The 72089-nt window shown below is 41.5% G+C and overlaps 1 protein-coding gene across 1 annotated transcript; it reads right to left on the reverse strand.

The window, feature by feature from the left end:
- Positions 1–10973: 10973 nt before the first annotated feature.
- On the reverse strand, positions 10974–51323 carry LOC126188463 (venom allergen 3 homolog). Its single transcript, XM_049930067.1, has 3 exons — positions 51263–51323; positions 14290–14401; positions 10974–11177 (listed from the first exon to the last, which is right to left on the reverse strand). Exons 1-3 carry the CDS (start codon positions 51277–51279, stop codon positions 10974–10976), a joined length of 333 nt encoding a protein of 110 aa, XP_049786024.1. The 5' UTR covers positions 51280–51323.
- Between the last annotated feature and the right edge of the window lie 20766 nt (positions 51324–72089).

Consider the following 72089-nt stretch of genomic DNA (forward strand, 5'->3'; position numbering starts at 1 on the left):
GATATTCTAACGTAATATTGTATTACATCTAGTTTTCCCTTAAAGACGAGTAGTCCCATATATTATCTACTTTTATTGTAAATTAACTCTGTTTTTGAGTATGCTAACAAATATAATTAACTCCAAAACATTTTAGGAAACTAGTAATTTTTAACAAAGGTTTTTGTGTTGCCTTAATAGAAATCTCGTTTTGTGTATTTGGTTCAATTCGTACAGAGAATTAGCAGCTTTTTCAAAAAAATGGTTCAAATGGCTCTGAGCACTATGGGACTTAACATCTGAGGTCATCAGTCCCCTAGAACTTAGAACTACTTAAACCTAACTAACCTAAGGACATCACACACATCCATGCCCGAGGCAGGATTCGAACCTGCGACCATAGCAGCCGCGCGGTTCCGGACTGAAGCGCCTAGAACCGCTTGGCCACCGCGACCGGCTCAGCTTTTTCACTCAATACATTAAAAGAGCGGGCTTAATTTAAAGTTTTTTTTTTTTTTTACTGCCATGTAATACATTGCTGTTCTCGAACAGGGGTTGAGTTGGCATCTCATGGAATCGGGCGTACTGCCGGTGGTCTGCGTCTTCCCAACACAATATTGCGACGTCGTAAGTGGGCGTCTTCGTCAGGTGTTTCCTGCGACTGGTCAACAAGCTGACGGAGTACCGTATTTATGCCTGGGCGATGTTTGGTGTTCCCCACGCCGTCCGCGCCCGCTGCGGCCGTTTCTGGCAGTGCTATTTATCTCTTGCCGTTCCGTCTTCCGTCCGCACGCTTTTCCGCTGTTTTCCCCAGTGACGGCCGTGCCGAGGCGTTCCGTACTAGGTGCGCGGCCGCTTGGCGTGTTCCCAGCACTTTCGACATCTTGCAGACGTTTTTTATGCTGTTGGCGACCGCTCCGGCTTTCTATCACGCCTCTATAATTCCTTGGCTTATGGGTTCGGTGCGCCCCTACAAGGTGCGCTTCCTACCGAATCAGGCTGCTTTTGGAATTTCATTTTCTGTCTGTGCATGCCGCAGCAACCTCTTGTGGTGGTGGTCGCCGTCTGGAGTTCTGTACTGTGTCTGCTTCTAGGATGTGTGGTGCCTGAGGTTTCAGGTGGCTGATGTTCCCTCTCTTGTCCGTGACCGCCACAATTGCCTCCCAAGGCGGTAGTAGCCAACCTGGCGCTCCATAAGAGATTCGATCCCTTTAATTACGTGCCTGGTTGTCTGAGGTTCGTTGCCAGAGAAGGGAACTTTTTCCTGTTAATTCTTTACCAATTCTAAAGTGGGACTTCACACCATACTGGGCTGATATCCTGCTTCCCGGTTGATCAGGTTCTTTGTCATCTTGCTTTCAATGGATTCAGTAATCACACTATCCCAAAATCTGGGGTCTGAGCCAGGATCCTTGTTTTATCACAATGCCTGACGTGTTCAAATTCCAGGCAATGTTCCGATACTGCTGATTTAGTGGTCTGTCGTAGCCTGATATGTCTTTGGTGTTTTTTACATCTTATTTCAACTCTTATGGTGGTCTGACCGATGTAAGACATACCACATTCACATGGTATATGGTAGATACCAGGTTTCCTTAACCCCAGATCGGCTTTTACCATTTCAAGGACTGCCCTGATCTTGTTTGGTTGGATAAGACTGGGTGGGTCTTTGACCATCTGAACTCGAGATACCACAACAATGGAACTAGAGAATGATAGTCAACTTCCATTCCTAGATGTCCTGGTGAAAAGGAAGACAAGTAGCACATTAGGCCACAGTGTGTATAGGAAACCAACACACACTGACAAATATCTACAGGGTGAAAGTAGCTATCATCTGGCGCAGAAAAACGGGGGTACTGAGAACACTTGTACACTGAGCCAAGACACTGTCCAAGTCAGACAGCTTGGCAGCAGGATCCTGAAAAAACACAAAATCAACTAATGTAGGAAGTACTCTAAGAAAGGAGGAGGGTGAGTATACAAGGATAATGAGTGAGATGCTGCATGTTCTCCACAGGACCCAATGCACTCTGGCCAAGAGTCAGTGCCTGGGAGGCACTGATTTACAGGTAATCAAAGGAGACCTACCAGGGTATGTTTTGATTTTTCAAAGAAAATTCTGTTGATGCTGAAAATGTTTTAACCATTCAAATTACCAGACAAGACTGAATTTTTCCAGCTTTTCTGTAACAAGCAGGAAAGGGATTAACTAGATTCCTGTGTAGACAGTTTAGGGTGAGCCTAATAGCAAGGATTACTTGTAATGCCTGGAGAACAGTGAGAGTTTTTATGATTCTGAAGCCAGGGAGAATTGGTCATATCGTGGCTAAGGATATGAGACCAATCAGTCTGTCCTTCTTTCTTCTAACAACATTAGAAAAACTGGTTCATGTACATATTCGGGAAAAGGTGTTAGTTGAAGTTCCTCTACATGTAAGGCAACACATACAATCAGCTACACAAATTATGTGATGCAGCACTTTACCGACTTTCTTGGAAGTTGGAAAAATCTCTGCACTTTCTGGAAATTGCTCTCTTCATCTTGCTGGATTTCAAGGAGAATTTTGGCAATACAACCTTAGAATGCAAGGTTAGATCTGCAGAAGAACGTGGTACTGATACCACCATATGCAGGTAGGTGAAGACCATGATGAGCAGAAGAAAGCTAGAAGCCACCATGATGAATCAGAAAATAGTGATCAACACCATCATAGGGAGTCTGCAAGATGGGATTTAGTCCCCACTACTGTTCAATCTAAATCACTCCAGGCAAATGCCGGGATGGTTCCTTTGAAAGGGCATGGCCGACTTCCTTCCCCGTCCTTCCGTAATCCAATGAGACTGATGACCTAGCTGTTTGGTCTCTTCCCCCAAGCAATCCAAATACTGTTCAATCTAGTAGTGCTTTTTCAAACTACGTTGGTAGTGTTAGAACAATAGCACAATGTGCAGTGAACAATGTGCAAAGCTGATGCAAGAAACAAGATTTAAGGGTCAGTCCCAAGAAAACTGTTGTAGTACCGTTTACAAGGTTCAGATGGCTCTGAGCACTATGGGATTTAACATCTGAGGTCATCAGTCCCCTAGACGTAGAACTACTTATACCTAACTAACCTGGTACATCACACACATCCATGCCCCAGGTAGGATTCGAACCTGCTACCGTAGCAGCAGCGCGGTTCCAGACTGAAGTGCCTAGAACTGCTCGGCCACAGAAGCCAGCCATTTACAAGGAAGCATATCCAGTACACAGATTGGAATCTCAGGCTTCTTGACAAAACTCTACCAATAGAAGGAGTAGTGAAATATGTAGACATAGCCATGGATTGAAACTATCGTACACCCCTCACATAACGATTATATGTTCCAAGGTAAAAGGTGCTCTTATGAGCCCTAGAAGGGTCTGTGGTAAAACCTGGCGCAAAAACCCATGAGTGGTGGATGCACACCTCTGTAATAAGAGCTATTAAAATTCGTGGGGCTACAATATGGTGGAATAAAGTAGAGCAGAAGGTGGCTACTAAGGAGCTCTGCAAGGTCCAGAGACTGACCAGCTTAGCCATAATAAGAGCAATTGGCAGCATGCCCACTGCTGGGGTGGAGACCATGCTTGGCACACCCTCATTATACCTTTGGGTTACAATGGAGAAAGTTGCAGTGGCATACAGAATAGAAACTGGAAACAGCTGGATACCTTTAGGATATCCAGAATCCCACGCCAGTATAGTGTGTGTGATAAATATAGGTGGTTGTGGAAATGTCAGCTGATCACACAATACTTTCCAGCTTCTTCAATAAACCTCCAGCGTAACAGTTGGAAGTGGAGAGCAGGGGAAGAAAAAAACCACAACATCACTGAGGAGACGTAGGATGGTTTACTGATGGGTCAAGAACAGACGTAGGTAGCGAGGCTGTGGTGTTTGGGGAACAAACTCGACTATAAAGAGCACTTTCTGTGGGGAAGCTGACAACAGTATTCCAGGGGAGGATACCTCCTATCAGAGAGTGCATAGAGGAGAGTTTGCGTAGGTGCGACAAGGATCTAGCATCTGTATTTATTCAGACAGCCAAGCAGCACTGAAATCTTTATCAGCCCATGCAACAAGATAAAAGAATGTAGGAGAATGCCATGATGTCCTTGTGAAACTATGGGATAGCAACAAGGTAAACCTGCCATGGGACTGTGGTCACTTGATAACTTGCAAGAATGAACAAGGTAACAGGCTGGCCAGGACAGGTGTGAAGGCTCCATTTATTGGACCAGAACCTGTCCTAACGATCACTAACACAATGCTGAAATCAAAACTACATAGCTGGTTTAGTAGGCAGTATGTAGAATAGTGAGCTAAGATCCAAAAACAAAAACATGGCAAACTTATGATGCCAAGACCATCTTTCCAGAGAAGTTCTGTAACCCTGAAGAGGATACAGATTAAACTCATGTTATGATTAATGACTGGCCATGGGAACTTTAAGAAACACCTACACAATGGGTATAAAGAAAGAAGCGCCTAAGCATAGACTAAGTAGTGAGAGGGATGAAGCCACAGCACACCTAATCTTCCAGTGCAAAGCATTGAGGGTAAAAAACACAGAATATTTGGGTTATTAAGTTTTGAAGAAATCTTGTCTAATAAGGAACTAGAAAAGAGTCTCTACTACTCTTTAATGTTACTAGTTGGCTTTATTACAATCACTGTGAGTGAAACTGCACAATAAATTAAGTTTCGATGCAAGCAATAGTGGGCTAAGCCCTCTGTTGTTTTTGTCTCTTGTGCCAATCTGCTCCTGGCACGTAACACATTTCTTTGTAGATCATGATTTTGGTATTTATTAAACAAATATAGGGTTTGTGTATTAACTTAACACCATAACTAGACATATATTCCAAACCAGACACATATTGGATACAAAGTTGTTGAGCATACTGCACAAATCATGTGTGTGTATCATCATACTTGAGACCAACAATAATAAATAAAATTAAATATACAACCTTCCAGTGCCTGAGCTTATATTTATACTTACACACACGTCTGCATGTATCATGGCCAGAAGTACACTGATCAGCCCACCGCTGAGCAACACTTGCCAATTCAGTGTCCCATACCTGAAAGTAAGGTTTTCAATTACGGTACACCATTAACTATTGTTGCCACACTCTGCATGTATATAGTCTATAATATGTTTCTTAGGAACATTGTGAAGCTATAGCCATGATATACAGGGTGAGTCGCTAACTATTTCCACCTAGAATAACTCCGAAAGTATGAAAGTAGCTGAAACGTTTGTGGGACAAATGTTGCATGGGACAAGGAGGGGGGGGGGGCATAATATGACGTTGGTTTTTTTGTTTCTAGGTGGGGTCGCATCAGAAATATGACGGTTAACTTTTTTTTTTTTTTTTAATGGCACGCTATAGTTTCATACTTACTTTCTCATAGCGGCGATCGAGACGAATCCAATGATGTGTAACAGTAAGGTCTTTGAAGGTCATTGAGGGTCAGAAAGATGGCATGAACGTTCATTTACAGAAGGTGTTCGAAGTGATGATCATAGGTATCAATACAGTGCTGCAATCTTCATATCATGGATTGAGTGGTATTCCTTATCACTTCAGCACTTATCGAAGCACATGTCTGACAGTTCTCTCTCGTATATCGTGCAAATAGTAAATCTTTGCAGAATATGGCGTATACATCTAACATGTTACTCACATGGGAACACCATTTGACAGTTTCGCAAAACAACACAAATAGGAACAGTAAGACTAGAATCGTCGAATCATGCGGATGTGATTGATGTATTCCTTCGAAGAACAAGTCGATATGCTTCCCATTTATGGAGAATGCTACTGAAATTCAGTGAGAGCTAGAGGCTTATACGCTGAAACGTATCCTGAGAATGCTCACCCTACATGTCGTACATTTAAATACACTTCTGGACATTAAAATTGCTACACCAAGAAGAAATGCAGATGACAAACGGGTATTCATTGGACAAATATATTATACTAGAACTGACGTGTGATTACATTTTCACGCAGTTTGGGTGCATAGATCCTGAGAAATCAATACCCAGAACAACCACCTCTGGCCGTAATAATGGCCTTGATACGCCTGGGTATTGAGTCAAACAGAGCTTGCATTGCGTGTACAGGTACAGCTGCCCATGCAGCTTCAACATGATACCACAGTTCATCAAGAGTAGTGACTGGTGTATTGTGACGAGCAAGCTGCTCGGCAACGATTGACCAGACGTTTTCAATTGGTGAGAGATCTGGAGAATATGCTGGCCAGGGCAGCAGTCGAACATTTTCTGTATCCAGAAAGGCCCGTACAAGACCTGCAACATGTGGTCGAGCATTATCCTGCTGAAATGTAGGGTTTCGCAGGGATCAAATGAAGAGTAGAGCCACGGGTCGTAACACATCTGAAATGCAACGTCCACTGTTCAAAGTGCCGTCAAAGCGAACAAGAGGTGACCGAGACGTGTAATCAATGGCACCCCATACCATCACGCCGGGTGATACGCCAGTATGGCAATGACGAATACACGCTTCCAATGTGCGTTCACCGCGATGTCACCAAACACGGATGCGACCATCATGATGCTGTAAGCAGAACCTGGATTCATCCGAAAAAATGACGTTTTGCCATTCGTGCACCCAGGTTCATCGTAGAGTACACCATCGCAGGTGCTCCTGTCTGTGATGCAGCGTCAAGGGTAACTGCAGCCATGGTCTCCAAGCTGATAGTCAAGGCTGCTGCAAACGTCGTCGAACTGTTCGTGCAGATGGTTGTTTGTCTTGCAAACGTCCCCATCTGTTGACTCAGGGATCGAGACGCGGCTGCACGATCCGTTACAGCCATGCGGATAAGATGCCTGTCATCTCGACTGCTAGTGATACGAGGCCGTTGGGATCCAGCACGGCCTTCGATATTACCCTCCTGAAACCACCGATTCCATATTCTGCTAACAGTCATTGGATCTCGACAAACGCGAGCAGCATTGTCGCGATACGATAAACCGCAATCGCGATAGGCTATAATCCGACCTTTATCAAAGTCGGAAACGTGATGGTACGCATTTCTCCTCCTTACGCGAGGCATCACAACAACGTTTCACCAGGCAACGCCGGTCAACTGCTGTTTGTGTATGAGAAATCGGTTGGAAACTTTCCTCATGTCAGCACATTGGAGGTGTAGCCACCGGCGCCAACCTTGTGTGAATGCTCTGAAAAGCTAATCATTTGCACATCGCAGCATGTTCTTCCTGTCGGTTAAATTTCGCGTCTGTAGCACATCTTCGTGGTGTAGCAATTTTAATGACCAGTAGTGTACGTGTATGATAAATTGAGAACAACTGGATCTTTTATGCATCGGAGACAAATCTGGCAAAGGAAACTTACTAACGAGGAAACGGAAATTGGTACTCTTGCCACTGTGGTTTGAGATCCTTGTGTTAGTTCATGTCAGATCACAAGGGAATCTGGCATGAGCCAGAGTAGTGTTGTTTGTGTTACGCATCGCCATAAATATCATCCTTACCATATCAACCTCCACCAAGAATTACCTGGTACGTATTCTATGTGTCGCATTGAATTTTGCTGATGGGCTCATTTACAGATTCAGAAGGATGACACATTTATGAATTTTATTTTGTTTATTGGAGAGGCTACATTCACAAACCATGGAAATGTTAATTTGTATAACATGCATTATTGGGCAACTGAAAATCTATGTTGGCTGTGGCAAGCTGCACGCCAAAAACCGTGGTCAGTGAATGTACCGTGTGGGATTCTGGAGGACAGAATTATAGGCCCCTATTTCATCAAAGGATATCTTAATGGTAGGAAGTACACCACATTCTTGCAAGAAACATTAGGTCTGTTATTGGAAGAAATACCTTTAAGAACAGGGAACAGAATGAGTTATCAACATGATGGGTGTCCAGCACATTTTTCGCTGACGGCTAGAAACGAGTTGCAGACATAATTCCCAAATCATTGGATTAGACGCTGAGATGTGTCACGAGCGGATCATTCACCAGACTTGACGCCTCTGGATTTTTTCTTGTGGGGATTCGTAAAAGACATTGTTTATAAAGACGTTCCAACTACAGCTAAAGATATGCGAGAGATAATTGTCAGAGCATGTGCTTCGATAAGTGCCGATGTGATAAGGAATACCACTCAATCCATGATAAGATGATTGCAAAACTGCAGTGATACCAATGGTCATCACTTCAAACAACTTCTGTAAATGGTCATTCGTGCCACCATTGTGACCTTCGTTGACCTTCATAGACCTTACTGTTACACGTCATTGGATTCATCTCGATAGCTGCTATCAGAAAATAATTACCGAACTATAGCATCCCATCATATTATGGCCCCCGTTGTCCCATGCAACTTTTGTCCCACAAACTTTTCAGCTCCTATCATACTTTCGGAATTATTCTTGGTGGCAATAGTTAGTAACTCACTCTGTATAACATAGCACATAATCACTTAATATGTCCACACCCTAAGCAATAAAACAGATAAATTCTCCGATTCTGGAATATTCAAAATAACATGTAAAAGCTGCTCAAGCTACTACAAAGGCAAACTGGTAGGAATTTTCAAATTAGATACAGTGAACTTATCAACTGTTATACATATAACCAATTTACAAAATCAGCAATAGCAACATACATAAAAAACACTGGACACCCTTTTGAAAGCATAGAAGAGGATCGTAAGATACTCCACCACTTCCAAAAACCTCATACAATGAATTTAATGGAGGAGCTCAAAACTTTTGTATACCACAAAAAGCAAGGAGAAAAAGTTCTCAATGACAAACTAGATAATGAATCAGTAACAACTCTGACTGTGTACAAACTATTCATGAAGCCATACTGTCGTAGTATCTTTGTAACATGTTTTGTTGACAAACAGTGTAAGTGATGATTTGTGTGCATGTGATATTCCATATAGTGGAGGAGGCACAATACCTGTAAGTAGTCAAGCAAAAGTACCATTTCCAAAATTAACGTTTAAAAACACTCACTGATTCGTTTTGTCCAATTTTCTATTTGCAGCCTAATTTCAAAAAGACACAAGAGAGGTAGAAAATCATACATGGAAACATCACGATACATATTCATGTAAACAAATGCTCAAGTGCCCTTTAAAATGAGAATAAATTCTTAAAATGCACTGTGCTGAGTGTCAAAAAATATTTAAATCATAAAGGTGAACTAATGTAACCAATGTGCAAATGAAAACATACGTACTCAGCGGTTTTGAAAGAGTGTAGATAACTGCTAGTAAAGGCAGACAAATAATATACCACGTGATACCATGAATGGAGGAACAAATATGAGGTGTCAAAGTGTAAATTATCTAGTGTTTTTATTTCAGAAAAATTCGAGAGTGAATTTTTTTTTTTTTTTTCGCAGAAGGGAGGAAACCGTAGCAGAGAAAACTATGAGGAAACTTGTAGCTCAGAACTGCAATGAGACCACAGTCAGACAGCAGGTGATGTCAGCTCCTGTGTTGTGAGACCACGAGTGCCAAAGTCAAGTCAAAATCCACGGATATCAGCCACAACTGGTCATCACCCATGGTTGATCTGCACCTCTCAGCAGTAGCAAGACTTCCGTGACACCATTCTAGGTGTCAATGCCCCGGGGACAGCCTCCGAAAAGCCAGTCTGGCCTGACTGACTTCCACTTCATCGATGCACACTGACGATTACACCAGCCCCTGATCATTGACCTGTTCCAGTGGTTCACAGCAGCCCACAAATACAACCCTTCCATGAATTCAGCACTGAGAATGAGCATTTAAATCCTGGTATAGCTCAGTACGTCGTTTTTGGCACTGCAGGCCCATGCAAGACGCCTGCTGTTTGTCAGCCAGGATTCTTCGCTGTAAACTCTGCCACCACTGGGACTCAAACGATGGATGTCTGCCTAGTCCAGGTAGCAGACACTACTTCAACCACCAGACCTTGCTGTTGAGCAATCCAGAATTTGACTCTGGGCAATGCCACTGCCTTGCCAATGTGATTGTGCAACCTTCTTCATTAGAGAAGTTCTGTTGCACACCCATGGCCACAACACTGTGCTGGTGCGAACTTCCTCTTTAGAGAAGTTCTGTTGGCCACCCATGACCACAGCAGGGCTGCATTCTGCCGTCTCAATTCGCCTCACACACTAGAGATGCCAGTGCAGTGCTCTGCCTCCAGAACAATGCATGCACACCACTTGCCATATATAAATGCCTGCAGTTATGAGGTCGGAATATTATGAAGATACTCTGGGCAGCACAAGACAGTAGTACTGAACTAGTAAAGAACTAGCAAGGAGTTGTATCTTCACCAGGACTCACCTCTGCTGCTATCCACAACCATCATCTTGAGCAGAGAACTCAGCCCCCACCCATCCTAACTTTCTCACTTTTACTCCTCCATCCATCCATGTCTAGTTCTGCCACTTGACAAAGAAATTACTTTAAAGACTTGTCATCTCTGCTCCGCATATTTTCGTTTCAGCAGCCCTCCTTTTATTCAGTATTGTGTTGTGTTATATCTCAGAATACTTGTGACATGTGTGAGCCATGTCTACATGGAAGCTATGAAAATAATGTTCTTTCAGACACCATTATTTTTATGGTGCCCATCAAAAAATAAATGACACATTTCTATTTCTTAATTAAGTGAGTTCAGTTCACTGATTATACCGTGAAATATAAAGATGATTGCTTGGAAAATCCTTCAAAGTTAACATCAGTACACAGATATAGAGAAACATGCAGGCATTTTCTGATTTCTCAACAGCAGAAAACAGTGTTCATAAAATTTTAAGGGACTAAGATATAGGAAGATACTGTAAAATGAAATGGTGCTCAGCTTGTTTATCAGTAACATTTTTTATGTTCTTGTTGCTTTATTATTTTTATGATGACATCTTTCCTAGGAGTTAGGCAGAACAGCCTGTATCTAAAATCCAAGAAGCTTATTCTGCTTCAGTATGCTTACCAGCTCAAGCATGTTGGATGCAGCAGGCTGAGGTCCAGGAGCTCCCTGTGCCACTCGTCCAGATGCCGCGTAGTTCCTGTGTGTGTTGTGCTCTTTCAGTATGGTTTGCTGGGCTGCATCATCCACTCCCCTGGCCATCACCTGAGAGCAGGTGCTGCCTATCCCCTGGAAACGGCATGTAGATAATTGGTGAAAATTATTCTGCTTAATAAAGATGTTAAGTTGAAACTTTGCTGAAAATAGATGAATTATTTCCATTTAAAACGAATTCTGCTTAATAAAGATGTAAAGTTCGATCTTTGCTGCAAATAGATGAATTATTTCCATTTAAAAGCAACAGTACTTCATGCAATGTGGAACTGGAAAAGGTATAGATATACTCATTCTTTCATACATTGATTAAATTTTTCAGTTCCTTTTATGAAGGAGAACCCAATGAGCAATGACCCAAGATAAACTCTCACAAAGAGAAGCAGCCATTAGCAACAGTCAGTAATTGTTGAGCTTTACATGCAATAACAGTTGGCCATTCAGATGTGAAACCTAACCAAACCAAAGGTTTTTCTGATTGTTCAGGTGTCTCATTGTGGTCAAGTGTTAACAATAAAATGAGGGTGCTTACAGTTAAATAACAAATTAACCTCTGGAAGAAATACATTTCAATTTCCACATGAGATGGTAACATTTGTTAATTGCACACTATGTTTTCCAGATTACAAATGTTGTTCAATGTGACAACCACCTGCATCCATGACAGCCAGGAACTGCTCTAGAGGCTGCTCTACTCTTGCCCAAAACGTCACAGGTGCGATGTTGGCTACCTCCCTTTCTATGCTCATCTTCAACCTCCCGCATGTGTTAGTGTTGTGTTGATAAAACATGTCCTTCAGGAAACCCACAGCCAGAAATCAAATGGGTTCAAATCCAGTGATCTTGGTAGCCATGCAGTTTGAAATGATTGGTCATTGATTTGGTTTTCTCCAAATGTGTCGTGGAGCACCAAGTGACCTCATGGTGCAGTGTGTGGTGGAGCTCCATCATGCATCAAAACAGTTAAGTCCAAAGCAGCTCCTTCTCACAGAGCGAGTATCACATGTTGGTGAATCAGACCACATAATGTGTGCCATTCGTGCTGCATGTCCTTGGTCCTTGAGGTCCAAATTCCTCCTACACCACTGTACCAGTACTGGGACTTTACAGTAAGTCATGACACATTGCAAATCCTGCAGTGCTCAGTCTGTACACCATTCACATAAAACTGGGCACCCATAAAACAGCTTTGGTAGAAATGGTGAGATTTGCAAATAATTGGCCAGAAATTCAATGATTACTTCCTCACAATGGCAGCAAACATTACACCACCAATAAACAGCCAAAAACAGATGGATTATAATTTACTTGTGCAGAAACTAGGTAGACCACCAACAGACATTAATTTCAAAAATATATCCCCAAAGGAGATTACAAAATTCATCAGGTCACTAAAAACTAATAACATACTGGCTGTGGTTTTTTCAGTAGAATATTTAAAAAATGTCCTGTCTTTATATGATTGCCCTAATGCTATCTTCATAATCAATCAATGGCTCAGGGCATATTTCATGACAGACTTAAAAATTCTTTAGTAAAACATATCTGTAGAACTATAAATAAGTAATTTAATGAATGAAAGAAACTAATTATGTGCACTTTTGTAATAATTAACTATCAATGAACTCCTATAAATGAGCATATCATTTTAGCTTACATGGTCTAAGATGAAGGTGGTAAAAATAACAAAAGTGCTGCAAATTTCTTCAGTACTTGAACATAGACAGTCTGATAATTTGTTGAAACGACAAGTAATAATAAAAAAACTTCATTTTCATTTTATACCAATTTATGTTATAGGTCTTCACAAAAGTTTCTAGAAATCCTTGCAGCAAAATGCAAAGTCCCGCAAAATAACGGAACAAATCTTAATTGTGGCTCTGTTAATCAAAACTCAACTGAAATTGATTTTGTGTTGCTACAACAGATAACTTTAAGATGCAATTGCGTCAGGAAGTGAGAGTGCAGACCTGAAGACTTTGAAGAGGCCTGAGCAGAATGAGTGACTATCTTCTTCATGTAACATTAATATAAGACTTTTGCTGAGTAAACACTTTCTTTGCTTTAGCTGCTCTTCCCAAAAGATAATTCCATGAAGCTAAAGGGAGTTAAGATATGAAAAAAATCTTGTACATTGACTTCCAAGCTAAGACAACCAAATATACTTCTCAGCACAAAATATGTCAAAGAGCTTTTTATTATTTTTCATCATAACTACATTTTAACTTGTTATTTAGCACATAGCATTTCGTTTTTATTGTACCAACACTCTTACAGTGCAACACCTTCAAAAAGAAATTATGTACAAGTTGCAGATAAAGGCTGTCATTCACAGTGGGATCTAAAGAACATGAAATTTGAATGACTGAATGAATTTATGAGGCAGAATTAGTGGCCAGTAGCTACAATCAGGACAAACATCAGTACTGATGGTAGACACATATAAAAGTACATAAACTTTCCTAATTAATAGTTCCATCCTCAGGAAGGAAAAATAAAATGTGCATATGGCATATTTGGTTGGGAATCACCTCCTGGGGAGTTCGGTTGCATTGTGCAAATCTTTTTATTTGATGCCACTTTGGTGACTTCCATTTCAATGATGATGAGGCCAAAACACACCTAGTACCAAGCAGAGGAAATTCCTAATCTAGCTGTGAATCAAACAAAGCCATGAGTTTCTGACCCTCAGAAAGGTGAGAGGAGTAGACTGGGGAAGATTAAAAAGGAGGGGCAAGTTCCTCAGACATGAGGATGAAAGGGATCCACTTGCTGTGATGACAAGGGTATACTTTTTTATTTTATCAAAATATTCTCTTCATATACAGGTGTGTCCTTCTCATTCTGGAATATGAGTAACATGCCTTTCTTTTTTACCCTTCCCCAAGCTATCCTCTCCTCCCTGAGGGTGAAAATATTAGTTCTGAAAACTAGGATAGTGTATGTACTTTTATTTGAATCTATCAGCAGCACTGACATTTCTACTAAACGTAAATACTGGCCTGCAATTCCGTCTCATAGTTTTATACTTTTCTCGATAGAATTTTCCATTTGATACAATTGATTGAGTGAATGAACTGTTGCATACAACTTTATCTGTCTTACAAAATGGCTTTGCATAGACAATTATTCTGTGAAGTATACTGTGAAAATACAGTGTATTTAATGGAATTAAACAAGAGCTTACCTGGTAAATGCAAAGTGTGTGGTCACTGCAAAGACTGCAGTAACTAGACTGCCCTTTGCTTTTGGTTAACAAGGTGGCAATGACCACTATTGCTAGGGTGACAGCATTCAACCTGGCAACACTGAAACGTCATATAATAGATGTAGGGTGTCTACTTTACTGTTTAACATTTTCACTGTGTGTTTATCTCTTGGCTTTCTTAGTAGCTCTTTCTACCCTAAATAACAAAAAATTATTGTCAAACTTTCATTTATAAGAAGAGGGAATATAATTTTGATTTATTTGCTACGTCCAAACTAAAAGCCTTTCTATTTGTTTTACACTATGTGACAGTCTCATATCCAATAGTTTCCATAAAATAGACCAAAGTCACAAAAAAATGATCATAATTTTGGAAATCTAAAGCAAGTGGTATGAAAGTTAACTGTGTTGTGACAGTAGTGCAGAACATACTACCACAGACAGACCAGCAGTGAGCAACTTAGAACTTGTTCTCAGTCCACAAATGCTGGTTTGAGAACAGTCAGTAGGTGTTGTAAGTGTGACAGAAGATGTAATAATTAACATGGCATAATGGTGTCCAGGGTTATAGGGTGATTGGCACATTGCTGGCAGGTCATTCACTGACAGGGGATGCCCGATAGCTATATTTGTTTGTTGCCATAGACTGAAATATGTAACATTTAACACCTGATTTGGTAATCACAAGGTCGAGCTAAGGAGAGACAAGGACATCAAATCATGTCGAAGAGCAATATTTGCTACTTTGTATTTGAGGAGAAGGATCAAGGCGTCATCCCACTACTGATCATGCCACTTCATTCTGCAGACTGTAGATGGTGTAAAGGTGGTACCTTTGGTATAAAATGCAGATGCAGGCTGCCATCTTCTTTAGCCATCTCTGTCTCTTGGACATCTCCACTGGCAACTTAGAGTTTGTTAGGTAATTAGCACCAGAAGCACTGGTTCAATTTCTGCATCAGCCTGCAATCTTTGAATGTTTGCTGGTCAGATAATCTTATAATAACTGCAGTGATGACATCATGCAGTGACTGGACTCTCGTCAGATTATTTGTGTACATTCTATTTACCTACTCAGTCTGTGAAACAGATTTCAGGTGCTTTTTTAACAGCCCGAACTTGTCTGTTGCTGCTGACTATTCTATTGTACATTGTACTTTTCTTTTATTGACATTCTGTGTAACATCAAGCAGTTTAATAAATGGCAGTGTACAAGGCGCGTTTGCAAAGTCCGTGCAAAGTCCGAGAGATGGCACCACCGGCGAGTATCATGGTCATGTTTAGTTAGTAGCATCTTTGGAAACAACGCACACCAAGTTTCAGTCGTATTGGTCTATTTCTTTGTGTTTGGCATTTGTGTGAATCAAGGAAGTCGAGTGATTGTCAAAAAATGGACGAAAAAGAATTTTGTGTGGTAATTAAACATTACCTTATGAAAAGCAAAACGCCTCAGGAGACTAAAGAGAAGCTTGATAAACATTCGGTGACTCTGCACCTTCGATTACAACAGTTTATAAGTGGTTTCAAAATTTTCGGATTGGCCATATGGGCACAAGTGATGCTGTATGTTCCGGACGCCCTGTGGAGGTTACGACTCCAGAAACCATTGATAAAATCCACAATATGGTGATGGATGACAGAAGAGTTAAGGTGCGTGAAATTGCTAGTGCTGTGGGCATCTCGAATGAATGGGTATATAATATTTTGCATAAATATTTGGACATGAGAAAGCTATGCACAATGGGTTCCGCGATTGCTCCCGCTTGAGCAAAAACGGAATCGTGAGAAGTGTTGCAAGGATGCTTTGCCGCTGTTCAGGAAGAATCTGCAGGACTTTAAGCGTCGTTTCTTCACTGTGGATGAAACATGGATACATTATTATACTCCTGAGACCAAACAACAATCTAAACAATACGGTACCAAGAGAGAATCTGCACCAGAAAAAGCGAAGAACATTCCTTCGGCTGGAAAGGTTATAGCGACTGTCTTTTGGGATTCGCAAGGGATAATCCTCTTCGACTATTTGGAAAAGGGTAAAACTATTACAGGTGTATGTTATTCATCGTTATTGGACCTTTTGAAAACCGAGCTGCAAGAAAAACGCCTGCGATAGGACCGCAAAAAATCCTTTTCCATCACGACAATGCATTAGCACACACCTCAGCATTTGTGGTCGCAAAATTAATGGAAACAGGATTCCAACTCGTTTCACATCCCCCCCCCCCCCCCCTATTCTCCAGACTTGGCTCCCTCGGACTGCATTGCAGCAACTAACAGCTATTTTGCATACTTGGACAATTGCTATTATTCGGAAGGGATCAACAAATTACAACAGCGTTCGACAAAGTACATACATCTAAAAGGAGACTATGTCGGAAAATAAAAAAGGTACCCCAAACACGTAAGTAGTTTTATTTTTGCATGGACTTTTCAAACGCCCATCGTAGTGCAGAAACAACATTGGTGCTGGGTTCGTTCAAGCTACTGTAGCGAATTATTTCACATCAAAGTGAATTCAGAATGTATGGAAACAGCAAATAATATTGCCATAAAATCATCTCCACCAACAAAATCTCATTACCAACAACAGGAAACATGTCTCCAGAAGACCGATGACCTTGCAGTTTGGTCTCTTCCCCCAAAACAACCCAACCCCCATGTCTCCAGAAATTTTTGGAACAAGTAGGGCATTCTTCAGCTTTAAAAACATGAGGGATATTAAAACATTGTGCTCACTGAGCTATCCAGGCATGACTCACAAACCAATGTCACAGCTTTACTTCTGTCAGAAACTCACTCCGCTGTGTGATGAATTGTACCTGGATACCTGGAAGTAAACGTATAGCACATAAAAGGCACATGGGTTCACTTTATGGTCTGGCACACAGTTTTGATATGCCAGGGTGTCTCAAAACAGTATTCATTCTGCTGCAGAGTGAAAGATCCACTCTGAGATCATGGAACATTCTCGCTCATGCAGCAGCAACGGCAGCTTCTAAATCCAAGCTGTCTCTACACAATCTGAAGTTTGTGGCAGAGGAAACTTATTACTGCAATGCATATTAAGGTTCCTACGCATTCCATTCACATATGGAATGTAGGATGTTTGACAGCTTGTACGCCAATCTACGATCCGTTATTCACCTGATTTTATTGCACAAGCCCTATACCATGGATACAGTAAGGGGTTGAAGGATAGCACCAGTTTCTGCCTGAAAGAAGTTTCTTGAAGTTTCCATACAGGTTATCATGAAATCTATGTCGTCTGTATTCAAGTATCTACCAGTTACAATTTTTCGCTATTCCTGTCACACTCTCTCATCAGACAAACAAGCCTGTGACCATTCCCACATTGGTTCACTGTGTACACTACATGCCCTGGTTAGTCCAACCCAGTATGGGTCCCTAACACTTCAGCAGTATACAGGTAAGGGCAGTACGAAGGTTTACTATGAAATCTCTTGTGAAAACAAACTGCAGTTACCTGGTACACTACCAACGATTCATAGCCTTCAATTTGCTTTACTTACAGCTGAGCCGATGTGTTCATTCCACTGCAAATCCCCATACTGTTACTCCCAAATATTAGGTTGGTGCATAAGTTCGTAGTGTTTTTTCATAAGTTTAATAAACACAACAGATACATGTAACACAGACTTTAGTCATTAATAGTATATATTCTGCTTCACTACTTACAATAACCTGGCAAATCTAGGGTAGCTCTTCGATTATGCAATTATAAAAATCATATGATTTTGAGGTGCAGAACTCACTGAACTATGTTCGGAGCACATTTTAATTTGGAAAGGAAGTTTTATGAAGGTTGTTTGATAGAGAGCAGAAAATTCTAAAATCTGAGGGTGCAACATCAGGTGAATAAAGTGAATGTGGATTGACTTCCCAATGCAACTCCTGTAAGACGACTTTTGTCAGTCTAGCTGTGGTGTCACGCCAGAAACCACACTTGCAAGGTGGTAGCCTTTAAATCGGCCGCGATTCGTTAGTATACGTCGTACCTGCGTGTCGCCACTATCAGTGATTGCAGACCGAGCGCCGCCACACGGCAGGTCTAGTCTACAGAGACTCCCTAGCGCTCGCCCCAGTTGTACAGCCGACTTTGCTAGCGATGGTTCACTGTACACATCCGCTCTCATTTGCAGAGACGACAGTTTAGCATAGCCTTCAGCTACGTCATTTGCTACGACCTAGCAAGGCGCCATATTCTTCAAGAATGTATTCTGAACAGATAATATTATGAATCATGTACCGTCAAGAGCGACGTTCATCATTAATGGATTAAAGTTAAGTATCAAACTAATTACGTCCGCTTTCTGAATTCTCATTCCTTGTCATGTTCCAGACCTCACGTCAGTATAGTTCTTCCCTCCACACGCCAGCCTGCGTGAGCTAAACCGCGTGCATTTCGGCCTCCCTTCGTAACACGGCGTTGGCTCTTCTGCCAACACAACACTAGCAGAATGTGGGCAGGCATTATTGTGGAGTAGCATTACTTCACGCAGTCCTTCTGGTGGTTGTCCTTGGATTGTGTATGCAAGATGTCTCAACTGCTGACGTGCTCTGTCCAATAAATGCCAGCAGTGATGGTTACATCTCAGAAAAGCAATTTGTAGTACAACACACCGCTGCTGTTCCACAAGATACGTAACACTATATTTTGTGGATGTGCACAGGTTTCTGTACGCGGAGTTGCTGCATTTTTGGGCTCAACTATTCCTATCTTTTCCATGTGCTAGCATGAATCCACTGTTTCTCATCACCAGTAACGATACGGGATAGGAATGGTCGCCGATGTTCACAAGCCAATTGATGATGAGTAAGCATAGATGCAGATGCTGATTTTTGTGATTCCGGTTTAGAGCATGTGGTACCCATACAACAGATTTCTGAACCTTTCGCATTGCATTCAAATTTCACACAATGATGGAATGATCACAATTCGTCACGCTTGCCAATCCTCGTTACACTAACGTGAATCATTGTGAGGTTTATGCGTTTAAACACTCTTCAGCAAACCCATAGAGTCTTCCTGAATGTGGGCATCACTAATGTCAAAACGATCCTCCTTAAAATGAGAACATCATTTTCTTATTGTTCTCTGTCCAATGGCATTATCCTTGTACGTGGCATAAATGCTTCTAGCTGCATCCGCTGCTGTCACTCCTCTATTGAATTCAAACAGAATATGTTGGAAATGTTCTGATATATTCTCTTGGCATTCGATTTTCTAGCGTTCACAGCTCCACTCATTATCTCCAAATGACGAAATGATTACAATTATGTGAACTCAGACACCAACATGTAAAACAAAACCGATACAATCTTAAGCACCAACCTAATATTTCAGCGGCATAATTAACTCTGGTTGTGACTCATTAATCTAGTAATCAAAAGATATCACACCATTTACGCTTTGTAAATGTGTAACTTTGCGTTTTTCCCCGTTAGGAACTAATTGCCAGCCTTTCACAATTCTGATGTGATTTAACTGGATACGGTTTTAGTGCTATTTCTACCGGATATAATTTCTTCATAGATCACTGCATCACGTGTGAAAAGTCTGAGATTTCAACTAATACTGTCAGCTAAATTATTAATATATAACATGAACAACAGCAGGCATAACCTCAATGCTCGCACAGGACTCTCCATCCAGGATAAGGTGCTGCGTCCTACCTGTCAAGAAAACTTCGATCCAGACACAAAACTGGTTACATATCCTAATCAAAGGTTTTGAGTGACATTAACCAATGAATCAATGGTAACAGGTGAAAATTTGTACCTACCAGGACTCGAACCCGGATCTCCCATTTAACACAAGTGGTTGTCTTAGCCACTTCAACCATCCTAGCACATTTCCCATCCAGTCCAAATTCTCACCCCGTTACAACTAATGTAGCGTCACCTACACATGAACCCATCAAACACCATTTCAGATTCCCGCACGAAATCGGGCTTGGTGTATATCCACACTGAAAGAATGGATCATCATCACATATATCTGTGTGTGTGTGTGTGTGTGTGTGTGTGTGTGTGTGTGTGAATATCAAGTGGGAAGAGCATGAGTTGGGTTTCGTATGCTCGGCGTTTGCCTATGGTAGTTATGAAATGATTCATGCAACCACCTTTGGGTGGCTGGGTGCATTTAAATTAACTTCTTAATTTTTGTCCATCAATAGAGGGTAGGAAACCTGTGATTCCTGTCCTGAGCCACAACAGCTTTTTTCTGTACTGAAGGTAACACGAGAGGGCCAAATTGGTCATAGTGTGGCTCAGAAACATTCAGGTGGTAGAAAGCGTATGTCGTATGACTTTGGACTGTCATTCATGCTCTGTCATGATGGAAACTCTGGTACTGATGTCGCCATTATGTGCGGTGTTCGACATGATGAGCTTTGTATGACATGTTTTATAATCGATTACTTTTTTTTGGAACTATTCAAAACTGACTGATAATCAAATCCGTTTGTCACATCCTCTGATTCTCATCATTTCAGCTACCCCATCAGCGACGGCGCCGAATGTCTGGGTAGACTGTGTAGGCCTAACTACCGTCTTTACGCTAATCTAAAGCGCCATCGAATGTAACACGCACCCCAATTTTAAAAATTAAATTAATAAAAAAATGAATTTTGGCACATCGCTGGTAGGGCATTTTCGTATTGTTGAAATTTGTTTTACAATACTAACTTTATTTCAAACATTAGTGAATGTATACAGGGACGATAAAAAACAACAAGAATTTATTTTTGAGTTACTCATTATGGAAATAAGTTACATTTTCATTATTAAAAAAACGCCTAACTTAATCACCTACAGTGTTCAGTGGTGGAGTACTTATTGCTGTCAGAAGTACGTTACCTTGTAGTGAAATTGAAGTAGATACTTGCTGCGGAATAGTATGGATAGGTGTTATACTTGACAAGCGGACTAAACTATTAATTGGATCGTTTTAGCGAGCCCCAACTCAGAAGATGTAGTTGCTGAACAGTTCAAAGGAAACTTGAGTCTCATTTCAAATAGGTACCCCACTCATACAATTACACAGGCCAACGAAAAAATTTTTTTGAAAAACTTTTTTTACTTTGATAGTTGATTTTTATAGATTTTTATGAGCTGAATCCAATTCTAGCCTTAGTTTTTGTATCACCATAGTTTTAGAGCAATATGCTTTTTATTATATAGTATAAAAATTCTATGCTATACGGTAAATGGGGAAATTAATGAAACACTTTGTTACAACATAAGCCTGTATTGTGTTTGCAGTAAGCTACTTAAAACAATGATAGGTGTTAATAGAAGTTTCACTTGTCAGGTGGAATTGCTTTGTATTTTCTTTCTCTTTTTTCTTTGAAGCTTCTTGTGTAGCTTTTTCTATGATGAGTCGCTTGCTGAACTTCTCAGTGAAGTGGTCAACAGTAGTCCCCCACCATGTTGGTGTTCCAGCGGCCTTGGCAGCGTTTTGCCAACACTTTAATGTCCTGGTGAAAACGCGCTCCTTGCTCCTCACTAATATCTCCCATATTGTCCAGGAAGTAATCAAGGTGACTGTTCAAAAAGTGAACTTTCAGGCTCATTAAACATCCAAAATTTTTAAACTTCTTTAGCATTTTGGGCCTTTTTCATGTCCTAAGAACTTTGCAACGACTTGCTTGAATGATACCCATGCTCCTTTCTCATTTAATATCATTGTGGATTCAAAGTTAACATCAAACATCAATTTTCTAACGTTGTGTCCGACAAAGATGAATTCTTTCAGTTAGCTTCAGAAAGGTGTGGAAACTTTTGGCAGAGATACTGAAAACATGGTCCATCTTTAGGCAAAGGCTTTACAAACTGTTTCATTAGACCTCACTTTATATGTATAGGTGGTAGGAGTACGTTTTTTGGATCTACAGGGTTTTTGGGTAGAATGTTCTTCTCACCAGGTTTTAAAGACTCCCTCACAGGCCAGTTCTTTCTGCACAAGTGTTGATCCCTAGCCCTACTGTCCAATTCACAAAAGAAACATGGAAATTTGCTAAAGCCACCTTGCTCACCAAGGAGCATGCACGTTACTTTTAGATCGCCACATATCATCCAACCATGAGCAGCACTTTTTCCAGGTTTTCATAGCTTTCTTTCATGTGTACAGAATGTCCAAAAGGTACAGATGCATGCATGTTACCATTGTATAATAAAACAGCCTTTGAACTAGTTTCTTCCTTTTTGTATTCAATGCCAAACTCATTCATTAGACTGGGAATGTCTGAACAGTACACAAAATCACCTTCTTGTTGAAAGAGCTTGGAAAATTGCTGCTGTCTCTTTCTATACATGTATATGCTGGTTCCAATTGCCAATAAGTTCTTTTCTTTTAATCTAGAGCCAAACAATTCAGCTTTTTCTTTCGTTAAGGACAGATTCCTAACCAAATCGTTAAGCATGGTCTGAGTAAACAATTTGGGCTCTAGACTTTCTGTATTAAAATGGAATTCATCATCATCTAGTTCATGTAAATCACATTGTAATCATAAAATACTTCTGTTGGAATACAGATTAAATCATCTGGTGGTATAGAAACCAGCAAATTTACACCATGCCCTTCTGGTTGGATGGAGGCCAGAAGGTTAGGGTAGCTTATTACCTTCTTGATTACCTTCTCGTTTTTCGAATTATGACCAGTAATATCAACACTGCAAAAGTAGCAATCATTGGAATGATTTCTTGGCTCCATATCATAGGAACAGCAAATCTTAAGGCTTTTTTTCTCCTTTTTGGACCATTTTCTCAGATCTTCAACAGACACATAACATACCTTATGCAGTGCCCAAGATTTATCTTGATCACCAAGTTTAGATCCAAAGTATGATAGATAAACCTTTTTCACAGAGTCTGTAATGTTTCTTTGGTGTTTTGTAATCAGAAATTCACCAAAAATATAACTAAAACTGTCAGCAGAGTTTTTACAACCACAATTAGACATTGTACTGAGCACATCTACAGGAAATGGGAAAGTGAGGTTAGGTTGACAGTAAACAAAACACCATCTGTTTAATAACACAAAAATACGGTAGAATTGACATTTTATTGCCAGCATATGCTTTTCAGCAGTGCTACCAACGTCATCTACATTCATTACACCTCCTTTTTAAATTATTTTAACTATATATAAGCTGTTAAATTCTTTAAAAAATAGCTTAATTTAATAAATTTAACTGTAAAATGTGAAGAAATAGTGGGTGATACAGTTTTTAAGTATCATGTTTGGATTTTTCACCCTAAAAAACATAAGAATAAGGAATTTTCAGCAAAAAAGTTTTTCCATCATTGGCCTGTGTTAAAAGTCGACATCGACTTCAATCTACCCTCGATATGCTGGAAAAATTATATGTTTAAAGCCGGCTGCAGGCAAAAACCGTCATCCAAAATTATGCTGAATGCTTTCTCAGAAAATTATTTTGAGCAATTAATTCATAAGCCCATTCAAAGCGTGAATGGTTGTGAAAGTATGCTTGACCACTTAGCAACAAATAACCCTGGACAAATAGGGAGTATCGTGACGAATACAGGTATTAGCGACCACAAGGCAGTTGCTGCTAGGCTGAATACCATATTACCTACAACCATCATAAACAAATGCAAAGCATATCTGTTTAAAAAAGCTGATAAAAATTCCCTTAACAACTTTTTAAGAGACAGTCTTTACTCCTTCCGATCTGATCATGTAAGCATAGAAAAGAATTGGAATGATTTCAAAGAGATATTATCGACGGCAATTGAGAGATATATACCATATAAATTAATAAGTGATGGTGCTGATTCCCATGGTACACAAAACGGGTTAGCAAGGAAAAAAGCACGACATATTTAAAAGAACGCAAAATCCCCAAGAGTGGCAAAGTTTTGCAGAAGTTGGAAAGATAGCGCATACTTAAATGCAAGATGCTTATAATAATTTCCACAACGAAACTCTGTCTCAGAATCTGGCAGAAAACCCAAAGAGATTCTGGTCATATGAGGGTGAGTCAAATGAAAACCTTAAATATTTTTTGAAATATTATTTATTGTGCAGAAGTGGTACAAAGCTGTTTCACTTTTCAACATAATCACCGCCACACTCAATGCAAGTCCTCCAGTGCTTACAAAGCGTATAAATTCCTTTAGAAAAAAATTCTTTTGGTAGTCCGTGCAACCACTCATGCACCGCGTGGCGTACCTCTTCATCAGAACGGAACTTCTTTCATCCCATTGTGTCTATGAGTGGTCCAAACATCAGCAATCCACGTCGCTTTGATTTGATTGCAGGCCGCAGATGATTTTTTAGGAGATACGTGTATGATGCACTGGTGACAGTGGTCCCTCTAGGCATGTAATGCTCCAAAATGACGCTCCTTTCGTCCCAAAAGAGAGTCAGCATAACTTCCTATGCTGATGGTTCTGTTCGAAACTTCTTTGGTTTTGGTGATGAGGAATGGCACCATTCCTTCCTCGCTCTCTTCGTTTCCGGTTGGTGGAAGTGAACCTAGGTTTCGTCCCCAGTAACGATTCTTGCAAGGAAACCATCACCTTCTAGTTCAAAGCGCCGAAGAAGTTCTTCACGAGCATCAACACGTCGTTCTCTCATTTCAGGAGTCAGCTGCCGTGGCACCCATCTTGGAGACACTTTGTGAAACTGGAGCACATCATGCACAATGTGGTGTGCTGACCTATGTCTAATCTGTAAATGCTGCAATGTCATTCAGTGTCACTCAGCGGTTTTCCTTCACTATGGCTTCAACTGCTACAATGTTCTGTGGAGTCACAACTCGTTGTGCCTGACCTGGGCGAAGAGCATCTTCTACTGAAGTCACACCATTTGCGAACTTCCTACTCCATTCGTAGACTTGGTGCTGTGACAAACTTGCATCATCGTACTGAACCTTCATTCGCCGATGAATTTCAATAGGTTTCACACCTTCAGTACGCAAAAACCGAATAACAGAACGCTATTCTTCCCTGGTGCAAGTCGCAAGTGGAGCGGCCATCTTTATACTGATACTGTGCCGGTATGTGTGCATCTGCACTATGCTGCCACCTACAGGCCATCCTGCACGCTGTTTGTAGCACGCTTACCAACTTACAGGATAACAGCACGAAATTTCGATTTGTTATTACAAATTTAAGGTTTTCATTTGACTCACCCTCGTACATAAAGCATACCAGTGGCAAGACTCAATCAATACCTTCACTGCGCGATAACAACAGTGAAGTCACTGATGACAGTGCCACTAAAACAGAGTAATTAAACTCGGTTTTCCGAAATTCTTTCACCAAAGAAGACGAAGTAAATATTCCCGGATTCAAATCAAGAACAACTGCCAAGATGAGAAACACAGCAGTAGATATCCTCTGCGTAGCAAAGCAGGTTAAATCACTTAATAAATGCAAGGCCTCGGGTTCAGATTGCACACCAGTCAGGTTCCTTTCAGAGTATGCTGATACAATAGCTCCATATTTAGCAATTCACAGAAAGATCCGTACCTAAAAACTGGAAAAGTGCTCAAGTCACACCAATACCCAAAGAGGGAAATAGTATAATCCGCTGAATTACAGGCCCATAACACTAACGTCGATTTAGAGTAGGGTTTTGGAACATATACTTATCGAATATTATTAATTACATCGAAGAAAACGAATTATTGACACATAGTCAACACTGATTCACAAAATGTCGTTCTTGTGAAACACAACTAGCTCTTTATACTCATGAAGTAATCAGTGCTATCGACAGGGGATGTCAAATTGATTCCATATTTTTTGATTTCCAGAAGGCATTCGACCCCGTTCCTCACAATCGGGCCTATGGAATAGCGCCTCAGTTGTGTGACTGGATTCGTGGTTTCCTATCAGGAAGGTCACAGTTCTTAGTAATAGACGGTAAGTCATCGAATAAAACAGAAGTAATACCCGGCGTTCCCCAAGGAAGTGTCAAGATCGGGACACACACGTCCGGGCCGTGTCAGGGCCGAGCGTCGGACGAGCGACGGCCGTGCTCCGGTCCGTTCCTGCAGGGGCCACACATGGCCGGGGCACGTCCGTGTCTCTGTTGTTCCTTGTAGTGACTCGGACGCGGTGATCTGCGTTTCTGTTTATGAAAGCTGTAAAATATGTTCACTAATTTTCGTAATAGTGAATTAGGACTTACAGCACTTGCTTTAGACGAAGAGGAAAAAGAACCAAGGCAAAAAAGAAGAAGAAAATTATAGATCCACAGTGCCTGGAAAACAAGACCAGTACAGGGAGAGTTTCGAACATTATTTTCTCATCTCACAGATGATGAGACTAAGTTTTATGAATATTATAGGATGACGCAGTACAGCTTCTGTGAACTTTTCAAGAAACTAGAACCAAGACTGAGAAAATACGACACTTTCTGGAGAGTATCAGTTTCACCCAAAGAACGACTGGCTGTTTTTTTAAGGTAGGTTAAAGAAAAGTACACAGAACACAAATAAATATGAAGTTTTAAGGACAGCATCTTTATTTTATTACTTTAGTAATTGAAAGATAAGTACATAAGTTAGTAAATAATACAGTTAAATTTCTACTACCCTAAGAAAAACAAATGAGGACTATTCAGTGAATTAGTTTCTGAAGCTGATGAGGATGCAGGGGAACTTGGAGGATGATCGCTTTGGTTATTTATATACGAATTGTGGGAATCCCTTTGCAGATCCAAAAGCTGCTGTGTAGATTCTCTTGCTCGTTTTCCACAGGTGAAGGATATGGTGTTGAAACAGATTTTGGTGAGGAATTGGAGGATGATGGAGTGAATTGATGGACTGATACGTCATTGATGAGTTGCTTCACCTCAAAGTCTTGTACAATTGAAAAAATCCTCTTTTAGCTTGATGACAAACTCTGTCTTTGTACTCGATATTCCTGTAGTTTTCACTTCCCTGATCGTAAAGAACAGGAAACTTATGAACTTCTTCTATTAGTCGTTCCACATCCATGTTTTGTACACAGAACAGTCTTGCGCAGTTGGACAGCTCACAAGACAGTTCTACCGTCAGGCCGTGCCCGTCACGTGAAAAATTAAACACGGCGAATCCCGCCCGGCCCGGCCCCGGCCCGTGGACGTTCCCCGTGCACGGCCCGGTCAAGTGGGGCCCGCCACATTTGTTTTAATGATGTATTTCGTTGTCCGGGTGACGGCCGATACTCGGACGTGTCTCGGCACGGCCACGGTCCGGGCATGTGTGTCCGGACCTTCATAGTCCCACTATTGTTCCTGATCTGCATTAACGACGTAGGAGACAATCTGAGTATCCCTCTTAGATTGTCTGCAGATGATGCTGTCATTTACCGCTTTGTAAAGTCATCAAATGACTAAAACTAATTAAAAAATGATTTAGATAAGATATCTGTATGATGCGAAAAGTGGCAGTTGACCCAGAATAAAGAAAACTGTGAAGTTGTTCACATGAGTACTAAAAGAAATCCGCTAAATTTCGATTGCGCGATAAGTCACACAAATCTGAAGGTTGTAAATTCAACTAAATACTTAGGGATTATAATTACAAATAACCTAAATTGTAACTGTCACATAGATAATGTTGTGGGTAGAGCAAACTAAAGACTGCGATTCATTGGCAGAACACTTAGAAGCTACAACAGGTCTACTAAAGAGACTGCTTACACCACGCTTGTACGCCCTATTCTGGAATATTGCTGTGCGGTGTGGGATCCGCATCAGATGGGACTGACGGATGGCATCGAAAAAGTTCACAGAAGGGCAGCTCATTTTGTATTATCGCGAAATAGGGGAGATAGTGCCACAGATATGATACATGAACTGGAGTGGCAATCATTAGAACATAGGCGTTTTTCGTTGCGACGGGATCTTCTGATGAAATTTCAATCACCAGTTTTCTCCTACGATTTCGAAAACATTCTGTTGCCACCCACCTACATAGGGAGATATGATCATCACAATAAAATCAGGGCTCATACAGAAAAATTTAAGTGTTCGTTTTTCCCGCGCTCCGTTCGGGAGTGGAACAGTAGAGAGAGAGCTTGAAGGTGGTTCATTGAACCCTCTGCCAGGCAATTTATTGTGAATAGCAGGATAATCACGTAGACGTAGACATGGTAACTTCTTTTGTACCCTTCTCGTCAATCGTGTAATTACGTGGCATATCAAACCAAATTGGAGTCTCATCAGCGTTGCCTATTTGGCCCATCGACATATCCTTCTCTTTCCGAAGTGTAATAACATGCCGCTGAAATTCTTAAAGTTTGTTCTCAAACTGTGGAAAATTTTGGCATATTGTTGTACGGTGTGGCATAGATAAGCCCGCTCGTTTCGTAAAGCGATCAACCCATCCCCAGCTAGCCTTGAACTCTTGCTTCGCTATATTAAGAGCTGCAGCCACTTCTTTTGCTGTTTTTTATTGTGGTGTTACTGGTCACAGGTTGCCCATTCATCCTCGTTTCTCGGACGAATTCATAAACATTTACTTCAACGTCAGGATGTCTTCCTTTGCGAGCTCCTGCGAATTTCTTTCTTGTAGCGGTAGTTGCAAATAATCCCAATTTCTGTTTCTTCGATAAGTGAACTTCCATAAGTGAACTCACTTCCTATGCTTCTGTTACCATATTTTTCAGCATAAGTTATTACTTTACGTTTGAAAGTAGCTTCATACGATATTTTTCTCTGCTTGCCTTCCAATTCGTGACAACCTAATGCAAACACAATGAGAATTACTGTAGTAGGCTAACAATAATGAAACGGGGTTGAGAAGTACAATAATGCGTTGTAACGTACGGGACAGTATCTAAATTTCAATGAGCAAACAAAAAACAAAAAAACACACGTTGTAATTGAGCCGACGACTAAAGAAAATTTCATCTCGTGGCAGCAACGGATTTTGTTCAGACACCTGCGAACAGAATTCAGAGCAGGAAATATATACCAGCTCTTTTGACTCGATAACCTCTTACCCGATTTACGTCTTCCTTTATTTAATTCTCAGATACCGTACCTATATTTTCTTGCTAGAGTTTAATAAATGTTTTTCCACTTCATATCGCTTAGGGCAAGAAATACCGGTGAACGATTCAAGTTTGTACTCGAATCTAATTCGCCATCAAATCTTATGCGCACCACAATTTTGAGTACTTCGTATGGTAAAAAAAAAGTGCGCACTAGATTCGCGTAAATGCGGTATGGCAACGAATGAACTGTGTCCTGTCTACAGTAATCCAAGAGCACACAGCTGCTTTTAGGCTCAAACAAGAACTCCACAATAACAACATGGACCATTTTAAAAACAATAGTAACAGTCATGATTATAATACCAGAAGAAAGGAAAGACTTACATTATCCTGTACTTAACCTACCTTAGGCACAAAAAGAGGTACAATTTGCTCCTGCAAAACTTTTCGATGAATTACCAGATGAAATAAAATGTCTGACAGACACCATTAATAGCTTCAAACAGTAATTGAAATCATATCACCTTGACATCTCTATACTACAGATAAATCCTGCGAACCTTGCACAACTAGCACTTTGAAAGAAGGATATTGCGGACACATGGCTTAGCCATGTGAGTCGTGCTTGTGTAGCTCAGTTGCTAGAGCACTTGCCTGCGAAAGGCAAAAGTCCCGAGTTCGAGTCTCCGTCCGGCACACAGTTTTAATCTGCCAGGAAGTTTCATATCAGCGCACATTCTGCTGCAGAGTGAAAATCTCATTCCGGACACGTTCAGTATAATTTTAACAGTATTCTCGTATTGATGTTCTGCAGTTGTGCACGCCTCAAAATCAAAATTAGTAAATCTAAGCAACTGAAAAACTGTTATGAAATATTTTGAGATTTACACTTTAATCGTGCTAATCACGGTGAAGAACAGCGCATCTCCTGCAAGGGTAGCGTACTTCACGTAACACTCTCAGCTTTAAAATCCAAAGAAAATAACGCAGAACTGCGATGTTAATAATGAAATAGCACTCCGCTACTTCTTTAATGTCAAACTACATATACATCTACATAGATACTCCACAAGCAACCGTTCGGTGGGTGGCGGAGGGTACCATGTACCACTACAAGTCATTCCTTCCCCTGTTCCACTCGCAAATAGAGGAAGAGGAAAAACGTCTATCTGTATAGCGTAATTTGTCGCATCTTTATCTTCGCGGTCCTTGCGCGCAATGTATGTTGGCGGCAGTAGAATCGTCCGGCAGCTGGCTTCAAATGCCAGTTACCTAAATTTTCTCAATAGTATTCCTCGAAAAGAATGACACCTTCCATCCAGGGATTCCCATTTGAGTTCCCGAAGCATCTCTGTAACACTTACGTGTTGTTCGAACCTACCGGTAACAAATCTAGTAGCCCTCGATGGCCTCCCCCAAGCCGACCTGGTATAGGTCCAGAACACTCGAGCAGTCCCGTAGGTTGCACCAGTGTCCTATATGCGGTCTCCTTTACATGTGAACCACACTTCCCTAAAATGCTCCCAATAAACTGAAGTCGGCCATTCGTCTTTCCTAACACAATTCTCGCATATTCGTTCCATGTCGTATCGCTTTGCTGCGTTACGCCCAGATACTTAAATGACTTCACTGTGTCAAACAGAACACTACTAATACAGTATCCAAACATTACAGGTTTCTTCTTCCCACTCATCCGCATGAACATTTTTTCACATTTAGAACTAGCCGCCAGTTTCACACCAACTAGGAATTTTGTCTATGTCCTCTTGTATTTTCCTAGAGTCACTCATCTTTCACACCTTACTGTATACCACAGCAAACAACCGCAGATTGCTGCTCAACCTGTTCATCAAATCAGTTATGTATATAACCGAGCGGGATGGCGCAGTGGTTAGCACATTGGACTCGCACTCGGGAGGGCGACGGTTCAATCCCGCGTCCGGCCATCCTGATTTTAGGCTTTCCGTGATTTCCCTAAATCGCTCCAGGCAAATGCCGGGATGGTTCCTTTGAAAGGGCACGGCCGACTTCCACCCCGTCCTTCCCTAATCCGACGAGACCGATGACCTCGCTATCTGCTCTCCTCCCCCAAAACAACCCCCAACACAAGTTATGTATATAGATAACAACAGCAGTCCTGGGGCACTCCTCACGAGACCCTAGTCACTGATGAACGCTCGCCGTCGTTCTGGGTAGTCTTCGAGCCACTCGCATAACCTTGAACTTACTTGCTTACTTACTGTATATGCTCGTACCTTCGTTAACAGTCTGCAATGAGGCACCGTGTCAAATGCTTTCGGAAATCTAATAATATGGAATCAGCTTGTAGCCCTTCATCCATAGTTCTCAGTATATCATGTGAGAAAAGGGCGAGCTGAATTTCACATGAGAGATGCTTTCTAAAACCGTTCTGGTTCGTGGATGTAAGCTTCTCGGACTCAAGAAAGGTTATTATATTCGAACTGAGAATATGTTGAAGGATTCTGTACCAAACTGAAGTCAGGGATATTGGTTAGTAATTTTGCAGGTCCGTTCTTTTAACCTTCTTATATACAGGAGTCACCTGCGCATTTTTCCAGTCGCTTGGAACTTTGTAACTGGGCGAGAGATGCACAATAAATGCAAGCTAGGGAAGGGGACAATGCGGAAGAGCACTATTTGTAAAACCGAACTGGGATTCCATCTGCACCAGTTGATTTATTTGCTTTCAAATCTTTCAGCTGTTTCTCTACGCCAGGGATGCTTATTAGTATTGGAAGTAGGCTGTTTATGTTTTCTTATTGGCAACGTTACGTAGCGCTCTGTACGAAAATCACTGGCTGTGCTGTGTGCAGTCTGTGGCTAGTTTGCATTGTTGTCTGCCATTGTAGTGTTGGGCAGCTGGATGTGAACAGCGCGTAGCGTTGCGCAGTTGGAGGTGAGCCGCCAGCAGTGGTGGATGTGGGGAGAGATATGGCGGAGTTCTGAAATTTGTTAGACTGGATGGCATGAACTGCTATACATATCATGATTATTGAGGTAAATACATTGTTTGTTCTCTATTAAAATCTTTCATTTGCTAACTATGCCTATCAGTAGTTAGTGCCTTCCGTAGTTTGAATCTTTTATTTAGCTGGCAGTAGTGGCGCTCGCTGTATTGCAGTAGTTCGAGTAATGAAGATTTTTGTGAGGTAAGTGATTTGTGAAAGGTATAGGTTAATGTTAGTCAGGGCCATTCTTTTGTAGGGATTTCTGAAAGTCAGATTGCGTTGCGCTAAAAATATTTGGTGTCAGTTTAAGCACAGTCTTGTATAACTGTTCAAAGGGGACGTTTCATATGTCGACCCTTAGCCAAGGATATCTCACTGGAATCTTCTGATTTTTTCTTGTAGTTTGTGTAATTAGTGTAGCTTTTGTTTATTGCTAGCGCGTAATTATAGAGAGAATTTCCTTTGTAGTTGTAGTTTTTCATTGTTGTACACAGTTGTGGCATGCATGTAGATTTGCACCAAGTATTTCGCAGCTGCGCTTGCAATTAACTAGATATTATTTTCAGTGCTATGTTAATGTGTTCTCTTATTTTTTCTCTTCAAATTGTGCTTTTCTGTGTTGTCGTGTGAAATATTGTGACAATAATGGCGTGTGAAAAACGTAACACTAGGCTCCAAAGTAAACTGATAAATAATAGTGACGAAGAGCGTAGCTTATCAGCACCACTGTGTAGTGAATTAACAGACATTCGAAGTAGTAATTTGGTAATTGTGCATAGGGAAATGGAGCGGGCGGCAAACAATGGCGTAGGCAGTGAAACAGTTAGTGAACAGGGAAGCATTATCGATCGATCAGTCGGCAACATCTCGCCTCAGGAATCCGAAATGACAGAACACAATATTGCAAATACTGTAGACTTAGGTTTTGGGTCCTCACCGTTTTCTCAAATGAGTCAAGACACATTTTCTGCTTGTCAAAATGTGAATGTTGCCGGTGAAAATGCACTGCCAAAAAGCATAGAGAAACAGATTCCAGACACTAATACATTATTATTGCAATTAATGCAACAAATGGAACAAAATCAGACACAAATGGGACAACATCTTCAAAAGTTAGACACAATGGAACAAAATCTTCAAAAGTTAGACACCACACTTGAACAAACACGTGAAGATTTAACTACTGAGTTACATAACATTGAATCTAAATGTCAAAAAGTCTGTAATGACGTAAAAACACAAATTTGTGAGCATTTTCAACCTATTTTTTCGCGGCATGAAAATGCATTACAGAATCACGAAGCAGCCATAAAAGAACTGCAAACCATTGTTCATGAAAATCATGAGACCTTGTGGGCTAAAATTGACTCAGTTGCATCTACCGATTCGGTTACGCAACTTGCAAAAACTCAGGAAAACTTAAAGGACACAGTAGATTCGATTTCAACACAAATGGACACTCTGAAACTTGGTTCAGAAAAACACACTGAGGAAATGTGTTAACTATCGGAGAAAGTAGCCGAACTTTCGGATCAGGTCACTAACTTATCTACAAAGGTAGATGATGATCTGAATGACACATGACCTGTAGCCTTCACTGACACAGAAGAGTATGAACAAATTAGAAAATTCAAACAAAATCAAAATCAAATCAATACACAGTACAAAAGAGAAATCCGGGAAGTACAAGATCAGTTGACGCAGGTAATACAAGAATTACATATTTCAGAGTACACTCGCGCTCCAGTACGGGAAGAGGGACATAGAAATATGGAACAACCACGAAATAATAACACAGGACACTTCGGAAATTATGAAAGAAATTGGCAAGGCGCATTGGATTTTGAGATGGAACCGCCGAAACGAAGTAACAATGAGCGATGTGCGACTCGCCGACACGATGATGTCGACTATAAGTTGTTCATTACTACACGTAAATTCAAAACATTTAAGAATTCTGGCAACGACATTCATCCACAAGCATGGCTTCATCAATTTTCTCATTGTTTTCCTCCCAACTGGTCAATGATGCACAGGTTAGAATTTATGTGTGGCTACTTGGAGGATGAACCAGCTGTAAGAATGCGATCGGTCATTCACGATTGTCACAGTGAAGGAGAATTTTATCATGCCTTCCTCTCAGCGCATTGGTCTCAAGCTACACAAGACCGAGTAAAACATAGCATCATAATGAAGAAACGTTTCGAACAATCTGAATTTTCCAGTCTTATGAAATATTTTGAAGACATGTTGCATAAGAATCAGTATCTTTCAAACCCATACAGCCCCTCAGAACTCATCCGCATTTGCTTAATCAAACTGCCTGAACATTTACGACATATTATTTTAGCAGGACGTTGCAAAGACGACATTGAAGCTTTTCAGGGACTGTTACAAGAACTGGAAATTGACACTGACAATCGCGGAACGCGAAAACAGGAGCACAACAATTACAGGTCACATCTGTCACAATTCCGCGATGACAGAAATAATACACGACAAGGCTATTCTTATAACGTAAATCGTGACCAAAACAGACACCACCCGTATGACAACCGTTGGCAGAGTAGTAATAATTACAGGGAAAGATCACCTCTCCGCGGTAATGACTATCATAGAGACAATTAGAGAAACAGACAATATGGGAACCAAAATAATTATTATTACGGGAGACAGAATAACTTTAGACGCAACGGTCCAGCGCGCAGTTACGATTCAGGGAGAAATTCTCCACCACTTAACCGACAAGAAATAAACTACAGTAACTACCGACATGACGACAGACGATGTGATCACAACGACAGACCTGAATTGCATCAGAACTGGCGAGATTTAAACAGGGCAGGGCCCTCTCGTCATGGTGAATTTGTAGAAGTTAGGTCTCCAAATCCCAATAACGACACGCGCCAACAAAGAGACAATAGGCAATGACTCACACCGCTGGCAGCCACAAAACGTACTTATGAAACTGACGACGCAGCTGCCGTAGCTAGTAATTACGTAAAAATGGAAGACATTAGGGACATCTTACTCCATGAACACGACGTAAAACTTAACAACATTGCATATCCTGTGATTCTCATTACTGTAAATCACATAAAATTTACGGCAGTACTTGACTCTGGCAGTCCCATTTCAGTAATTAGTGAAACAGCTTTTAGCAAATGCAACAAATCGAACGATTGCCCCACACTTCCGTTACGTAAGATTAAATTACAAGGTGCAATCATTGGAAAAAGTGTAGATGTACGCCAACAAACCAACTTAGAATTCTTTTGTCAAAGCCGCAGCTTCTCTATGAACTTTCTTACTGTTCCATTATTGTCGACGGAAATTATACTGGGAGTAGACTTTTTGATGGATACAAAGCAGTCTTAAGCTTTCACGATGCTGAAATAAGTTTAGAGAAAGAAGGTAAGTCAGTAGCTTTGAAATTTGAAGATTGGCTCTCAAACCATGACGAAGAAATTAATCGGCTTTACCTCCTGTTAGACAACAGTTCGTAATTTTCGACGGAACTTGACACTAACAATCACTCTGCAAGTACTGACAGGGATGATATCGACAGCATATTTGAAACTAATGAGCTAATTCAGAATAAAATTCAAACAATTGAGAATTGTAATGACACTGATAGGCAGGACCTTTTTGAGATTTTACAAGCACATTCCACAGTTTTTACTCACAAAACAGGAACAATCAAGGGATTTCAATACCAATTTCGTGTTCGTGAGCATACTAAATTTTGTGTTAGACCATACGTAATTCCAGCACATTATAGGGACCGTGTTAGAACAGAAATACAATATATGCTTGACGAGGGCATTATTGAGCCTGCAGTAAGCTCATACAACAAACCCATTATATGTTGTTGAGAAGAAAAATGGGTCGATCAGACTTGTCTTAGATTAGAGACAAATCAATACTATCATCATTCCTGAAACAGACAGGCCGCAAACGTTGGAAGAACTTCTTCAAAATTTTAATGGTGTAAAAGTGTTGTCTTCCATTGATCTCAGATCCAGCTTCTATCACATCGAACTTCATCCAGAATGTAGAAAATACACAGCTTTCCTTTGTTTCGGCGTTTGTTATCAGTTTCGGAAACTTCCTTTTGGTTTGAACATTTCTTCAGCAGCATTCATTCGCGGGCTAAATTCCATATTACCTGAGTTCTTAAAACGTCACATCACCTTATATGTGGACGATATTCTAATAGCAGAAGCTTCATGGGAACAACATAATCGCATCCTCAACAGTTTGTTACGTATTTTTGCAGAATCTGGAATTACAGTTAACTTGGAAAAGTCTGAATTCGGTAGGACAAAGGTGAGGTTTTTGGGACATATTATTTCTTCTGAAGGCATTCAGCCGGATCCTGAAAAGTTAGAAGCAATCAGAGCCATTCCAGTTCCATCCACAAAAAAACAAGTCCGCAGTTTTCTAGGTCTCGTAAATTTTTACCGTCGTTTTCTGAATATGCAAATTCTTGTTACACCAAAACTTTGTTCTCTCACTGGAAAAAATACTATTTGGAACTGGGACGAACAAGCACAGTTGGAATTCAATTCTTTGAAAGAATCGCTGCTTAACGCGCCAATACTAGCTCATCCAGATCTGTCACAAGATTTCTGCCTTAGCACGGATTCTTCTAAAGTCGGTCTTGGTGCCCATTTATTTCAAGAAGCCATAGAAAATGACACTACCATTCAGAAAACCATTGCTTTTGCTAGCCGAGTGCTAACAAAATCTGAAAAAAATTATTCCGTTACTGAATTAGAAGCTTTAGCTATCGTTTGGGCATTTAACAAATTCCGTTTCTTTCTTTCTGGTAAGCACGTAAAAGTATACAGTGATCATCGTGCATTACAATTTCTTATGTCTTCAAAATTAAATCATGACCGGTTAAAACGTTGGGTATTGTTTCTGCAAGAATTCCGCTTCACAATAGTCTACATTCCCAGCAAGGAGAACATTGTTGCGGACGCGCTGTCACGCGCACCGGCTGGGCTTGAGAAAAGTAACACAGAAGGCAACCTCGAGAAAAATTTCAGTATTCTTTACATTCAGAAAGTCGCCTTTGAAAACTTCATCACCACATCTTTAAAGGACATTGCTCATGAACAAGATAAAGATCCGATTTGGAAAGACATCAAGAGCAAATGGCATGAAAAGATACACACACAGATTCGGCATTATTATCTGGTTAGAAACAACATACTGTTCAAACGCTGCACTGTTGAAGACAAGCTATGGGTACTTTGCATTCCTGACGATTTTGTTAATAAGCTCTTTTGGTACATTCATTTCAGCTACGCACATTTTGGCCCACGAAAATGTTATCATATTCTTCGAACGACTTGTTATTTTAACAATACGGAAAAGAGAATTCGAAGAGTCTTGTCTATTTGTAAACTTTGTCAAAAGGCGAAACCATCTACTATCTCCCATCGTGCTCCGCTGTTTCCTATCATTCCTTCTAAATTAAAAGAATTTGCTGCTGTTGATCTCTTGGGACCGCTTGTCAGAACATCTAATGGATTTGCGTACGTTCTAGTCACTGTTGAACTTACTTCAAAATTTGTTTCTTTCACTCCGTTACGTAAAGCCACTGGACGGTCTGTATCCAACGCCTTTGTTAAAAATTTCTTACGTGAAGTTGGCCACGTTGCTAAAGTCATTACAGATAACGGACCGCAATTCAGATCTGCTGTTTGGTCACGCATGCTTTGGAATCATAAAATCAAACCTGTTTTTATTTCATTGTACTCACCACATTGTAACCCGTCTGAATGGATTATGCAAGAAATCAATAGGCTTTGCAGACTTTATTGTCACAGAAAGCATCAGCATTGGGACAGATATTTACACTTATTTCAAAATGTGCTGAATGAAATGCCTCATGATTCCACTGCTTTACCACCTACTCTTGTACTAAAGAATGAAGAACCACCGAACAGAATCAGAGAGCTTGTACCTTTCCCGAGTACACGTAAACTTCGACACAAAGACATAATTGATTTGGCTCTTAAAAATATAAAATCTGCAGCAGACAAAAGGAGAAAACTACACGGTAAAGCAAATGCAAAGAAATTGTATATTGGTCAGAAAGTTGTCATTAAAGCTCATTCATTGTCACGTAAGAAAAACACTTGAGTCACAAATTCTTTCTAGTTTACAATGGACCTTACAGAATCCGACGTATACCACATGATAATTGCGTTGAAGTTGAAACTCTGTGTACTAGGAAGAGTAAAGGTTTACACCACATTTCACATGTAAAACCGTTTATTGAAAGATAATCTGCTTTTTAACTTTGTCTTTGCCATATAACTTTTCACTTTACATGACTAGTATGCTTTGTCAGACTTAGAATCTGTTTGCGGTGTTTCTGTTTCATATCTGCACAGTTTTTCTGTGTTATTCTGGAAAGTAAAACATGTTTTAGTAGTAACTTTTGTGGTGTAGCTACAATGAGACAGCCTCTTTCGTAGCACAACAATACGTTACAGCACAGTACGTTCTTCATCACAACAATAAGCGTAATAACTAAGATATCCATACGCAAAGCATTTCACTTTTGTTTATCATGAGGTAAGTACATTGACTTCTGCAGAACTTAGATTTCGGAGGACGATAACTACGATACTTCCACAGAGATTATCTTACAACAAGACGCACAGTTTAGCGCTACAGTACACGTATTTGAGTGATTAATTTTATACTTAAAACATTTATTTTTAAAGATATTTGAAGTACAATGACAAAAAGGTTTTCCGTTATACATTTCATTCCATTGCTGTAATCTGTAACACCTGAGGGTATAATTACATTAATCCTCAGGGGGGTACACGCTTACTTTGTGTACCATGTGTTTGGCAAGCACAAGGAGCCCTAGCTAATATGGTATTTGCTTATACAACTTTACACATCGGTACCATATTTCTCCAACACAGAATTACACAGCCACCTGATTATTTAACAGAGAAACAAACATTTTTTTTACTACATTAGTGACACATGTTTACGCAATTATACCGTTGGATAACTTCACACTTACGAAATTGTATTTTGTCTGTACTTTGTGAACTGTTCATATTTTTTCGGACCCATTGTGATATTATGAGAGCTTTGAATGATATATTTGGTATGGGATCACGATTTTTAAAGTACGTTTGAGGTAGATGACACTTTTGACATAAGCAGAGAATTTTTTGTAGGTTTTAAAATATTCAGAAAGCTACGACGATTTTGAGATGTGATTGAGCTGTTATGATGTTATTATTATGACGACGATGTGTATTATGCTGTTGAGGTATGTTTATGATCAATAAGCTGATGCTATATGAGTTATTTGATTAAGCTACGTATCTGTTATGATGAAATATTGAAGAAGTGTCGACGAATAAGGTAAGGAATAATGAGTAGTGGTTAGGGACTCTGGTTTGTGAAAAAGGTTGTTGGAAACCAAGAATCGTACTTTAAGAGTTACGAAATGTGTGTGTATATGCGTGAATGTATCACAATGTCGGCGAAAATTTTTTGGACACTGTTATATTCATAAGATTTTGTTTCTACACATTTGCAACGCAAATTCTTGACCTGTGAAATATTTTTATATGAGACTGTCACTGTAGCGGAAACTGCTGTCGTAAATATTTCCGCAAGAAAGTTAAGTGACCACCTGCATGTAATGCGTCTTGGGCACCCAGCTGTCTCAGATGGCTGGAGAAAAAGACATTAGTGTGTCCCTTTTCAGAGGCACAGGTAGAAAAAAAAGGGAGGCCATTAACCTTGCTATTGACATTCCTTTATAGAAAGCACCGCAAATACGACACGCTCATTACTTGGAAACATTCTTACATCTGCACACCTGATTATGACAAGTATCTTTCTACGAGAGTTGAGAGATTTTTTTTACTACCTTATGAAATGCCATATGGCTAATGAATGATGTTTCATGCCTTCCTTTGTACATATTTGCTCATTTTCTTTAATATCTAGTTTCTAGCTGCACTGCAGCATTGGTTAAAATAAAATTTTATGAATGTACTAATATAGATATTTTATGCCTACAGATCCAGTAAACAATAACTTAAAAAAAAAAACTAAGGAGCACAAAAAGACATTTCCCTTCACAGGACTTGCATACATAATTTTCTTTTCAACTACTTGGTAATATTTTTCGTAGAATAAGTTGTGGTGCACCACTTTAATTACATAGACATTAAGATGTGAATATACATTTCCCTTGTCTGCCCTGTTGTCTTTAGTGTAATGTTTTTCATTTGCTGCTGCTGTTTGCCAGGCATAGTGCTACTAAATTTCACTTTACATTACTCTGTTAAGCCAGTTTTACTATGGATTTATTTTCCTTGTTTGCTGCATAGTGCCTTATATTAGTTGTAATATTGCAATTGCTTTGCCAATGTGAATTTTTTTCTCATTGCTGTTTGTGTTAATTGTTTTGTGCTGCTGCATTGCCTCGTCCCTTAGTTTAGCATCTGAGCTCAGTAGATTTAAGTTAGCTTAAGAGGGGGTAGACTATATAAGAGAATGAGTTGTGATGAATTGAAAGAAATGCATTGAGAATTTATACGAAAGAAGTACAGAAAGCAGGTATAGGTAGGATTTTCTTGGAAATAAATGATGAGGTAAGATAATGGAAAATAAATAATGAGGTAAGAAATATGTGAACATATAAATACAGAAACCATGCTTGGATAGGATGTTTTGGTGGAAACAAATGTTGAAATAAGACGAAAGATGTACGGAATGAAGTTTTGGGTTGGACTGCAGTACCAAATGTTACACTGAAAACAAACCCTGTCCTTTCCTTTTGTGTTATCCCACTATGTGTTTGTGTACCCTTGTGTATTTGTTTTCTTCCTGTCTCTGTGTAGTTTCATAGAATTTTTTCTTCTTCTAATACTAAGCTACATTCACTATGATGAGGAATACTGTTATCCTCGAATATAATTGGCATTAATAATATGTTATTTACCTTGTAAAGATGTTTAGACATTATTTATTCTGTTTTGTTTTAATGCTCATGTGTGAAGTTGATGTTTCAAAAGTTATTCTGATCTTTTATGTATGTACTCATGTCATAATTCCTGTAACACTGATGTATATGTTATTTCGATTCTTTTGTAAAGCTTGTACTACAAATGTTATCTGTATTGTTATGTTCTTTAATAATGTATTTTGTACCTTTGTTATTGTATTCTTATGTTATAAAATTGTAATTGACACCAGTTTATCACATTAAGCAACTTGTAAGCATTCATTTCACTGCACACATTTCTGTTGGTCATAGTATATGGACAATATGTGAGAAGTAGGGAGTGATAGTGTTTGCACGTATGTTAATAATTCAGCAAGGGACTGGATAACACAGCATTGCTGGTTCTAAGGACAATTCCAAAAACTTTGTGCGTGCACAAGTGGTGGTTTATGGACTTGCTATCTTCTCTGCAAGACTCTTCGATGGTGATTGTGCACCTGCACAGTCGCAGCAGATGGTTGCTGGCCGTCTCTACAAGGACTACAGTGGGTCTGCATCTTTGATGACCCACCAATACCATTATTTCTACAAGGACTGCAGTGGGTCTGTACCTCTGGTGGCCCACCAATACCATACTCCCTACCAGGACTACAGTGGGTCTGCTCTGTGATGACCTACCTACCAATATTCTTCAAAAGTTCGAATGACTCTGCTGTGGGTTTGCTCTGTTGTGGCCCGTTACCTATCAGCATGTCAAGAGTCAGCACTGTCTTTCCGTTGGAAGGATAACACTACTTCTTCAAGACTCCATGGAAATCCACTACTTCCGTGTGCATTTTCTTTTACTGCTCAGACTTTGAGAAAAACACTGCAATTTTACAGTGATGAACAATCTGGACTGTCTTTATGGAATGTGAGAAAATTTTAGCTTTTGACCAACATTGTATCAATAAGTGTGTGCATTTGATATCTATGTTATTGTAATTATGAAAAATTTTATCAAATCATTATTGACCACTGCCCAAAACAATTTGTAAAATTTTTTGTGGGGAGCATAGGGGCTATGTAAGTAGGCTGTTTATGTTTTCTTATTGGCAACGTTACGTAGCGCTCTGTACGAAAATCACTGGCTGTGCTGTATGCAGTCTGTGGCTAGTTTGCATTGTTGTCTGCCATTGTAGTGTTGGGCAGCTGGACGTGAACAGCGCGTAGCGTTGCGCAGTTGGAGGTGAGCCGCCAGCAGTGGTGGATGTGGGGAGAGAGATGGCGGAGTTCTGAAATTTGTTAGACTGGATGGCATGAACTGCTATATATATCATGATTATTGAGGTAAATACATTGTTTGTTCTCTATTAAAATATTTCATTTGCTAACTATGCCTATCAGTAGTTAGTGCCTTCCGTAGTTTGAATCTTTTATTTAGCTGGCAGTAGTGGCGCTCGCTGTATTGCAGTAGTTCGAGTAATGAAGATTTTTGTGAAGTAAGTGATTTGTGAAAGGTATAGGTTAATGTTAGTCAGGGCCTTTCTTTTGTAGGGATTTCTGAAAGTCAGATTGCGTTGCGCAAAAATATTTGGTGTCAGTTTAAGCACAGTCTTGTAAAATTGTTCTAAGGGGACGTTTCAGTATGTCGTCCGTACTCATTCATTTCACTCATTTACACTGCATTTGCGAATCACAACATAAAGATATTCGAAGCAGAGAGATCTCAGGTACAATTTACAGGTTAGAAACCGTGCACTTGGACATGAACATATCATGTTAACCACATCAAACCAGTATTTAAGAAATCTCTTACTCACTCCACTGTACAGTACTTCGCACCCGGCATTAGGCGGCTGCAGTGGAACGAAGAGAACACGGTTCAGAGAGCGTATGTTTAAAAGCTGTACGTTCATAATGTCGTAACTACGTACTGCCAGAATTATGACCCACATTTTCACGTGGGATCGATTGCTGGGGCTGATATCTTGCACGTGCGCTTTGTTATCCTTAAAATATGAAGTCAGGTTGGTGATGATTCTTTGTTCAAACCGATAGAATGCAATGTCTTTCTATATGGTTTGAAGCGCTTACACTAATGTAACATAAGAAGGTATTGAAAATGTTAACTCGTGAAAAAAAGCGTTGTGTACAAAATCGGTGTTTTACGGTGTATTTTTTCCATCCCCTGGACATTACGAATTCGTACAGACGTTCATTTATATTACAATTTTGCCGCCATAAACTGAACAGTATTTCTATCATTGGACCAGGAGGAAATGCCTCGTGCCGGCCGGGGTGGCCGAGCGGCTGTAGGCGCTACAATCTGGAACCGCGCGACCGCTAAGATCGCAGGTTCAAATCCTGCCTCGGACATGGATGTGTGTGATGTCCAATGGTTCAAATGGCTCTGAGCACTATGGGACTTAACTTCTGAGGTCATCAGTCCCCTAGGACTTAGAACTACTTAAACCTAACTAACCTAAGGACATTAACACATATCCATGCCCGAGGCAGGATTCGAACCTGCAACCGTAGCGGTCGCGCGGTTCCAGACTGTAGCGCCTAGAACCGCTCGGCACACCGGTCGGCTGTGTGATGTCCTTAGGTTAGTTAGGTTTAAGTAGTTCCAAGTTCTAGGGGACTGATGACCTCAGAAGTTAAGTCCCATAGTGCTCAGAGCCATTTGAACCATTGAAATGCCTCGTACAAACAATGGAGACTACGTTAATTACCCGAAGATAGGTCGTCAACCCCTCCAACCACAATGGAGGGGTATCTGTTGAGAGGCCAGACAAACGTGTGGTTCCTGAAGAGGGGCAGCAGCCTTTTCAATAGTTGCAGGGGCAACAGTCTGGATGATTCACTGATCTGGCCTTGTAACACCAACCAAAACTGCCTTGCTGTGCTGGTACTGCGAACGGCTGAAAGCAAGGGGAAACTACAGCCGTAATTTTTCCCGAGGGCATGCAGCTTTACTGTATGGTTAAATGATTATGGCGTCCTCTTGGGTAAAATATTCCGGAGGTAAAATAGTCCCCCATTCGGATCTCCGGGCAGGGACTACTCAAGAGGACGTCGTTATCAGGAGAAAGAAAACTGGCGTTCTACGGATCGGAGTGTGGAATGTCAGATCCCTTAATCGGGTAGGTAGGTTGTTGTTGTTGTGGTCTTCAGTCCTGAGACTGGTTTGATGCAGCTCTCCATGCTACTCTATCCTGTGCAAGCATCTTCATCTCCCAGTACCTACTGCAACCTACATCTTTCTGAATCTGCTTAGTGTATTCATCTCTTGGTCTCCCCCTACGATTTTTACCCTCCACGCTGCCCTCCAATACTAAATTGGTGATCCCTTGATGCCTCAGAACATGTCCTACCAACCGATCCCTTCTTCTGGTCAAGTTGTGCCACAAACTTCTCTTCTCCCCAATCCTATTCAATACTTCCTCATTAGTTATGTAATCTACCCATCTAATCTTCAGCATTCTTCTGTAGCACCACATTTCGAAAGCTTCTATTCTCTTCTTGTCCAAACTAGTTATCGTCCATGTTTCACTTCCATACATGGCTACACTCCATACAAATACTTTCAGAAATGACTTCCTGACACTTAAATCTATACTGGATGTTAACAAATTTCTCTTCTTCAGAAACGCTTTCCTTGCCATTGCCAGTCTACATTTTATATCCTCTCTACTTCGACCATCGTCAGTTATTTTGCTACCCAAATAGCAAAACTCCTTTACTACTTTAAGTGTCTAGTTTCGTAATCTAATTCCCTCAGCATCACCCGACTTAATTCGACTACATTCCATTATCCTCGTTTTGCTTTTGTTGATGTTCATCTTATATCCTCCCTTCAAGACACTATCCATTCCGTTCAACTGCTCTTCCAAGTCCTTTGCTGTCTCTGACAGAATTACAATGTCATCGGCGAACCTCAACGTTTTTATTTCTTCTCCATGGATTTTAATAGCTACTCCGAATTTTTCTTTTGTTTCCTTTACTGCTTGCTCAATATACAGATTGAATAGCACCGGGGAGAGGCTACAACCCTGTCTTACTCCCTTCCCAACCACTGCTTCTCTTTCATGCCCCTCGACTCTTATAACTGCCATCTGGTTTCTATACAAATTGTAAATAGCCTTTCGCTCCCTGTATTTTACCCCTGCCACCTTTAGAATTTGAAAGAGAGTATTCCAGTCTACTTTGTCAAAAGCTTTCTCTAAGTCTACAAATGCTAGAAACGTAGGTTGGCTTTCCTTAATCTCTCTTCTAAGATAAGTCGTAGGGTCAGTATTGCCTCACGTGTTCCAGTATTTCTACGGAATCCAAACTGGTCTTCCCCGAGGTCGGCTTCTACTAGTTTTTCCATTCGTCTGTAAAGAAATCGCGTTAGTATTTTGCAGCCGTGACTTATTAAACTGATAGTTCGCTAATTTTCGCATCTGTCAACATGTGCTTTCTTTGGGATTGTAATTATTATATTCTTCTTGAAGTCTGAGGGTATTTCGCCTGTCTCATATATTTTGCTCACCAGATGGTAAAGTTTTGTCAGGACTGGCTCTCCCAAGGCTGTCAGTAGTTCTAATGGAATGTTGTCTACTACTGGGGCCTTGTTTCGACTTAGATCTTTCAGTGCTCTGTCAAACTCTTCACACAGTATCATATCTCTCATTTCATCTTCGTCTACATCCTCTTTCATTTCCATAATATTGTCCTCAAGTACATCGCCCCTGTATAGACCCTCTATATACTCCTTCCACCTTTCTGCTTTCCCTTCTTTGCTTAGAACTGGGTTTCCATCTGAGCTCTTGATATTCGTAAAAGTGGTTCTCTTTTCTCCAATTGTCTCTTTAATTTTCCTGTAGGCAGTATCTATCATACCCCCAGTGACATGCGCCTCTACATCCTTACCTTTATCCTCTAGTCATCCCTGCTTAGCCATTTTGCACTTCCTGTCGATCTCATTTTTGAGACGTTTGTATTCCTTTTTGCCTGCTTCATTTACTGCATTTTTATATTTTCTGCTTTCATCAGTTAAGTTCGATATTTCTTCTGTTACCCAAGGATTTCTACTAGCTCTCGTTTTTTTATCTAGTTGATACTCTGCTGCCTTCACTACTTCATCCGTCAGAGCTACCCATTCTTCTTTTACTGTATTTCTTTCCCCCGTTACTGTCAATTGTTCCCTTATGCTGTCCCTGAAACTCTCTACAACCTCTGGTTCTTTCAGTTTATCCAGGTCCCATCTCCTTAAATTCCCACCTTTTTTCAGTTTCTTCAGTTTTAATCTACAGGTCATAACCAATAAATTGTGGTCAGAGTCCACATCTGCCCCTGGAAATGTCTTACAATTTAAAACCTGGTTCCTAAATCTCTGTCTTACCATTATATAATCTATCTGATACCTTTTAGTATCTCCAGGGTTCTTCCATGTATACAACCTTCTATCATGATTCTTAAACCAAGTGTTAGCTATGATTAAGTTGTGCTCTGTGCGAAATTCTACCAGGCGGCTTCCTCTTAGATTTCTTAGCCCCAATCCATATTCACCTGCTACGTTTCCTTCTCTCCCTTTTCCAACACTCGAATTCCAGTCACTCATGACTATTAAATTTTCGTCTCCCTTCACTATCTGAATAATTTCTTTTATTTCATCATACATTTCTTCAATTTCTTCATCTGCAGAGCTAGTTGGCATATAAACTTGTACTACTGTAGTAGGTGTGGGCTTCGTATCTATCTTGGCCACAATAATGCGGTGACTATGCTGTTTGTAGTAGCTTACCCGCATTCCTATTTTCCTATTCATTATTAAACCAACTCCTGCATTACCCCTATTTGACTTTGTGTTTATAACCCTGTAGTCACCTGACCAGAAGTCTTGTTCCTCCTGCCACCGAACTTCACTAATTCCCACTATATCTAACTTTAATCTATCCATTTCCCTTTTTAAATTTTCTAACCTACCTGCCCGATTAAGGGATCTGACATTCCACGCTCCGATCTGTAGAACGCCAGTTTTCTTTCTCCTGATAACAACATCCTCTTGAGTAGTCCCCGCCCGGAGATCCGAATGGGGGACTATTTTACCTCCGGAATATTTTACCCAAGAGGACGGCATCATCATTTAATCATACAGTAAAGCTGCATGCCCTCGGGAAAAATTACGGCCGTAGTTTCCCCTTGCTTTCAGCCGTTCGCAGTACCAGCACAGCAAGGCCGTTTTGGTTATTGTTACAAGGCCAGATCAGTCAATCATCCAGACTGTTGCCCCTGCAACTACTGAAAAGGCTGCTGCCCCTCTTCAGGAACCACACGTTTGTCTGGCCTCTCAACAGATACCCCTCCGTTGTGGTTGTACGTACCGTACGGCTATCTGTATCGCTGAGGCACACAAGCCTCCCCACCAACGACAAGGTCCATGGTTCATGGGGGGGGGGGGGGGGGGTAGGTAGGTTAGAAAATTTAAAAAGGGAAATGGATAGGTTAAAGCTAGATGTTGTGGGAATTAGTGAAGTTCGGTGGCAGAAGGAACAGGACATTTGGTCAGATGAAAACAGGGTTATAAATACAAAATCAAATAGGGGTAATGCAGGAGTAGGTTTAATAATGAATAAAAAAATAGGAGTGTGGGTAAGCTACTACAAACAGCATAGTGAACGCATTATTGCGGCCAAGATAGACACGAAGCCCACGCCTACTGCAGTAGTACAAGTTTATATGCCAACTAGGTCTGCAGATGACGAAGAATTGAAGAAATGTATGATGAAATAAAAGAAATTATTCAGATACTGAAGGGAGACGAAAATTTAATAGTCATGGGTGACTGAAATTCGGTAGTAGGAAAAGCGAGAGAAGGAAACGTAGTAGGTGAATATAGATTGGGGGGAAGAAATGAAAGAGGAAGCCGCGTGGTAGAATTTTGCACAGAGCACAACTTAATCATAGCTAACACTTGGTTCAAGAATCATAAAAGAAGGTTGTATACACGGAAGAAGCCTGGAGATACTGACAGGTTTCAGATAGATTATATAACGGTAAGACAGAGATTTAGGAACCAGGTTTTAAATGGTAAGACATTTCAAAGGCAGATTTGGACTATGACCACAATCTATTGATTATGAACTGTAGATTAAAACTGAAGAAACTGAAAAAAGGTGGAGCCGGCTGGAGTGGCCGAGCGGTTCTAGGCGCTGCAGTCTGGTCGCAGGTTCGAATCCTGCCTCGGGCATGGATGTGTGTGATGTCCTTAGTATAGTTAGATTTAAGTAGTTCTAAGTTCTAGGGGACTGATGACCTCAGAAGTTAAGTCCCATGGTGCTCAGAGCCATTTGAACCATTTTGAAAAAAGGTGGGAATTTAAGGAGATGGGATGTGGATAAACTGACTAAACCAGAAGTTGTACAGAGTTTCAGGGACAGCATAAGGGAACAATTGACAGTAACGGGGGAAAGAAATACAGTAAAAGAAGAATGGGTAGCTCTGACGGATGAAGTAGTGAAGGCAGCAGAGTATCAACTAGATAAAAAAACGAGAGCTAGTAGAAATCCTTGGGTAACAGAAGAAATATCGAACTTAACTGATGAAAGCAGAAAATATAAAAATGCAGTAAATGAAGCAGGCAAAAAGGAATACAAACGTCTCAAAAATGAGATCGACAGGAAGTGCAAAATGGCTAAGCAGGGATGACTAGAGGATAAATGTAAGGATGTAGAGGCGCATGTCACTGGGGGTATGATAGATACTGCCTACAGGAAAATTAAAGAGACAATTGGAGAAAAGAGAACCACTTTTACGAATATCAAGAGCTCAGATGGAAACCCAGTTCTAAGCAAAGAAGGGAAAGCAGAAAGGTGGAAGGAGTATATAGAGGGTCTATACAGGGGCGATGTACTTGAGGACAATATTATGGAAATGAAAGAGGATGTAGACGAAGATGAAATGAGAGATATGATACTGTGTGAAGAGTTTGACAGAGCACTGAAAGACCTAAGTCGAAACAAGGCCCCAGTAGTAGACAACATTCCATTAGAACTACTGACAGCCTTGGGAGAGCCAGTCCTGACAAAACTTTACCATCTGGTGAGCAAAATATATGAGACAGGCGAAATACCCTCAGACTTCAAGAAGAATATAATAATTACAATCCCAAAGAAAGCACATGTTGACAGATGCGAAAATTAGCGAACTATCAGTTTAATAAGTCACGGCTGCAAAATACTAACGCGATTTCTTTACAGACGAATGGAAAAACTAGTAGAAGCCGACCTCGGGGAAGACCAGTTTGGATTCCGTAGAAATACTGGAACACGTGAGGCAATACTGACCCTACGACTTATCTTAGAAGAGAGATTAAGGAAAGCCAACCTACGTTTCTAGCATTTGTAGACTTAGAGAAAGCTTTTGACAAAGTAGACTGGAATACTCTCTTTCAAATTGTGAAGGTGGCAGGAGTAAAATACAGGGAGCGAAAGGCTATTAACAATTTGTACAGAAATCAGATGGCAGTTATAAGAGTCGAGGGACATGAAAGGGAAGCAGTGGTTGGGAAGGGAGTGGGACAGTGTTGTAGCCCCTCGCCGATGTTATTCAATCTATATATTGAGTAAGCAGTGAAGGAAACGAAAGAAAAATTCGGAGTAGGTATTAAAATCCATGGAGAAGAAATAAAAACGTTGAGGTTCGCCGATGACATTGTAATTTTGTCAGAGACAGCAAAGGACTTGGAAGAGCTTTTGAACGGAATGGATAGAGTCTTGAAAGGAGGATACTGAACGGAATGGATAGTGTCTTGAAAGGAGGATACAAGATGAACATCAACAAAAGCAAAACGAGGATAATGGAATGTAGTCGAATTAAGTCGGGTGATGCTGAGGGAATTAGATTACGAAACTAGACACTTAAAGTAGTAAAGGAGTTTTGCTATTTGGGGAGAAAAATAACTGATGATGGTCGAAGTAGAGAGGATATAAAATGTAGACTGGCAATGGTAAGGAAAGCGTTTTTGAAGAAGAGAAATTTGTTAACATCGAGTATAGATTTGAGTGTCAGGAAGTCGTTTCTGAAAGTATTTGTATGGAGTGTAGCCATGCATGGCAGTGAAACATGGACGATAAATAGTTTGGACAAGAAGAGAATAGAAGCTTTTGAAATGTGGTGCTACAGAAGAATGCTGAAGATTAGATGGGTAGATCACATAACTAATGGGGAGGTATTGAATAGAATTGGGGATAAGAGGAGTTTGCGGCAAAACTTGACTACATGAAGGGATCGGCTGGTAGGGCATGTTCTGAGGCATCAAGGGATCACCAGTTTAGTATTGGAGTGGAGCGTGGAGGGTAAAAATCGTAGAGGGAGACCAAGAGATGACTACTCTAAGCAGATTCAGAAAGATGTAGGTTGCAGTAGTTACTGGGAGATGAAGAAGCTTGCACAGGATAGAGTAGCATGGAGAGCTGCATCAAACCAGTCTCAGGACTGAAGACCACAACAACAACAGGTCTTCAGAGCTCTAAATGCATAGTGCCCTATAATAAAAACAAGTTTTTTTCATGAAGGCGACTATTCTCACTTTACATTTTAGCAATGTAAATCAGTCACAGTACCAACAACAACTCAGCGGAAACCTGGACCAGGATGGACGTTGGGCGTATGAGCCCAGTGCCTTCATGTTCCTCAATCACTGAGCCACTCAGTTCGGTGATCGCTTTAATAAGCAGCGTATCTGCCATCTTTGAAGAAAGCAGAAAATAATGTACGCGTGCCGCGCGTGGTAGCCGCTTGGTCTCAGGCGTCTTGTCACGGCTCGCGTGACTTCCCCCCATCGGAGGTTCGAGTCCTCCCTCGTGCATGTGTGTCTGTTGTCCTTAGCATAAGTTAGTTTAAATTAGATTAAATGGTGTGTAAGCTTAGGGACCAATGACCTTAGCAGTTTGGTCCCATAAGAGCTTACAAGTTTCAAAGTTCAAAGGTTGGCTTGCATGCTCTGAACACAGTAAGGCTTACCCACCTGATGGTGGAACCCATTTTGGTGACGACCGTCGGATCCTCGACAATATGTTTCTGAACAACGTGTGACCGCCTTGTGTTTGGTATAGGAGCTGCACGAATATACAGGGCTATTACAAATGATTGAAGCGATTTCATAAATTCACTGTAGCTCCATTCATTGACATATGGTCACGACACACTACAGATACGTAGAAAAACTCATAAAGTTTTGTTCGGCTGAAGCCGCACTTTAGGTTTCTGCCGCCAGAGCGCTCGAGAGCGCAGTGGGACAAAATGGCGACAGGAGCCGAGAAAGAATATGTCGTGCTTGAAATGCACTCACATCAGTCAGTCATAACAGTGCAACGACACTTCAGGACGAAGTTCAACAAAGATCCACCAACTGCTAACTCCATTCGGCGATGGTATGCGCAGTTTAAAGCTTCTGGATGCCTCTGTAATGGGAAATCAACGGGTCGGCCTGCAGTGAGTGAAGAAACGGTTGAACGCGTGCGGGCAAGTTTCACGCGTAGCCCGCGGAAGTCGACGAATAAAGCAAGCAGAGAGCTAAACATACCACAGCCGACGGTTTGAAAAATCTTACGGAAAAGGCTAAAGCAGAAGCCTTACCGTTTACAATTGCTTCAAGCCCTGACACCCGATGACAAAGTCAAACGCTTTGAATTTTCGGCGCGGTTGCAACATCTCATGGAAGAGGATGCGTTCGGTGCGAAACTTGTTTTCTGTGATGAAGTAACATTTTTTCTTAATGGTGAAGTGAACAGACACAATGTGCGAATCTGGTTTAAAGTTTACGGCCCCTTTTTCTTCTGCGAAAAAAACGTTACAGGACACGTGTAGCTGGACATGCTGGAAAATTGGCTCATGCCACAACTGGAGACCGACAGGGCCGACTTCATCTTTCAACAGGATGGTGCTCCACCGCACTTCCACCATGATGTTCGGCATTTCTTAAACAGGAGATTGGAAAACAGATGGATCGGTCGCGGTAGAGATCATGGTCAGCAATTCATGTCATGGCCTCCACGCTCTCCCGACTTAACCCAATGCGATTTCTTTCTGAGGGGTTATGTGAAAGATTCTGTGCTTAAACCTCCTCTACCAAGAAACGTGCCAGAACTGCGAGCTCGCATCAACGATGCTTTCGAATTCATTGATGGGGACATGCTGCGCCGAGTGTGGGAGGAACTTGATTATCGGCTTGATGTCTGCCGAATCACTAAAGGGGCATATATCGAACATTTGTGAATGCCTAAAAAAACTTTTTGAGTTTTTGTATGTGTGTGCAAAGCATTGTTAAAATATCTCAAATAATAAAGTTATTGTAGAGCTGTGAAATCGCTTCAATCATTTGTAATAACCCTGTATATCCGTAACTTCATGGTGATAAGAAATCATTTGTCCTTTCAGCATTTCAGGGTCGATACCTAACTTCCGCTTAGGACACTTACTGACAAGACGCTGATATAGTATAGCAACGATAGGCATGTCTTGAACTGCCGGTTTTATACCTAGCAAAATGTTCAAGGCGATATGAACGAGGTAATTATTGACCCGGAAACGACGACACGACGTCAGCCACTCTGTGTCCAAACTTTTTTCCGTATGGAAAGTGCAGAACAGAAGTGAAACACAAGGAAACAGGTTATATAACACAGTACAAGGCGTTTTCGATGGAGTTACTCGTTTAAGACAGTCGGCATGCCAGCGCTACAGCCGTACTCAGTTTTGAGACGATAGTATAACAGATGAACACTAAAGATTATGTGTGAGTTTCTACAGTAGTTTTCACAAATGTACAAAAAAAATCGTAATAAATGGTGATCCCTAGGGACGCAATAGCAACTGACGGTAACGCCAAATATGTTGTTACAAAAGTGTTTTTAACAAAATTACAATATATAAACTAATGTTGCAGCACTCGGCTTGAGTCACTTTGTAAGTAATTCAAGGTACCGAAGCCTCTATATTCACGTTAGGTGCTTCGCATTCTGCTGCAGTCTGTGCTTGAGGGTACTTTGTACCAATATTCCGACGTCCTATTCTATTCCTTTCGCATACGAAGCCAAGGAAAATGACTGTCTATATTCTTCAGTATCTTGTTTCATTCTTAATGTCTCTATGAGAAATATACTGTGGAGATATCAGAAATATTGTGCGGCATTCCTCGAATGCCAGATCTCTAATCAAACCCAACGGGGCTTCGCAGTGACAACGACGTACTTTCTTCCAAAGATTCCACTTTTATAAAATAAAACATTGTCCACTGCGCGCTGTAAATAAAAATTCATTATTTACAGCGTACAGCGGATCATGTTTTCTTTTATAAAGTGTTTAGAGGCTGTGTATCTTCCCAGGAACAAAATTTTAATGGCCATTTTAATAGCCTGAACATCTCCCTTACATTTTCGTTGGAGTGTTAAAACCTGGAATAACACAATAAATTTACTACATAATATAAAAATTAAAAAATTGGCATACTATGCTTACTTTCATTCCATAATGTCATATGGGATTATTTTTTTGGGGTAATTAATCAAGCCAAGCTAAAGTTTTCCGGGCACAAAAACGTGCAATAAGAGTTATATGTGGTGTGAACTCAAGAACATCCTGCAGAAGCCTGTTTAGGGAACTAGGGACACTAACTACTGCTTCCCAATATATTTATACCTTAATGAAATTTGTCATTAAAAATACACTCCTGGAAATGGAAAAAAGAACACATTGACACCGGTGTGTCAGACCCACCATACTTGCTCCGGACACTGCGAGAGGGCTGTACAAGCAATGATCACACGCACGGCACAGCAGACACACCAGGAACCGCGGTGTTGGCCGTCGAATGGCGCTAGCTGCGCAGCATTTGTGCACCGCCGCCGTCAGTGTCAGCCAGTTTGCCGTGGCATACGGAGCTCCATCGCAGTCTTTAACACTGGTAGCATGCCGCGACAGCGTGGACGTGAACCGTATGTGCAGTTGACGGACTTTGAGCGAGGGCGTATAGTGGGCATACGGGAGGCCGGGTGGACGTACCGCCGAATTGCTCAACACGTGGGGCGTGAGGTCTCCACAGTACATCGATGTTGTCGCCAGTGGTCGGCGGAAGGTGCACGTGCCCGTCGACCTGGGACCGGACCGCAGCGACGCACGGATGCACGCCAAGACCGTAGGATCCTACGCAGTGCCGTAGGGGACCGCACCGCCACTTCCCAGCAAATTAGGGACACTGTTGCTCCTGGGGTATCGGCGAGGACCATTCGCAACCGTCTCCATGAAGCTGGGCTACGGTCCCGCACACCGTTAGGCCGTCTTCCACTCACGCCCCAACATCGTGCAGCCCGCCTCCAGTGGTGTCGCGATAGGCGTGAATGGAGGGACGAATGGAGACGTGTCGTCTTCAGCGATGAGAATCGCTTCTGCCTTGGTGCCAATGATGGTCGTATGCGTGTTTGGCGCCGTGCAGGTGAGCGCCACAATCAGGACTGCATACGACCGAGGCACACAGGGCCAACACCTGGCATCATGGTGTGGGGAGCGATCTCTACACTGGCCGTACACCACTGGTGATCGTCAAGGGGACACTGAATAGTGCACGGTACATCCAAACCGTCATCGAACCCATCGTTCTACCATTCATAGACCGGCAAGGGAACTTGCTGTTCCAACAGGACAATGCACGTCCGCATGTATCCCGTGCCACCCAACGTGCTCTAGAAGGTGTAAGTCAACTACCCTGGCCAGCAAGATCTCCGGATCTGTCCCCCATTGAGCATGTTTGGGACTGGATGAAGCGTCGTCTCACGCGGTCTGCACGTCCAGCACGAACGCTGGACCAACTGAGGCGCCAGGTGGAAATGGCATGGCAAGCCGTTCCACAGGACTACATCCAGCATCTCTACGATCGTCTCCATGGGAGAATAGCAGCCTGCATTGCTGCGAAAGGTGGATATACACTGTACTAGTGCCGACATTGTGCATGTTGCCTGTGTCTATGTGCCTGTGGTTCTGTCAGTGTGATCATGTGATGTATCTGACCCCAGGAATGTGTCAATAAAGTGATATACACTCCTGGAAATTGAAATAAGAACACCGTGAATTCCTTGTCCCAGGAAGGGGACAGATCCGGAGATCTTGCTGGCCAGGGTAGTTGACTTACACCTTCTAGAGCACGTTGGGTGGCACGGGATACATGCGGACGTGCATTGTCCTGTTGGAACAGCAAGTTCCCTTGCCGGTCTAGGAATGGTAGAACGATGGGTTCGATGACGGTTTGGATGTACCGTGCACTATTCAGTGACCCCTCGACGATCACCAGTGGTGTACGGCCAGTGTAGGAGATCGCTCCCCACACCATGATGCCGGGTGTTGGCCCTGTGTGCCTCGGTCGTATGCAGTCCTGATTGTGGCGCTCACCTGCACGGCGCCAAACACGCATACGACCATCATTGGCACCAAGGCAGAAGCGACTCCCATCGCTGAAGACGACACGTCTCCATTCGTCCCTCCATTCACGCCTGTTGCGACACCACTGGAGGCGGGCTGCACGATGTTGGGGCGTGAGCGGAAGACGGCCTAACGGTGTGCGGGACCGTAGCCCAGCTTCATGGAGACGGTTGCGAATGGTCCTCGCCGATACCCCAGGAGCAACAGTGTCCCTAATTTGCTGGGAAGTGGCGGTGCGGTCCCCTACGGCACTGCGTAGGATCCTACGGTCTTGGCGTGCATCCGTGCGTCGCTGCGGTCCGGTCCCAGGTCGACGGGCACGTGCACCTTCCGCCGACCACTGGCGACAACATCGATGTACTGTGGAGACCTCACGCCCCACGTGTTGAGCAATTCGGCGGTACGTCCATCCGGCCTCCCGCATGCCCACTATACGCCCTCGCTCAAAGTCCGTCAACTGCACATACGGTTCACGTCCACGCTGTCGCGGCATGCTACCAGTGTTAAAGACTGCGATGGAGCTCCGTATGCCACGGCAAACTGGCTGACACTGACGGCGGCGGTGCACAAATGCTGCGCAGCTAGCGCCATTCGACGGCCAACACCGCGGTTCCTGGTGTGTCCGCTGTGCCGTGCGTGCGATCATTGCTTGTACAGCCCTCTCGCAGTGTCCGGAGCAAGTATGGTGGGTCTGACACACCGGTGTCAATGTGTTCTTTTTTCCATTTCCAGGAGTGTGTATATATATATATATATATATATATATATATATATATATATATATATATATATATATATATAAGTACAATATAACTTCTGCACAATTTTAGTGCAGTAATAAGTATTATAGTAGTTGTATTACATGTTTACTACCTTATAAATAAATAAATAAACTTTTTTATTTTAAATTCAGTGCATTAGTATTTGTAAAATGACTCTTTCATATAGTGTTCATTAAGAAATGACGATCATTCCACTTGGGACCTGTGAAATGGTACATTAACTTATTTGTTTTAGTTGTAAATATTTGTCATGTATTGTTGTTTTTCTGACATGTTCTACATCCTGGAGGAGCTCCTCACTACGGGTCACTTGGAATGAAAGTTAATCTAATCTAATCTACAACCGTTCTTCGATCTATTGACACAGCACTAATACTAATAATTCTGTTACCAAACGGCAAGTTGTAGATGAACACTTCATGGAAAATTGTATAACTGATGGTGGTTATACCATTGTCCACGAAGTGGAAGTGAAATACAGGATTCGGCGGAAATTATAATTTCGTTGATATACTAAGCCTAGTGGACGTTGAAGACCAATTGCCAGTTCAGCATTCGGATTCTAAGCTCAGAGGGCAGCATAATCGCAGTCGAACAGCACGTCCACCGCAGCGTGGCACTTCCGAGTTGTGGAGTAGAAACATAGCACGATGAGAACTGGCTGGCAGACGTCAGGAGCGGCTTTAAATAAGGTTCCATGGTTAATGGAGCGGGCAGCTGGGGTCGCTGTATATTCTGGGCGCCCAGTCGCTCAGCGTAATGAGTGACCAATCGCTGTGTTTTGAAGCGCGCGCGCGAATGCGGCCTGCGTACGGGTAAGTGTGGCCAACGATGCATTTCGCGGCCGCGCGTAATGGAGCGCTCCGCTGTTGGATGCGGAGATTTAATAGTGGTGGATACCACAAGAGGCTATTCTGATCTATTAAGATTGCACAGCGCATCTCTGAATTCGTCCGAAATCTGGGACTCGTAGCACTAGAGCAACATTTTAGAAGGAAGGAAGTTTAGAGTTTAATGTCCCTTCGAAGACGAGGGCATTAGAGACCAAGCAGAAGCTCGGACAGGGGAAGTATGTTGAAGTAATTCGGCCGCGTCCTTTTCGAAGGATTCATATCTCCATTTGCCTTAAGCGATATAGGGAAACCGCAGAAAACGTAACTGTAGCTGACCGGACGAGGATTTGAACTAACGCCCTCCCGGATCTGTGTCTAGTGTCTCGCCATTGCCTCAGCCACCTCGATCGGCCAAGAATTAGTCACACTAGCGTGTTGTACGCTGTTTCTTTTACGGATGCGGTGCACTCTCCCAGAATCCTTTACATGGAATTAAATCTACGGTTGGCATTCATTGATACTAATTACACTTGTTTTTCCCAGTACATGTCGTTTCATAATATTACCCCTAAATATTTAAACGACCTTATAATTGTTAGGCATTCAACAGTAATCTTGAAAAGGGTACAGCCGAGTGCTTCCTATCTGTTATGATCATTACTTTTGCTTCCATTTGCACTTAAAGAGAGCTGTCTTGGAGTATGTGAAGTGTAAACTGCAGCAGTAGCGAAGATTTCGAGAGTGTGTAAGAAGTATGCGTTGCCGGCGATGAGCGAGGCATGGCAGAGTCTCTGACCAGAGAGTAGTATGTAGTTAGTTGTTGCTTGTCGCTAGTCGGCGGCATTAGTCTTCAGTAGTCTTCAGTATCTGCTGTAGTGGACAGTAGTCGGCGCGTGCCTGCGCCTGTCGGCAGTCTGCTCTGGTCGGGACTCAGGAGGATGACTATTATTGTAGAAGGTAAAGAAGCAGCCTTGCGCATATCTAGTAATGTATATTAACTGTTATTAATATCTTTAAAAAAATGCCCCCAATAATAGTTTTTATAATATAAAGTAATTTTTTTAAAGAAAAGCATTCATTTCAATTTAAAGAAAATTTCCAATGCATGATCATTCCTTCCAAGAATCAGAAAAAATATAGGCCAGCATTGCACGAAGCTGTGCCAAAAATTTTTTACGTAAGAGCAGATATATTCGCAGTTTTTATTGAGGTAAGAATTTTTTCCTTTTTTTATTCAGAATACAGGCCCGAGGCGCAGCGCTGCTGTCGTCATAAAATTTACCAGGATACTTAATTTTTTTTAATATTTTGGTGTTTAGGAATTTTTCTGTTTCGAACTTAACATTAAAAGAGAAAAGAATTTTGTGGGTACATTAAATGTGAATGCATTTCTGCACAGAGATTGTAAATGGAAGCCAATTTTATTCAGAGGTTACGATATTTAAAATTCATTTAATTATTATTTTTGTGCGGAGGTTATTAAAATTCATTTAATTATTGTTTTTGTGCGGAGGTTACACTTGGTTCATGGTTTCTAATTAAAATATTTCTGTGGGGAGGTTACAAGTGTAGTTGACTGGCTCGTGCAAAATGATACCAATGTGCTACAATGTAGTTGTCTATAGCCTTTTCGCATACAGTGGTAGTAATTATAACTAAATGGAATAATTATATTAGTTTTAAATATATAATTAGAACTGTTTAAATATATTTCAATTTTATAATTAATAGTTTAACACCGCGGAGAAAAAAAAAGAAAGGCGCTGTCTACTGGAATCGAACCGACGTCCACTAATTATCAGTCTATGCTTCAGACCCCCCTGGGGCTGGGGGGCGCATGGTGGGCAGGGGTCGTCGTAACCCGAGGCCTGGCCACCATGCCTCCACCTTCCCTTTCCTGGGAATGAGGTCCAAGGTATGAAAGCGATTTTTTTTATTTGAGGTGTTTTTTGTGTCTGTTGACATTTACTGTCTTTTATAGGTGCTAAACACAACATACAGAAACTAAAGGTGCCATTCGACGCATAAAAACATAAAAACTGCTCCTAACGCCGTCTAGATTTAAAGAGTTCACTAGAAAAAGAAAGAAAAGAAAATGAGACCCTGCAACGACCCTGTTGGCGTGTATGCAGGTCGGCTTCTCGTTAACTTAAAAACTATATATAGTCCCCTGAATACATCAGGCTTGAACGTTAGTTACTGAACGTTAATCTCTCTCCATATTTCACTTCTCATACCCGGAACACCCCAACTAGCCGGAGGGTCCGTGAATAACGAACCCAAGTAATTGGGAAAAAAATGTTCTATATTTCACGCAAGATATTATGTTGCTCTTGCAATATGTACCAGAAGTCTCTGACGTTCTTGTCATCAGTGCGATACAAATAATACGTCGCCATCCCCTTTATCAAGTTTACGGCGTTTGTACTGGCGGTGGGAAAGAATACTTTGTCCGGGAACAGTAGGTCGTCAGCTTTGATCGCCGTGTGCGCCGTGCGCATTTTCCTCGTTAGAAGCCAATAGTCGACTGCCGTGCAACAAACCAAACGGTGCTCGTCAGAGTCGACGACCACGCTGTGGGGGCATTTCGGCGTGTCGACCAGATGAATAGAGTGCAGTCGTTGACGGTTCGGGAATTTGCCGTTCACCACTACATACCACAATGCGCGTAACTCTGTAGGGAGAGAGGGAAGGTGGACCGCTCTCCATATTCTCTGCCACTGTATCGCCGGGTACTTCTGTTCGGCCACTTTGCGAGATTTGTGCTGAAGGAAGCTTCGATGTATATCTTTCGTTGTGGGCAGCCTGGTCTCCGGCAGATTGTCCTGAACGTAACCGTAATCGACGAAGAAGTCCCGGATGTGTGCGAGTGGTGCCATGACGTGGCCTACATTGCCTGGTGGACAGACTGAATGGGGAACCACTTCGTTGATCACAGCGCCCATTAAGGTGACATGTTCGGTTCTCCAATAGCGTCGCATCGTATTAGGAAATGGCGCACGCGCCATGTCCTTTACGTTTGCTAGTCCGAAGCCTCCTCCTCCCGGTGGTAGCGTCAAGGTATCGTAGCGGATTTTGAAGAGGAGGTCAGCACTTACGAAATGTCAGAAGGTCTTGACGCGATCGTGGTGGGCAACGGCACTATGTGTGCCAAGTGACTTATTTTCAGTGCCAAGTTGACATTGACATAATGTGCACGCTGGAACATATGTATGGTGCGCAGTGCATGTTGACGTACCAATGCGCGAATCTGTCGCAGTAGCCGTCGATAATTATCCGCCGCTGTACGTCGTATGTTTCCATGGAATGCCACTCCCAAACACTTGAGTGCGGGGACCTTGGTGATGGGCACTGCTGTCCCTAGTGGCAGCCCTCTGCCCACTTCCATACATGGAGTCTTTCATAGGTTGATGACTACCCGCCACCGCTCCATACTGCTGGAGCCATTCCAGCGCCGCCTGGATTTCGTCTCCTGACTTGACCAAAACGCCGCATTGGGAAGATGCGGTCCGTAGTTGGACACCTTCAAGTCGTCGTCGGAGGCCATGTAGTACAGGTTCAAGTGCGACTGCAAATAAGATGGCCGAATGGGGGCAACCTTGCCGCACTCACCGCTGGAGCGTGAAAGGTTCTGAACTAACACCGTTCACCAAGACTCTCGAGTTCGCGCCATTAATCAACCTCACGATTGTGTCCAGAAACTGGAGGGCGATGCCCATCCGTTCCATGACCCCTCGTAGGAACACATCGTCCACTCGGTGGAAATCGTGATCGGAACCCACTGCCACGAGGGCTCCTCGTAATCTACATGTCGACGTCAATGCTTGGACGTCCCTGTATCCCCCTAGCGTTATGTGTGTATTGCTCTTCCCATGTCCTTTAGCACCGCTTGAAGGCAAGCACGGAGGATACGTGCAAAGATTTTGTAGTCTTCATTGGCTCTGAGCACTATGGGACTTAACTACTGAGATCATCAGTCCCCTAGAACTTAGAACTACTTAAACCTAACTAACCTAAGGACATCACACACATCCATGCCCGAGGCAGGATTCGAACCTGCGACCGTAGCGGACACGCGGTTCCAAACTGACGCGCTTAGAACCGCACGGCCACACCGGCCGGCGTAGTCTTCATTCAATAATGTCAAAGGCCGGTAGTCTTGTGGCCTCTGACCACCACTTGGTTTTGGAACGGGTATCATGATACCTTCTGTGAACTCGGTAGGGACACGTAAGGTAGGTGTTAAGAGTTCATTGTACATCTTTCCCCACGTTGGTCCCCTTCAGAGGAGCAAAGGTGCGGTAGAATTCAAGAGGGAGCCCATCCGGTCCAGGGAATTTGTTTAACGTACCACACTTTAGGGCAGCGTCCAGATCATCTACGGTGATTTCAGCCATAAGGCCGTCCACTTCAGTGGGATGCTCGTCGGCTGGCATTTCATGAAGCGCGTCTGCCAGTCTTGCTCTGTCCAGCTGGTCCTCCACATAGAAACTGCGCTAGTGGTGAGCAAAAGCACGTGCGATATCCTTCTGTAACGTGTCCCGCGATCCATCGGCCCTTTCGACATCCCGTATAAGTGTACGTCGCCACTGCCTTCTTTCTCTCAGTATACAGTGGAATGACGGCCGTTCGTTGCGCAATACGTCCAGCATCCTCGCACGTACTTTAACTCCTTCCATCTTCACTGCCGTAAGACACAGTAGTTGTGCTTTGACACGTTGGGCAGCCTGCTGACGGTCGGGAGGCGGTGGTTGTTTCGCCAACTCACGTAGGGCTGTGAAATAAAATTCGGAAGTCGCCCGTTGGAAATGTGACTTACCTTGACCATATCGTGTGAACGTTCTGCGTAAAGCCGGTTTGACACAGCGGAGCCACCATTTAACGTTGACGCCGTTGGCATTGTCGCCATGTGACTTCAACCTCCCGCAAACAGTTTTCATCCTGCAGGTGGGTGGATAACGTTGAGCTTCCGTTGGTCGCTGCTGCGCCATGTCTTGGTCAGAGCGATGGTGCAGATGTAAGCCTTGTGTTCTGTAAAGGTCGTAGGCAGAACCTCGGAGTCAATTGTCGCCTTGCGTATTCCACGTGACACACACACCCTGTCTAGTCGACTAGCTGAGTGGCTTGTAAAGTACGTATATCTGCGGCTGTCGCCGTGCGTCATTTTCCAGATGTCATGCAGTGCAAGATTCCGGACCAGTGTTAGTAACGCCGAGCAAGGAACGAAGTGTGGTCGTTGGTCCTCGGGCCACAGAACGCAGTTGAAGTCGCCGCCGACAATATAATTCTCCTGACGTCCTCGAAATAGCGGCGACACTACCTCTGTGTAAAAGGTTGTGCGTTCGTGTCTCTTGACCGAACCAGATGGTGCGTAAACATTCACCAAACGTACATCCCCTACAGTCAGGGGAACACCATGGGTCGATGGTAAGTATTTGACATCTTCCGCCACTATTCCTTCTCGCAACGGTATGGCTGTGCCACCAATACCGTCGTAACCTGTTAAACGATAGACCTCATAATCGTAAAACTCAACTGGGGCATCGTTTCGTACCTCCTGCAGAAAAACTATGTCGACGTCCGCTGCCCATAGCATATCTTGCAACATTCGTATCTTTACTGAGGTGCGAATACCATTGATGTTAACTGTACCAATACGGTAGATGTGTGACATCTTATCGGTTGTGCACTGCTGGAAATTCACGCATCTACTGATCGGCCGTCGACGGAGCGTTCTTCCTGGACCGGGACCACACGACACGGCCTCATTGGCCGCCATGGGCAAGGTTCCCTCCCGACTCGTTGTCGGTGGGAGCCAACGTCGTCCTCCTGCATCTCATCAGTTTGTTCCATTTCTTGTGCCCAATCTCCTAATGCACTGGTGAGGACTCTCGCTGTTGACGGGCGTTCATCTGCAGGTGGGACCTCATCCTGTTGCATACCTGTATCCATTGCGTCTCTTTGATGTGGCGGCTTCTCTACTGTTTGTAGCACCGGCGCTGTGGATGTGACGTCGTCCTGCCCTGGCGGAGGAAACGAATCTTCATCGTTCCCACTGTCTTGTTCGTCTCCTCGGTTGTGGTGCTCGTCTTATGTGGACAGCCGTCTCTTCTTTCGTTTCTTCGACCGCTGTTTTCGTGGTGGAGCTTCCATGTCTGCTGAGGGATGCTGTCTGCTGCAACCCTCTTGCGGACCCGCTTCCATATCTGAAGGTGGCTCCGCAGCTGTTGTGGGGCGTCTGGCTTATAGTGTGACAAGGCCATTTGTGCTGTCAGTGACGTGGGATCGGGGTCGATAGTCACAGTTTCTACAGGCAGCGGCTTGTCACGCACGTAGCCCACGTCGTTCCGTGGCGCTTCCACGTATGTAACAGGCAGCGACGTCATCTGACGTCGCTGAAGAGTCAGTTCGGACATGGCCTTCCTGCCCGGAGCCAGAGCAGGTTTTCGGTTGACCATCGTATACAGGGTGGTCCATTGATCGTGACCGGCCCAAATATCTCACGAAATAAGCGTCAAACGAAAAACTACAAAGAATGAAACTTGGCTAGCTTGAAGGGGGAAACCAGATGGCGCTATGGTTGGCCCGCTAGATGGCGCTGCCATAGGTCAAACGGATATCAACTGCGTTTTTTTAAATACGAACTCCCATTTTTTATTACATCTTCGTGTAGCACGCAGAGAAATACCAATGTTTTAGTTGGACCGCGGAAGTGCCTAGAACCGCTCGGCCACAGCGGCCGGCATCATCATCATCATCTCCTTCCAAGGTTAGGTGCTGTAATCACCTGTTCCGGTCTCTATCATCAATTTGTCCATGTCTTATGAAGTCTACCTAGTTCTCTCTTTCCAGTCGGCAATAATTCGTTAGCCGGCCGCGGTGGCCGAGCGGTTCTGGAGCTTCAGTCCTGAACTACGAGGCTGCTACGGTCGCAGGTTCGAATCCTGCCCCGGGCATGGATGTGTGTGATGACCTTAGATTAGTTAGGTTCAAGTAGTTGTAAGTTTAGGGGACTGATGGCCTCAGATGTTAAGTCCCATAGTGCTTGGAGCCATTTGAACCATTTGAATAATTCGTTAGCTTTTTTGGCAATCTATTTTGTCTTTCTATCAACATGAGCCTTCCATTTCATTCTGTTCTATTCTATATTATTACTGAAAAGATTTTTAAATCTGACCTTCTTGTTTCATTCCTTATTTTATCCATTTTGTTACAGTCTCTCACGTATCTCATGAACTGCATCTCTGCTGCTTGTATACATGATTTTTTCTTCTTTTTTTATTACTGTCCACGATTTTGAATGATACAAAAGAAGAGGTTCCACCATAACTTAATAGAATTTCATTTGTGTTTCCTTTCTTGTTTTTCTTCCCAAAGTTCTTCCAATTGTTCCAAGGAACTGTTATTTTTAAATTTTATACTTAATAGTTTACTATTACAAGAAAAAAAGTAAAATCAAAATCAAAAAGTAGTTGGTATCAGCGGAAATCAAACGTGAGTCCACAGTTTACCAATCTATACTTTACACCACTCACCCAAAGTGCTGTCACAACCATGGATCTTTAAACAGCCCTCATACTCTACGATTGCACAGAACACTAAATGCAGTTTCAAAGAAAAATACTGATCTGCTTCTGTGAGCAGTGTAGCATTCATAGTGCTGAAAGAGACGACCTCACATCAGAGCATGCGCAGTAGAAAACAGACAACAAAATCACTGATCTTAGTGTGGCTGACTGTCATTTCAGCACTCGACACTGGTTTCTTGTTATAACAGAGATAGACGGAGTGGTGTGGCGCAGTGACTAGCACACTGGACTCGCATTCTGGAGGATGACGGTTCACACCCGTCTCCGGCCATCCTGATTTAGATATTCTGTCGTTTCCCTAAATCGTTTCAGGCAAATGCCGGGATGGTTCGTTTGAAAGGGCACGGCCGATTCATTTCCCAATCCTTTCCTGATCCGAGCTTGTGCTACGTCTCTAAAGACCTGGTTGTCGACGGGACGTTCAACACTAATCTCCTCCTCCTCGCAGAGACTGTATGTCATGAACTGCTATATATATTATGACTATTAAGGTAAATACATTGTTTGTTCTCTATTAATATCTTTCATTTGCTAACTATCCCTATCAGTAGTTAGTGCCTTCCGTAGTTTGAATCTTTTATTTAGCTGGCAGTAGTGGCGCTCGCTGTATTGCAGTAGTTCGAGTAATGAAGATTTTTGTGAGATAAGTGATTTCTGAAAGGTATAGTTTAATGTTACTCAGGGCCATTCTTTTGCAGGGATCTTTGATAGTCAGATTGCGTTGCGCTAAAAATATTGTGTGTCAGTTTAAGCACAGTCATGTATAAGTGTTCTAAGGGGATGTTTCATATGGCGACCCTGCCAGGATACCTCACTGGAATCTTCTCATTTTTTCTTGTAGTTTGTGTAATTAGTGTAGATTTTGTTTATTGCTAGCACGTAATTGTAGAGAGAATCTCCTTTGTAGTTGCAACCTTTCATTGTTGTACAGTAAAACAGTTGTGGCATGCATGTAGATTTGCACCAAGTATTTCGTAGCTGCAATTAACTAGATATTATTTTCAGTGCTATGTTAATGTGTTCCCCTATTTTTGCTCTTCAAATTGTGTTTTTCTGTGTTATCGTGTGAAATATTGTGACAATAATGGCATGTGAAAAACGTAATACTAGGCTCCAAAGTAAACTGAGAAATGACAGTGAAGACGAAAGCAGTGTGTTAACGCCACCATGTAATGAATTAACTAATATTCAAAGTAGAAATGTGGTAACTGTGCATAGGGAAATGGAGCGGGCGTCAAATACTGGTGTAGACAGTGAAACAGGTAGTGAACAGGGAAACATTATCGATCGATTGGTCGGCAACAGCTCACCTCAGGAATCGGGAATGACAGAACACAATATTGCAAATACTGTAGACTCAGGTTTTGGGTTCTCACCGTTTTCTCAAATGAGTCGAGACACATTTTCCACTTGTCAAAATGCGAATATTGCCGGTTCACATGCATTGCCGAATAGCACTGAGGAACATGTTTCAGACACCAGTGCATTGTTATTACAATTAATGCAACAAATGGGACAAAAGCTTCAAAAGTTAGACACAATGGAACAAAATCTTCAAAAGTTAGACACAATGGAACAACACCAGAGACAAACACAGCAACAGTTAGACACAATGGAACAAAATCTTCGGAAGTTAGACACCACACTTGAACAAACACGTGAAGATTTAACTACTGAGTTACATAACATTGAATCGAAATGTCAAAAAGTCTGTAATGATGTAAAAACACAAATTTGTGAGCATTTTCAACCTATTTTTTCGCGGCATGAAAATGCATTACAGAATCACGAAGCAGCCATAAAAGAACTGCAAACCATTGTTCATGAAAATCATGAGACCTTGTGGGCTAAAATTGACTCAGTTGCATCTACCGATTCGGTTACGCAACTTGCAAAAACTCAGGAAAAGTTAAAGGACACAGTAGATTCGATTTCAACACAAATGGACACTCTGAAACTTGGTTCAGAAAAACACACTGAGGAAATGTGTTCACTATCGGAGAAAGTAGCCGAACTTCTGGATCAGGTCACTAACTTATCTGCAAAGTTAGATGATGATCTGAATGACACAAGACCTGTAGCCATCACTGACACAGAAGAGTATGAACAAATTAAGAAATTCAAACAAAATCAGAATCAAATTAGTACGCAATACAAAAGAGAAATGCGGGAAGTACAAGATCAGTTGGCACTAGTAATACAAAAATTTCATATTCCAGAGGACACTCGCGCTCCAACCCAGGAAGAGGGACTTAGAAATACGGAACAACCACAAAATAATAACACAGGGCATTTCGGAAATTATGAAAGAAATTGGCAAGGTGCACCGAATTTTGAGATGGAACCGCCAACACGACGTAACAATGACCGATATGCTACTCGCCGACACGATGATTTTGACTATAAGTTGTTCATTACTACACGTAAATTCAAAACGTTTAAGAATTCTGCCAACGACATTCATCCACAAGCATGGCTTCATCAATTTTCTCATTGTTTTCCTCCCAACTGGTCATTGGAGCACAGGTTAGAATTTATGTGTGGCTACTTGGAGAATGAACCAGCTGTAAAAATGCGATCGGTCATTCACGATTGCCACAGTGAAGGAGAATTTTACCATGCCTTCCTCTCAGCATATTGGTCCCAAGCCACACAAGACCGAGTAAAACATGGCATCATAATGATGAAACATTTCGAACAATCTGAATTTTCCAGTCTTGTGAAATATTTTGAAGACATGTTGCACAAGAATCAGTACCTGTCAAACCCATACAGCCCCTCAGAACTCATCCGCATTTGCTTAATCAAATTACCTGAACATTTACGACATATTATTTTGGCAGGACGTTGCAAAGACGACATTGAAGCTTTTCAGGGACTCTTACAACAATTAGAAATTGACACAGACAGTTGCAGGATGCGAAAACAGGGAAACAATCACTACAGCTCACATCCGTCACAATTCCGTGACGACAGAAATAATAACTGGACACGACAAGGCTATTCTCAGAACACAAATCGTGACCAAAACAGACACCACCCGTATGACAACCACTGGCAGAGTAATAGTTACAGAGAAAGATCGCATTTCCGTAGTAATGAATATGATAGAGACAATCATAGAAACAGACGATATGGTAACCAGAACTATTATTATCAAGGGAGACAGAATAATTTCAGACGCAACAGTTCAGCGGGCAGTTACGATTCAGGGAGAAATTCTCCACGACGTGACCGACAAGAAAGAAACTGTGCGATCTACCGACATGACGACAGACGATATAATCATAACGACAGACCTGAATTTTATCAGAACTGGCGGGATTCAAATAGAGCAGGGCACTTTCGACAAGGTGAACTTGTAAAAGCTAGGTCTCCTAATCCCAGTAATGACGCACGCCAACAAAGAAACAGACAATGACTCGCACCGCAGGCTGCCACGTGCGCCGGCTGGCTCAGGGAAAAATAACATAGACGCTAACCTTGAGAAAAATTCCAGCATTCTTTATGGACAAATACCGCATGATGATTGCATTCAAGTTGAAACTCTGCGTATTAGGAAGAGCAAAGGGTTACACCACATTTCACATGTAAAACCGTTTATTGAGAGATAATCTGCTTTTTAACTTTGTCTTTGCCATATAACTTTTCACTTCACATTTCTAGTATGCATTGTCACACTTAGAAACTGTTATCATGCAACTATGTTTTGAAGTTAACTATCCAGTCTAGAACCTAGGGTACATATTTAGACAGTAATTACCACTGCATTGTGGTAGTGAACAGAGGACACAGTGTTACTGTGTGTATACATTCTTCCTTGTTAGTTCCACGATTACGTAACGACTATCAGGCTTACATACTTAGGGCGTATACTGGTACTGCTAATGAGATTCTAATGCAACATTTTGGTTTACTTGAAAATACATTCTGGATTTAAAGTACTTTCTGTGAGATACCAGACGACACAGTGGTTAGTATATGTGACAACTACACGGTTTTATCACGACGGTACTAATGAGTGACAATTTACAATGTTGCTTTTGCGGTGTTTCTGTTTTATATCTGCACAGTTTTTCTGCATTATTCTGCAAAGTAAAACATGTTTTAGTAGTAACTTTTGTGGCATAGCAACAACGAGACAGCCTTTTTCGTGGCACAACAATACGTTACTGTACAGTACTTTCTTCATCACGCCAATAAGCATAATATCTATACGCAAAGCATTTCACTTTTGTTTATCATGAGGTAAGTACATTGACTTCTGCAGAACTTAGCTTTCAGAGGACGATAACTACGACACTTCTACAGAGCTTATGTTGCAACAAGACGCACAGTTTAGCGCTACAGTACACATATTTGAGTGATTAATTTTATACTTAAAACATTTATTTTTAAAGATTTTTGAATTACAAAGAAAGTTTTCTGTGATACATTTCATTCCATTGCTGTAATCTGTAACACCTGAGGGTATAATTACATTAATCCTCTGGGGGGTATAAGCTTACTTTGTGTACCATGTGTTTGGCAAACACAAGGAGCCCTAGCTAATATGGTATTTGCTTATACAACTTTACACATCGGTACCATATTTCTCTAACACATAAATTACACAGCTATCTGATCATTTAACTGAGAGAGACAAACATTTTGTTTACTATGTCAGTGACAGATATTTATGCAATTACACAGCTGGATAACTTCGCACTTATGAAATGGTATTTTGTCTATTCTTTGTGAACTGTTCATATTTTTTTGGAACCATTGTGATATTATGAGAGCTTTGAATGATATATTTGGTATGGGATCACGATTTTTAAAGTACGTTTGAGGCAGATGACACTTTTGACATGAGCAGAGAATTTTTTTAGGTTTTGAAATTATTGGAGGAAGCTACGACGATTTTGAGAGTTGACTGAGGTGTTATGATGTTATTATTACGGTGACTATGTGTATTATGCTGTTGCGGTATGTTTATGATCAATAAGCTGATGCTATATGAGTTATTTGATTAAGCTACGTATCTGTTATGATGAAATATTGAAGAAGTGTCGACGAGTAAGGTAAGGTATAAGGAGTAGTGGTTAGGGACTCTGGTTTGTGAAAAAGGTTGTTGGAAACCAAGAATCGTACTTTAAGAGTTATGAAATGTATGTAAGTGCGTGAATGTATTACAATGCCGACGAAAATTTTTTGGACACTATTATATTTATAGGATTTTGTTTCTACAGATTTGTAACGCAAATTCTTGACCTGTGAAATATTTTTATATGAGACTGCCACTGTAGCAGAAACTGCTGTCGTAAATATTTCAGTAAGAAAGGTAAGTGACCTTGACGTAATGCGTTTTGGGCGCCCAGCTGAGAGGTAGTCGCCTGACAAAAGAAAGCCATTAGGTGGAGAAGAAAAAGAGGCCATTATCCTCGCCATTGACGTTCCTTTGTAGAAAGCATCGCAAAAACGACATGGTCGAACTTGAAAACATATGATTACACTGTGGAGCTCTTAATTTATGATATTTACTGAAATGCCTAATGAAATGACGAGAAATATTTTTATGCCCATACACCTGATTATGACTACTGTCTCTCTAGTTGAGAGATTTTTCTACTAACTTATGAAATGCCTCATGACTACTGAATGATGTTCTTATGCTTTACTTTGTACATAGTTGCTTATTTCATTTGATATCTGGTTTCCAGCTGTCTTGCAGCATTGGTTTCATAAAATAAAATTAAATGCATTTGCTAATGTGAACACTTTCTGTCAACAGATCTATTAAATAATTATTTTATGACCCACATTCTTCGAAAAAGGAGCTCTTGGAATGGAAAGAACAATAAGAAGGGACTAATAACAGTAATTGCATATATCATTTTCTTTTCAAGTACTTGGTAATTTCTTTTGTAGAAATAGTTGTGGTGCACCATTTTAATTACATAGACATTAAGATGTGAATATACATTTCCCTTGTCTGCATTGTTGTCTTTAGTGTAATGTTTTTTTCTGCTTGAGCTTTGTCATGTTTAGGTATAAGTTACTGCTGTTTGCCAGGCATAGTGTTACTGAATTTGACTTTGTGTTACGCTGTTAAGCCAGTTTACTACTGATTTATTTTTCTTGTTTGCTGCTCATTGCCTTATATTAGTTGTAATATTGCAATTGCTTTGCTAATTTCTATAATGCTGCTTGCTTCACAAATCTGTCTTTTTTTTCATTGCTGTTTGTGTTAATTGTTTTGTGTTGCTGCATTGCCTCATTCCTTAGTTTAGTATCTGAGCTCAGTAGATTTAAGTTAGCTTAAGATGGGGTAGGCTGTATGAGAGAACGAGGTGTGATGAATTGGAAGAAATGCATTGAGAAGCTATAAGAAAATGGTTTGGCCAAAAAAGTATTTTGAAACAGGATATGAGCAAAAAAGTAGGGTTTAGGGACAACAGGTTTAGGTAGGATTTTCTTGGAAATAAATGAGGTAAGATAATGGAAAATAAATAATGAGGTAAGAAATATGTGAACATATAAATACAGAAAGCATGCTTGGATAGGATTTTTTTGGTGGAAGCAAAGGTTGAAATAAGACGAAAGATCTATGGAATGAAGTTTTGGGATGGACTGCAGTACCAAATGTTACACTGAAAACAAACCCTGCCCTTTCCTCTTGTGTTATCCCACTATGTGTTTATGTACCCTTAGGTATTTGTGTTCTTCCTGTCTTTATGTGTTTAGCTAATACGATTTATGTTGTAGAATTTTTCTAGTACTAAGGTACATTCACTATGATGAGGAATACTGTTATCCTCAAATATAATTTGCATTAATAATATGTTATTTACCTTGTAAATATGCTTAGACATTATTTATTCTGTTTTGTTTTAATGCTCAAGTGTAAAGTTGATGTTTCAAAAGTTAGTCTGATCTTTTATGTATGTACTCATGTCATAATTCCTGTAACATTGATGTATATGTTTATTTCTATTCTGTTGTAAAGCCTGTACTACAAATGTTATCTGTATTGTTAAGTTTTTAATGATGTACTTTGTACCTTTGTTATTGTATTCTTATGTTATAAAATTGTAATTGACACCAGTTCATCAAAATTAAGTAACTTGTAAGTTATGTTTCACTGCACACGTTTCTGTTGGTCATAGTATATGGACAATATGTGAGAAGTAGGGACT

The sequence above is a fragment of the Schistocerca cancellata genome, chromosome 5 (assembly GCF_023864275.1).
Source record: "Schistocerca cancellata isolate TAMUIC-IGC-003103 chromosome 5, iqSchCanc2.1, whole genome shotgun sequence".
NCBI lineage: Eukaryota > Metazoa > Arthropoda > Insecta > Orthoptera > Acrididae > Schistocerca > Schistocerca cancellata.

Coding starts and splice junctions, on each gene's coding strand:
- LOC126188463 (XM_049930067.1), bottom strand. Junction 11,178..14,289: donor ACACACTTTGCATTTACCAG/GTAAGCTCTTGT, acceptor TGCCGTTTCCAG/GGGATAGGCAGCACCTGCTC.